This window comes from Gymnoscopelus braueri (assembly GCF_963280865.1).
Source record: "Gymnoscopelus braueri genome assembly, chromosome: 9".
In the NCBI taxonomy this organism is placed as follows: Eukaryota; Metazoa; Chordata; class Actinopteri; order Myctophiformes; family Myctophidae; genus Gymnoscopelus; species Gymnoscopelus braueri.
Window position 1 is genome coordinate 23614633 of NC_137610.1, and position 58854 is coordinate 23673486.

General features: G+C 42.1%; 4 protein-coding genes across 5 annotated transcripts; 1 reads left to right on the top strand and 3 right to left on the bottom strand.

Annotated features, from left to right (window-relative positions):
• Nucleotides 1-13979: 13979 nt before the first annotated feature.
• On the bottom strand, nt 13980-14429 carry LOC308092236 (ATP synthase subunit delta, mitochondrial-like; the record flags this gene model as incomplete). Its single annotated transcript, XM_080438082.1, has 1 exon — nt 13980-14429. The coding sequence occupies one exon, from the start codon at nt 14427-14429 to the stop codon at nt 13980-13982; it is 450 nt and encodes a 149-aa protein (XP_080294208.1).
• A 4430-nt stretch (nt 14430-18859) lies between these two features.
• On the bottom strand, nt 18860-19987 carry LOC308091403 (actin, cytoplasmic 1-like; the record flags this gene model as incomplete). Its single annotated transcript, XM_080437005.1, has 1 exon — nt 18860-19987. One exon carries the CDS (start codon nt 19985-19987, stop codon nt 18860-18862), a length of 1128 nt encoding a protein of 375 aa, XP_080293131.1.
• A 1546-nt stretch (nt 19988-21533) lies between these two features.
• Nucleotides 21534-23171, bottom strand: LOC308092237 (copine-3-like; the record flags this gene model as incomplete). The annotated part of the gene is made up of 1 exon (XM_080438083.1): nt 21534-23171. One exon carries the CDS (start codon nt 23169-23171, stop codon nt 21534-21536), a length of 1638 nt encoding a protein of 545 aa, XP_080294209.1.
• Nucleotides 23172-24340: 1169 nt separating this feature from the next.
• bcl2l13 (BCL2 like 13) lies at nt 24341-57546 on the top strand. Of its 2 annotated transcripts, XM_080437638.1 has the most exons (8): nt 24341-24465; nt 30934-31125; nt 34355-34465; nt 34991-35147; nt 36281-36353; nt 36742-36870; nt 55000-55770; nt 55807-57546. In XM_080437638.1, the coding sequence occupies exons 2-8, from the start codon at nt 30999-31001 to the stop codon at nt 56044-56046; spliced, it is 1608 nt and encodes a 535-aa protein (XP_080293764.1). In that variant the 5' UTR covers nt 24341-24465; nt 30934-30998; the 3' UTR covers nt 56047-57546. The 2 variants fall into 2 exon arrangements, with proteins under 2 accessions (XP_080293764.1, XP_080293763.1); XM_080437637.1 differs by having other exon boundaries at nt 55000-57546.
• Nucleotides 57547-58854: the final 1308 nt, after the last annotated feature.

Genomic DNA, 58854 nt, shown 5'->3' on the forward strand with positions numbered 1-58854 from the left:
GGGAGGACCATTCAAGTAAGACGCAAGGGAGCCTGCAGTACCACCACGGGTCATGGTGGTCATTGCAGTACCATCACGGGCCAAGACACCATCACACCAGAATGAAATGTTTGGAGCAGGGGAGTCTGGTGCAACGCTCAGGTCCTGGACCTGGTGAGACGAAGGAGGAGCCCGGCCAGGAGTCAACCCACAGAGCCTAGTCCCTCCACGTGCCAGAGCCTCCCCGAGTCCCGGCAGAGTATTTCCGGAGAAGCGGACTGAGTGGCCCTGTCTTGCCCTATAGGACTGACCGTGGGTAGCTACTGGGACGTAAGTCGAGGCTTGATCAACCTTGGCTGGGTCACCTGGGGGAGGGTGTATGTTGCGAGACCCGAAACATCCTATGACCCCAGGCTACAACACTGATGATACGTCCCAGGTGCATCCATGTGATGTTTTTCGTTATACTTTAAAGAAAATGACTTGGGTCATTATTTTAAGGTGATGAAATTGAAAAATCTTGAACAATCTTGTAAAATGTTGAATGCCTACATTGACCTGCCTAAAAAAAGGGACGCCAGGGTTGGTTAAAGGTAATTCTGGATTTGAGAGATGATCAGGTAATATTATCTAATATCCCAAACAATATCTTTAGGTAGACTTTGTGGGAAATGTAATGTTTAAAATTGTCTGTAATATTTTCTGAGCAGCCTCTGATGGCTTCAGTGGCATTCCACTCGGCTACAGGCCTGAAATGTAGCGCTGCATGCCGACTGCTGTCTTTCCCGCGTCTGTAAAATTTATTTCCCCATAAATGTACAGTATGTGATGGCAGCGTGTTAGATAATGGAAAGGAGATGAATAATGGGGCACCGGTGCAAGACATAGCAGAAATCATATCTTTAGAAAATGGTACCATATGTTAACTGTAGGACATCTGGCTTACTGTAGGTCTATCATAGCCTACAGCAGAATGGACATTGCTGTGTAGGTGTTACGTGCATAATTCCACTGTGAGGTTGATGAACTGAGAAAGGTGCTACAAAAAGGTGAAGTGTCCTTTATACATGCTGGATTTTACCACAACAGATGCAATATATACAGTATGCTTTCATTTTTATAAGAAAAGTGAAATAGAACTTCCTTCTTTGTTTGTTAATTATGTATAACTTGTAGTTCATAGATTTATATAGCAATGACACATACATTACTTGCATTGCCATCACATGTGTGCAGTTGAGAGAGCTACTGTGCTCGACAGCTCATTAGGTAGCCTTTCAATATGTATCGTGAAATGTCATTTCTTTCTGACATTTGAGCCGCATTTTGTTCCAAAACCTAGTCAACTTACCCGAAGAGACATAAACAGTCATATGATTAAAATAACATCAGGAATGTGAGTGTGACCTTTGAGCCAAAATAAAGGCTATTTCATCTGCCTGACCACCGGCTTCATAAATCAATCAATTATTTATTGCCAGGCCCATAAAGAACACAGTAAACCTGGAGTTTCATTTTTACGCAAGACTTCACTTTGAATATTGGACTATAAAACAGTGGTATAGGTTGTTCTGAAACATTTAGGGGGCACACAGGAGGGACTTACTATCATAAGAGTTTGTAGGTTAAGCAGTCTACAGAAGTAATTGGCTGGACCAACTTAACCACATGAACTCCAGCACTGAAAATTGCGAATCAACAAGCTCAGAACGTGTCGCATTGCGACACGTTCTGAGCTAGTAGATCGGCTATTTTCAGCAAAGATATTTAGTGTAGAGTAAAAAACAGGGGAACAGGGGGACCTAGTATAGAGCCCTGGGGGACTCTGATCAACTGTCGAGTGTGGTTAAGATAATGCAATAGGTAGAAAGTATGTGACAGCAGTGTACACAAACCGTAAGAATTCCTCCCATTCTGTTTATTGTAAGATCAATGTTTTCTTGACATTGGGCTTGCAATAAACAAGCTATTATTTTTTATGCTGATATTCTTTCCCTGCACCTGATCACCAGAGTGAATGTGCATGCTCTACTTTTCTAAAGCATTGTAACTGCAGGAACCTTCGGTTCTGTACACACCAGGAGTGTGACGCATAAATGATCCACCGGCGAATATTTCACATCAAACATTCTCATCATGCAGGTTGATGTTTAAAATAAGTCGCTTTATCGCTGCATAATATTCACGCTGTGAGGACTCATGACACAAGCAGCAGTTTAAATAAATGCAAAACCACACAAAAAAGGCTCCCAGTGTATAAGGACCTTCACTGTACAGGCCTGGTGGGCCACCAGGCCAACAAAATATCCCCTTTGAATGCCCAAAATATTACGCCAAATACACATTCATTCGGAAATCAAAACGTGAACGCAAATATAAATTGCAGACAGCGTGCTGCGCCATCCGACTTTCCCAAATATGCTATCCTGCAAGCTGTCTGCAGTCTGTTTAGGGGTCTTTCAGATATAAATTGTTGGGGAAACACTGAATCAAAACAATACACAGAGTAGCATTAAGCCTGGTTTAGAATTTGTCGTGTGTGGTTAGATTGGCTAGTCACTCAAGTCTGATTTGAATTTCCGTTCCTTTAAAACAGTGCTTCTCAAAGTGGGAATCTGCAGCCAAATCCATATTAATTTGGGGGTCCTTGACAAGAAAGTCTGAGAACCACTGCTTTAAAAGGATTGCATTGAAAGTTGTAAAGTGTGTGTGTGCTCAGACAGATAACACTGTATCAACAACATGCTATTTCACTTATCCACTGAAGGCCTGTTCCATGTTGTAAGTCATCTTAACTGACGGATGTTATAAGTCATCCTGACAGACAGAGGGTGACAAGGGACAGATCAGGTCCTGTATCCTTTTTCTTTTCTTTTACTACAGGATGGAAAACCTGTGATGTCATCAACTCACCATCTCCTCCAAAACCATCACCTTACCACTGCTGTGCGCGCGTGCGTGCGTTTATGCATGTGTGTGTGTACGTGCGTTTATGCATATGTGTGCGTGTGCGTGTGCGTGTGTGTGTGTGCGCGCGTGTGTGTGTGTGTGTGTGTGTGTGTGGTGGGGGGGCTGGAATCATTTTTAGGCATGGAAACTACTAGCAGATGAGCTTTGGTTTGGTGTAGCTATGATGTCATGATCTGGTGGTGTTGCAGGATGATGGGAGCGATACAAATGGTTTGAACTTTGACCTCAGTAACCACTTATAAATCAGACAGACTCTCATAGTCACACCACTCATTAGAACATTATCAGTCATTTATCATTGTAATCAGCTAAACACACTGAAGTAAATCAACAGGCCAGATTATATCCAGTAAGACCAGTATTCATAAAGACTGATGCCAATAAATATAAATATACTTCTTTTGCAAAGGAAGCAAATTGTTGCTGTCGGGTAGAACCCTAAATGAATGCACTACTTTGTTGTACAAGAGTGTCATGCAAAAGTATGTACAGAGGAGGGCACTTGCCTGGAATGCCCTGCATGGGATGAGGAGAGTGTGGAAATCTGACATGGGCGATAACCTCGAGAGGCGGCTGTTTGTAGCGACAGTGATCAGTGCTGCTGTATGAGGCTGAGACATGAACGCTCAAAGCACAGCAGTAAAAAGCCCTGGATGGCGTCTACACAAGAATGCTACAAATGACAGTTGGTGTCACATGGGTGGAGCACATCAAAAAACGTGGACCTCTACGGGGGCCGCCCTCGGACACAGACAAGGTCAGAGAGTGAAGGATGAGGCTGGCTAGGCACTGTGCCAGGCACCCGGAAGGCCGGAACTGGTGGCGAACAAACTGACACTATGGGAGCCAACACAAGGCACAGCAAGGAGGGGAAAGAGGCGTACCACCTATATGGTCACACTCCGGAGTGTGACTATATAGTACGCCGGAGTGTGACTAAAAGTAGCAAAAATAGCTGATAGTAGAACTTTTAGATCTGCTATTTTCGCTATATTTTGAACGTCAAAGTGAAGTCTGTTGGTTTTATAAATATTTAACTAAGTATTAACAAGAGCGTGTGACTGAATAATAACTACATTGGATCCATTGGAAGACAGGTTTTTCCCATTCCTGAAAATGTACGGTTTGGGACATAAGGTTTCCACCTGACGGCAATTAAATGTTTGCTTCATACAGAATGTAGAAAGAAGAAAGAAGAAGATATCCCAAAATACGCAGTTAACTACAAGCCTATCACATTCCATTCTGATACCGGCATAAAAGTGCAAATGTCATTTGCAGACAGCTCAGTCTGTTTTAACAATAATAATATGGGCACCATGACACTGAAAGAAGCACCAGCCAAGGTCTGATGTATAACAATATGTCTATTCATGGCAGAGTGTTAGAGTGTGAACTACAAAGACCTGTGTCTGGACAGGGGGGGACCATACAATTTCACCTCCGCCTTGCTTTAGGTGGACAGCCAAAAATCATAAGCGCAAGTTTTGTTCAGCTTAACAAAAGTTTTAAACCATTTATTTTATGACTGAACCGTGACATGATTGAAGTAACACCTGCGTTTCATTTCTACGGCAGCATTTATCTTGTAGCCAAGCGAGCCAGAAAATTTGAGAACAGGGGTTGACTCCTGTGGGGTTTTTTTTTATAAAGGGGCATGTGAGAGATGGAGCAAAATAAAAGATAAAAAGATAATGTTTTCACTTGCCCCGGTTATGGCAGGGGCTGAAAATTAAGTAGCTTATAGGAACCGAAGCAGATGTTTGAAACTGAGCATTTGGTTACTGGGAAAATGGCCCTGCAAGACTTCACTGGTCATTTAGGATATTGAAGAATTTTGCCTCTTAAGAATTTTGTTTCTTAGACAAATCAACCCTTCAGATTGACCAAAATTCTCACTCTTTTTGTAATACAAACATACTAAATACCATACATCATTTAAAGCTGCACTGGAAGGTTTTCCCACTTTGCATTACCATGGCGGACCCAAGTGGCAGCGAAAGGTAATCATTTTGATACCAAGTTAATGTCAGTGGTGTAAGAAGTACTCAGATTTTTTACTTAATAAAAAGCTAAAGCAATACCACAAGGTAGAAACACTATTACAAGAAAAAGTTCTGCATTAAAAATCTTACTTAGTAAAAGTAAAAAATGATTGCCAACAAAATATACATCTAGTACCAAACATAAAAGTAGGCAACTCATTAAGCAGAATGGCCCATCTCACAATAAAAGTATTATAAGGATTAAAAGGATTATAATTAATGAATTGAGGCTGGTAAAGGTGGGGATGATTTTAATTACTTTATGTGCTGCTTGGTAGCTTAACCTACTGTATATTAACATAATTATTTACCACTTAATGTATGTTCTATGGCTAATGGGAGGGTGGGTCGGCCGGCGGACCTCTGTGGTCATTCTGACTCAGCCATAAACAAATCACGGCCACATCACTATGACAACGTAACCATAAATAAACCACAAGTCAGCTCCTTATATGGGCACAAAAGGGGGCATGCCCAATTGCCCATATATGGGCATATACTGGGACAAGGACAGACAGATACAGAGATATCCATATATATGGGCATAAAAAGGGACAAGGTTCGGTGTGCCATCAGAGAATCTTGGCTTGCATGGGATACACTTGCGTACTTCTCTCAAATTGGAAAGATAGTTTCCCCCCTTCCTTTGGTAGGTGGATCTGTGAGATCATGTATTTTCTTAAATTAGAAAAGATTAGATACACACTGAGGGGATCTACTTATAAGTTTACAAGAGTGTGGCAGCCTTTTCTTTCATATGTTGATCAGCTGACAATGCCTCTTAATGTTTGGATTCCAGATATTGTAAACTTGCTCATTGTTGGATTTCATGTGCTGCGATGAACCTGACTTGTATGTGTCCTTTTGTAGCTTTGGTTGTCTTATGTCTGTTTTGTTTAATTTTGACTCTGCTTTTACTATAGTTTATTATGTCATTTTGTCTTTTTGTCATTTCGGGGGGGTTTGTTTTTGTTTTCCTTTTGACGCGTCTTAATCTGTTATACATGTCTGTCTTTAAGAAAAATGTACTAAAAAAACAATGAGCAAAAAAATAAAAGGGACAAGGACTGACCTATACAGACATCTCCTTATATGGGCATATCAGCATGCCCATATATGGGCATAAAAGGGACAAGGACTGACAGATACAGACATCTCCATATATGGGCACAAAAGAGACACAGACAGATGGGTAAAACAGGGAACTCCGACAAAGCCCCCGACACTATGACTTGGACATATTGGTCGGATCGGCAATGCCGACGTATAGACGAATCCACAGACGCGCTGCCTGTAGCTGCCTGTAGGCGGCCATTGCTGCGGTGTTGCGTCCGCAGAGCATTGACACCGCAGCAATGGCTGCGCCCAGGGCAGCGCTCTGTGGATTCGTGTATAGGTGTGAGGGCTGCGTCAGTCACTTAACATGAATGTTTATTTTAATGATCAATAAATCGATTGTGTTCCGGCTTGGATCAATGGAACCAACATGCTGTACTAGTATACATAGTGTGGGGGCCCACTTGCATTACCCGGCTCACCCTGGCCAACAGGTTGAGAAACAGTGGACTAGTGTAAATGCTACAGGCGGTGATACAGAATAGCAGTAAAGAGTGTGAAGGGAGCTGTGGACAGCAGCAGTTCAATAGTACACCAGGGAAGGCAGAGTGGCTGAAATTAGGGAACAACCCTCGGAGCAATGGGAAACACATGTTGTCGGGGATGGGGGGGGGGGCTTACATGCAATCAATGGCATCAATCCAGTTTCAAGAGGGATTGCAAATCCCTGATGCAAAATGTGTTGCAAGGGCCGAGCACAGACACACAACATTAAGTAAGATAGGGGGACTGGTTTTTAAAGTGGGGTCCAGAGACCCCCAGGGGTCCTTGAGGGGGTTCCAGGTGGTTCCCAGCAAAATGAGGAACACTAAACACTAAAGCCGCGTTTAATTTTTCACCTATGAAATCTCATATGGAGGTCCCTGGCACAAAGTCTTTTCAAATGAGGATCAACGGCCAAAAACACACACATTTGGGGGTCCTTGACGTGAAAATGTTTGAGATCCACTGCCCTAGGGGCCTGACTGATCATTACTAGTAATTAAGAGTTTGGTCATCTTCATGGAATCCTGGCTGAGTGGATGGTGTCACCCGGCAAAGGCAGCGAACATCAGTGTTGCTTCATATTGCAGAGCAAATTCAAAACATACACACTGTATATGAGGAAATGTTGCATGTAATAACTCGTCTCGCACAATCACACTTTTTGTGTGATAGGAGGCGATAGGGCACTCCACTCACTCACTTTGAATACACAGCTTTCATCTCCAGCCTCGCTACGTTTATGAGTCCAGCTTACTGCATGATTGCAGGCCAACCATGACCACATCCTTGGAAAATAAATCAGAATGGTCAGATCTTTCATGGCTGAAAGATTTTATAAAACACTGGGGAAATAACACGTGAACAGGTTGTAAAATAGGGCTTAAAATGCATGTTTTGTAATAATAATCTAAACTTACAAAGTAACTTGCAACCAAATTAAGTTTTGAAATAACTGTAGTGGGGGTAAAAAGCACAATATGCTTTGCCTCTGAGATGTAGTGAAGTATAGAAGTATAAAGTCTTGAAAAATGGAAATTCTCAAGTAAAGTAAAAGTATCTAAAAAATGTACTTTCCACGACTGGAATTGCACACATAATGGGCAGGAACTGTGGATTTGATGGGGGAGTGGAGAGGTGAGTAACTGGGGCTGAGGTGAGAAGGGAGGGAACGTGGGAGATGCCAAAGAATAGAGAGAAAGGGGGAGAACAGGCCCAACCTGTGGGCCGGGGCCCATTGGAAGGCCGTCAGGATATTGCAAGAGGGCCTCCAAATAATTGGCAAAAGACTAAGATTACATTGATAATGTAACATTGATATTAAAAACAATTATATGAAAATAAATCATGGTATTTTTTTCTTGAAAATTTAGTTTTCATTGTGATTGTGATACATAGGAACTTAAAGTAGGCCTATACTACGTTAGTTCCATTTATCCAAGCCGCAACAAACATACTGAAAATGCACGCGGCCCACCCCATCTGACCACTTAAGTTACTATACTATTAGAAAGTATCATTGCATAACAGTAGCCTATGAATTATGACAATTTGTACCTATTACAGAGGACCACTCTCAATTAACATTAATCTAAAAATAAATATCATATCGATTTGTACTAATAACCAATACTATTGAGAAAAGGGAACATGGGCAAAGATTAGTCTTATCATTGTCTCGCTGAAAGTTTAACATGCATTGTGAAAAGTTAGGTGCTTCATTCGTGAAGTAAATGATCTTTGACATCTTTCTTATCAGTGGTCATTAGTGTGTTTAATGTGTTTTGTGCAAATTCATGTCATCAGGTGCTGTGCTGGATAATTTTCAATTACATAAAACTACTTTAGAGTACCATCTAGTGGTCATGATGAGAAAGGCAGAAACAATATCATCCTATGCTACTATTAAAACTGCATCAAACTTAACTTTGCTTGTAAAGATGTTTCAAAACCACGGTCTGAATCCCTTGTGCTTCTGCAAATAACTTCTGCGGCATCTCATTATTTGTGTTGTGCCTTATTTTATTAGAGCAAGGTTGCAACGAGACAATTGCCATTGAATTTAAAGGGCAGTGCAGTAAAGAGGAGCCAGGATTGTAGTTGGGCCTGTTCGGTACAAGCCAAGGCTGAGGACGCTCACTGTATCATGGCTGTCAGAACAAGGCTAAATTTGGAGCCCTTACGACAGAAATTAAATAATCCTTCAAAGTAGGTCTGCCCTAGATGAAAAGGTTCTTATTGTTCAGACTGCAGTGTGACGCGTCGTCAGCAGCATGACTTTATTTTGCCAACGTCAATTTTACTTAGAGGACCACTTCACTAATTTTCAACCTATATTCATATAATTGGTCCTCACTAATGCTCATTATAATATTGTACCATTTCTGGCTACTCACTCTGTCTCAAGAGGAGGACTGTGGACAGGTCAGAAACCTGCCAGTGCCTATACCATACTTTTTTTATTATTACATTTTTGTCTCCGCCTGAGTCCGTTTGCAGCTAATCTCTGGCACCGTTGGCCCGGCCGCTGCGAAACTGTGCACGCACACTCCCTGGATGCGAATTCATCTTTCAGATTGGCCTGTTATAGCGCCACCAGGAGGCCGATATTATGTGCAAAACACATTTATTGATACTACTCCTACAGATTTTGTCCATCACACAAATCGGTACACAGTATCTCTATAGTCATGTGATCAACACGGATTTATCCGATTTCCCATATTCCATCCTGATTGCCTAAGATTGGCTTCCAAAGTTTGCAGGATTGGTCCGTTTTGAACAAAATGCCTCAAATCATGAACGCAGCTTGCGATTTCCGTGAAATTTCACACGCACATTTCTATTAGACCGAGGAATAAATGGCACCCTTTTCACATTGGCCTATTATAGCGCCACCAGGAGGCCACAATAACGTACCTGACCTGGCGGAGACCTGTGCTCCGAGGAGCACTTTTTCTAGTTATAGATTTTTCACATGTCATTACATGTATGCTGTGTATATTCTTGTGAGGGTTGTGTGCTTGTACAGCGAGAGGAGGAATATTGTATTTGGCATTATTGTATTACATTATTTGCCTCCTTTCCCCCCTTCTTTTTAGAACCACACACTGTACATACGGTAAATATCACAAATTCATAACCTCCTATACAGAGAGGAGGCCCTGGCCTTGTGTATTCTGGCACTGTCTCAGTCTCCCACAGCTGCTCTCTAAAGAGCCCTGGTGCCTCCAATTGAAAAAGTTCATAGACTGGCTCTCCAGCATCGTAGAAAGACAGTTTGCCAGCCACATCCATCACAGCAGTCCGACATCTCAATAGTCCAACAAATTAGGTTTAGGCATAGTTTTTGTGAGGCTATGGTTAGGGCTAGGGTTAGTTATAATGCGGAGATATGACAGTAATATAGCAACAGTCTGAATCACACAGCATACAACACAAGCACCAGCAGCAAAGAAATTACGGTAATGCAAAGTTCCTACTTTGAGTTGACTTCTTCTTGACTTCATCGGTTGTGTACGGTAAGTGATGGACATGGTAAAACTTTGGAACCCATGGATAGAGAGACCGAGGCCCCCTCTCTCTAGGTCATCCTCAGACGAGTCCTGCAGCGGCATCTCTGATCATCTCCATCCTCCATACATCTGGCTATCTCCCCAGTACTTTCCAACCGCTCCATCTTTCTTTAGTAGCCTAAGTCCACGTAGGACGTGGGATGCCCTCGTGTCGTGATCGATACCCGTGTGTTGGTTCCCATAGCACGGGTCTGCTGACTGGGAGCTGGGAGATGTTTATTAGGCTACTGCACATACAGTAGCATTTTGGTGTAGCACCAATCCAGGGACTTCTGTAGGGCAGGCTTCAGGGTCCAGCATTCAAAGAAAGGAAGAATGTAGCAATTAGTAGTTTCAACAGATTCTGAACCAAATGAGATAATAACCCTAAACAAATTATACAAATGTTGTTGTGAACCATGTCATGCACCAAAAATAGCTAGTATGAGACATTTGTCCTTGTGTGAAGTCTTATACAACCCAACAAAATATTGTAAAATAATATATAAAAATATAATGCACACAGCACCTTCAAGCACTGTGTGCAAAATTCCTGACTAGTTTTTGCTTTATGAAATTACACACAATTAACTCATTCCCTGCCTAGAACGACTAAAACGACTTTTGTCCTTTAAGCCCCCTCTGCCAAGAACGACTAAAAAACGAAATTTTTTTATTATTTATTTATTTAATTTTTAACCTAAAGACCAAGGAGATATGATTTGTTGAAGATCTAGACTCCCATCCACTTCCTTGTTAACTTAAAACTTAAACATTTTGTATCTTGGCTCCTGAGTACTTTTTTTTTTCTATGAAAAATCTCTGGCAGTTTGTCAAACTGGCAGTGAATGAGCTCTCCTGCATGGTAATAAAGCTGTGCACTGTGTAAGCAGCTAACTGTCATTAACTCACCTGGATTAATCCACCAAGTTTCAGTGGTGGAAATTAACGTACATAAGTACATAAGTACATTTACTCAAGTACAATTTTTTGGGTCATTTTACTTTACTGGAGAATTTCCAATTACCAATTTTCAATACTTTTACTTCTACTCCACTACATCTCAGAGGATAATACTGTACTTAAACTCCACTACAATTATATGAAAACTTTAGTTACTGGTTACTTTGTAGATTTTGATTATTATTACAAAACACACTAACCACTTCAGCCCTATATAGATTTCGGCCATTTGAAAATGGAAGATCTACAAGCTAACAATGCCTCGCGATGCAACACATTGTGAGCTTGTAGATCAGCTATTTTCAAAATATTTTTCATACAATTTGATCTTGTGAAATGGGACATTCTGCACAATGAGTACTTTTACTTTTGGCACTTTAAGTATATTTTGATGCCGATACTTTTGTACTTTTACTCAAGTACATTTTGAAAAATGGACTGCTACTTGTAACAGTATATCTACATTGCATTGCAGAATTGATACTTTTACTTAAGTAAAGACATTTAGTACTTTTTCCACCACTGCTAAAGTTCTCAGTTGGAAAGAAAAGGGCAGCCAGTTCGTTGTCTTAAAGGGTCTACACCATGAAAATCACTTTTTTCTTGTTTTTTTGTATTTTTTGGGGTCCCCAGTGTCTCTTGTACCCAAAAAAATGTTTTTTTTTTTAATTCAGTCATTCCTTCTCATTTCATGGATTTCCAGAATGGGCGTGTCTGAACAGGCGATCTCAGAATGGAAATGTTTATGATGTCACAAACATTAATGATGGCAAAGCCAATGTTAAATGAAAAGTGCCCGAATCGCTCCGAAACTTTTTCTACCCCCCCTAAGTGGGGGTCTACGAACAAATACTTCGGGCTCGGATTTTGGCTCCGCCCCCCGGAAGTGGGTGAAACAGGCACCTCAAACACTTGGTGGAATTGTTCAAAAATGTTCAAAGTGTTTTTTTTTCGATTTTGTATTTTTCTTAGATGCTTCCTTTTATGCAGATTTTTTCCTTTTTTCTTTTTTTTTTAAAAATAATTTTCTTTAATATTTTTTTTTATTAACAGACAGAATTGCTCAGTAGCCCCCCCCTGCACAAGAGGACGTTTTGGTATTGCAGCTGAAAGTGCTGTATAAGCCAGAAACAATTGACTTGGGATGAGTATATCTGAGTGATGATTTAGGCTCAAACCTTTTGAAAAAGGTTTGAGGGACATACACCATATGATATTAAATATCAAATATTTTTTTTAAATTCATGGTGTAGCTCCTTTAACTAACTTTACTTATCTTTCAGGCAACAGATGCGATTTTTGGCCGTTTTGACAGATACTTCCAACTCCACTCAACTTCCATGTCGTGGAACCTTACAGGTCAGGTCAGGGTACTCAAGTTGTTTATTTTAGTATTTCACTTCCAAATCTAATAACAGAGGAGCTTGTATCTGGAGAGATTTATGACACTCATTGTGAAAGGGGTAGGGCTTAGGAGAAAATGGAGGCTTTGAAGTGCCCGCCTGAAACCTGCTTCTAGGTAGCCTCGGTCCCAGCCTCACTTATCTGCGAAAAGAAGCCTTCTTGCGATAGATCGATAAGATATGATGGGGGAATCAAACAGGTGAATGAAATCAAGATTAATTTATATTTCTACAGTATGTCTATCTACAGTATGTCATCATGCAGTACGTTTTTGTTTGACAGGAAGTAATAAAGATTGGCTTTTTAGTGACTTTTGATATAAGAATACACAAAAGTTGATTTATTTTTCTAATCGTAAGGTATGTCCATATTATGACCACAGATATGCTCTAAGTGTGAACATTTTAATTTAAATTTCACCACTCTTTAAGCTGCATTTACCTTTTACTGTGAAAATCCCCAGCCAATCAGCTCAATTAGTCACACCTGTTGTAAATTCGACATGTATCCTGCTGTACAGACCCATAGAGAGAGAGTTATGACACGCTTTGATCTCGCCGCAAAGCGGGCCTCTATGGGCTATAGTTCCAAACATTGGAACTATCTCATTGAGAGCATTTCCGCATTGCATTCTTGCAATAGGAGTCACGCTAGTGTCGTCACTCTCATATTAGGGGTGCGTTCGAAAATACAGCACTGAGCGCACTGGCCAATACAAACTAATAGGCGAGTGTGCTCCGCCTCCGGTGCGTAATTTTCGAACGCGCCCTAGATCACGCTGTTGCCGTAGCGTTCCTGGCCCTCCCCTCACAGCCGACAGCAAATGACACCCCATGTATCAAGGAACCAGGCGCGTAGCCAGGATTTACATTTTGGGAAGACAAAATGTTGGGTGGGGGGGGGGTGTTTGCGCGCAACGCCGGCCGATATGTCTATCGAGAAAGAGCCATTGCAACCAGGGGCGCCGATTTATGATTTTGCCTGTGGGTGCTGTTTTGTATTCCATTTGAGTGGATTTTGGTCACACATTTACTCATAAGAAAACTACAGTAAATGATAGTCAAGTGTGGTTAACCACACACGCTTCTTTGCTATTGGTTGATGCCCGGTCAAAGTTCAACAAAGTTGAACTCCGCCAGAGACAAGGCGTGTATATGATTCCCAAGCTAATTTGTGATGGGGACTCGTTTTGTTCCATTCAATGTCCTACATATATGCAAGGTTGTATAAACACATTACTTTTTTGGCACTCTGTGTGTCAAGTTTCTAGTGCATGCAGTAGACCAAAGAAGTAATAATTCCAAATATATTTATTGATAGTTACATCTAACTGTACAAAGCTAGCACAAACCCTTGCGATTACTGACTGAGCTGGGAAACAGATAAACATGGACCGTTTTCAGTTCCTTCAAAGTACCAACACAAAAGGTTACCACAGGTCTACTCCAGAGCCTTGACGATGGCTTCATTGGCCTCTGCTGATCTGAACCTCTGCCCTGCCCACCTCATCAGGCACAGTGGAAATGTCAAGCTGGACCTTCTCCAGGTTGGCCTTTGCAGCTGAAATATCCAGCTGGTCAAGGGGCACAGCCTCCTCTGCTAGCAGCTGTACTGAAGAATCTGCGTTGACTGTCACCGATCCACTGCTTACAAAGTATCTGACAGAGGAATCATCGTCATTGAAAACTGTTACAACCCCGGGCCTGAGCACCAGGGTGGGCACATGGGCAGGGAGGATACCAAATGCACCAGTTAGTGTGGGTACGTCAACCTGTTTTACACTATCTTCTTTGAAGAACACCTGGGTTGGAGAAGCAAATGTGAAGGACATCTGATGCGAGCCTGTGGCTGCTTCAGCATAGCAGTGTGCGTGCCTCAGCATAGGGAAAGAACAACGAAGAAATCCTGCTGCCATCATATTTGTTTAAATAGTTGTAAACTAAGTCAGAGATACCCCAAAGCAAGTCAGTCATTGTGTGCTTGAACTGCCCAAAAGTGTTTTAAATGTCAACGGAGAGGTGAATAACTATATTTGGAAGTCAACATGATGCCACAGTGATATGATCTCACAGTGCCAGTATGACATCATCAACATGACATCTGAGATACTAATGGAAGCCAACTCCCTTATTAGACCCTGTATTGTTAAATCACAAGCAGGCGCACCAACAGCGAGGTCTGTTTGCGATTGGTTGAGATGCGTAACCTACGTCACGCCTTGGTGACCAGACAGTGTACTTACACAGTGTATACTGGTCAGACTGACCTCATTTCTGTTCAAACCGTCAAAGAGAAACTACAGTATTTCTCTTATGAACACTGCTGATCAGTTGCTTCTTTGAATCTATGGGCATAAATGCTAAACTATGGCAAATGGGGCGTGGCCGCCAGATAGACCACAAGGTCACTTCTTACAAGAAGAACATTTTTTGTCATTTTGAGACCCTGCCGACAGGCTGTCTGAACTGCAGCTGTCCCTTTCAGCACCACAAACCGCATTTTGGCATCTACCTTCCACGCAGCAATGCTACTGGTAAGGACTGCCATCAGGAGCAGCAAACTCCTCAACTCTTCAAGACGAGACATTTTCAGAAGTCCCACACTGACCAGATAAAAAGGAAAAAGACCACCGCATGTCTCTTTAACGGGGTCCACCTTCCACCCAACAATGGTTGCAAAACAGGTCATAATTGCCGTCGCACACAACAGGCTCCTCGTCCCCTCTCTGAGGTGAGGGTGAAGAAGACCTCGAAGGATATCTGTAACGAGAAAGCTGAGGATGAACTCTCCTTACTGATCTCTCGCTATCTGAAGGAAGTCAGGCGTGAGACTGACCAAGCGAGGCTGAAGCTTGAAGTCAGCACCTCATTACAGCCCGGTGAGGTGACAACGCAGGCCATCCTCAAAGAGACATTGGCACGCAAGCGTAAGAGCTTACCATCCACACCAGAGGAATCCATGGGGGAACCACCCTGCAAACGGAGGAGGGGACAACAGGTTTGCATCTCCCCCTCCATGCTGGAGTCAGGCACCAACTCCGGCCCCCCGAGGAAGATGGGTCCATCATCATCATTGGACTATATTGGACTGATCCAAGGATTAATGTCCTTGTCACTGAGGCAGGAGAGAAGCCGTGTGGTGGTGCCTGTTCAGAAAGGAGAGGACCTGGGGGAGATGGCACGAACCTCAGAGTGCCATGTTCTCCCAGTGAAACTACTCACTGTCAGGTGACAAGAGGCGGCTGGAATGACACAAACGTACGACATCACACTAAAATTATTACAGAAAGCAGCGAGAGAACTCGACGTTTTTTTTTCACCATCTATTAAAACATTGGTCAACCGAGACACTGAACTAGTATCACATAGCAACAGTTAAGATGTAATTTCATTGACTGTAACACCTTGCTTTACAATCTCACCTGATCATCGCAAGTAGTGTTTTAACCCGACACCCCTGAAGTGATTGGTGCCACGCCTTTTGATCCAGAACACCTTCTATCCTACATGTGCATCTGAATGAAATCAGGATTGAATCTGACCAAGCAAAGGCAAAGCTGAAGCTTGAAATCATCACCTCATTACAACCTGTGTGAGGTGATAACACAGGCCATCCTCAAGAAGGCATCACCACGTAAGTGTAAGAGCTTACCATCCAAAACCATGGAGGAACCACCCTTTACATGGAGGAAGGAACAACGGGTTTTTATCTCCAACTCCAGCCCCCCGAGGAAAGAGGGCCCATGAGGATTAATGTCCTTGTTGCTGAGGCAGAAGAGAAGCTGCGTGATGGTGACTGTTCAGGAAAGGAAAGGATCTAGGGGAGATGGTGAAAAACCCTGCACACCACGTACTCCTGGTACTCAATTGTCAGGTGAAAAGAGGTGGCTAGCATGACACAAAGGTGTGACATCACACAGAATCATCACAGAATCGTATTTAAGCAGCGAGAGAACTCGACGTTTTTTGTTCACAATGTATCAAACATCATTTGAACTTGAACTTTATGTGTCATTTATACTTGGTTGACTGCCTTACCTTGATGCACAAACTCACCTGATATCCGCAAATAGCATTCTAACCTGACACGATTAAGTGATTGGAGCCACCCCTATAAGATCCAGAACACCTATCCTACACATGCATCTGGAAATAATAGATATTTAGACTTCCCAGGCAAATCTGAAGCTTGAAGTCAGCACCTCATTACAGCCTGGTGAGGTGACATTGCAGGCTAGGAGAGCACCACGCATCCTTTGAAAAGAAGAATGCATATTGATGTGTACAGCCTCTCATTGACAGGCAGCAACAGTTCTCAGCACAATTGGGAATTCACAAGGACTAAATTGGGGGGAGTAATGGTGTAGAGATGCAAAAAGAACAAAATCATAAACCATTAGCAAGTACAGTAGCTTTGATTTTGAAACCAATTATAACCATTACAAATTGTGCCTTTAAGGGCTACCTCCTCTCCTCTTGCTGTGACCTTGCCGTGGTGGAGAGGCTTGAGTGACTCAATAACCCTGAGAGTAATGCCGGTGGGGGTAAAACCCCTGACAGGTTCCATCATACTGGACTGGTCATAGGTGAGAGTCCAGACAAACAACAGCAAAGTCTAATTTTTTTAGGTTTTCACTGAAGAAATTCACACCATCGATGCGGCCACTACTACACATTGTTTGGAGCTGTCCTTCTAGTAAGTATGCACACACACACACACACACACACACACACACACACAATATACATTTGTGCACTGTAAAAACATTGTTTACATTGATTAGAAGTTTATTTTTCGCTCCATACTAACAGGAATAAGATGATCATGTTATGATACTGTATGAAAGATGTATAGGTTAAAACAAAACTGTCCGTATGTATCTTATTATGACCCCCATGTTTTAATTGTTTATGTTCAATGTGTTAAGTATAAAACTGAAAGGTGGGACTGGCAATGCACAGTTTTGACCAGAGGGTGGCAGTATGCGCTCACATAGACTACAGGAATGTCTACCATCAGGTTGATGGCAAAACCAACCATATTTCACAGGTGAGCTACTCAAAAAGTTACCTCCACAAAGGTACAGCACTTTCATCATGTTCGCCTCTAATTTTTCTGCCTTTCTGCTTTTCTTCAATATGAAGACATAGTACTGATGTTATAGACTGACCTTCAAGTACTGCACTAAGTACTCTGAAACCTAAAACGTACGAGGTTGACAATGTCTGAATACACAAACAGCACAGACTGCTGTAACTAAGTAAATGATGGCAATGCCATTAAAGATGTTGCATACTTCTGCCATTATTATATTTATATATTTTGTCTCATCCTGCTGTATACATGTCAACTGTAAAGAATACAGTATAACCATAGAGTTATAATATAACATTATATTCTGTAAATAGTAATTAGGATTAATATGCATTCATCTTATTCTGCACCCCTGCACACCTGTTATTAAGGAGCTCCCCAGTTAGTTTTGATTCAATGAAAATATTTGTTGTCTTTTTGCAATATGAAAACACCTTCACAATTCCTTTGTCACACATCATCTGCTCCCTTAACACTCCCTCAGACTGCTACATATATTGCTCTTTGATTCCTTATACTGGGGCAGTAGGTGGTACCTGGGGACATGGACTTGCGATAAAAACAAAAAACATTCTCAAACACTGAGACCTGACTTTTGTACCTGTGAATTGGATTCCAAACGTAAGTAACACTTACATTACCACAACAGTGATTTCTTTGGATTCATGTGAGTTACACATTTTAGGTGTAACTCACATGACTATATAAAAACACAACAAGAGGGAAGGGTTAGTCTTATTTGGGTAGTCTATTTGAAGTGCCCAGGTAAAACCTGTTTGCTTATAACCGTATGCTGTCCTTTACCGTTGAGCACCAGAACCCTTCTGTTCACAATTTAGCTGAAGTGTGTTGGACTTCATACTACTATGTCGTAAAAAAGTAAAAATAAACATATTGTCCAAAAATGAAAAACCTAATAATATACTAGGCCTATGTGCTAAAAATAGAACAAGACATACAAAAAATTAAAACATGTGAAACTATCCTGGCCTAAATCCTATCCAACCGACTGCTATTTCTTCTATTCTTCTCTTTTGCTCCTCTGCACTCTCTTGTAAGAGAGTGCACGATATGTATATATTTTTCTCAACTCATATCAGGGATGTTTGACATATCGAAACTGTCTTCCTTGTTCTTTCTTTCTATCTCAGTTCTACCCTTTCTGGAAAACTGTGTCTGAAAGTGTATGAGAATGTGTGGTGTCGACATGGTTTTGTGCAGAACTAAATTAGGTCAAAAGGAGATGTCTGTTTAGAAGCATTTGCGGTGGATGATGCTGGGGCCGGTCTCATCGTATTCCTGCTTTGCGACCCACATCTGCTGGAAGGTGGACAGGGAGGCCAGGATGGAACCGCCGATCCAGACCGAGTATTTACGCTCTGCTGGGGCAATGATCCTGATCTTCATGGTGGATGGGGCCAGCATTGTGATCTCCTTCTGCATCCTGTCAGCAATGCCTGGGTACATGGTGCTACCTCCAGACAGCACTGTGTTGGCATACAGGTCCTTACGGATGTCCACATCACACTTCTTGATGTACTTGTAAGTAATCTCGTGGATGCCTACGGACTCCATACCAAGGAAGTGAGGCTGGAAGAGGGCCTCTGGGCAGCGGAACCTCTCATTGCCTATGGTGATGATACGTCCATCAGGCAACTCATAGCTCCTCTCCACGGTGGAAGTGGAGGCAGCGATGCCCATCTCCTGCTCGAAGTCCAGGGCGACGTAACACATCTTCTCCTTGATGTCACGCACAATTTCCCTCTCGGCTGTAGTGTTGAAGGAGTAACCGCGCTCTGTCAGGATTTTCATCATGTAGTCTGTGAGGTCACGACCCGCCATATCCAGACGCTTGATGGCGTGGGGCAGTGCGTAGCCCTCGTAGATGGGCACTGTGTGGGTCACACCATCACCAGAGTCCAGGACGATACCAGTGGTACGACCGGAGGCATACAGGGCCAGTACGGCCTGGATGGCAATGTAAATGGCAGGGGTGTTGAAATTGTCGAACATGATCTGGGTCATCTTTTCTCTGTTGACTTTGGGGTTCAGGGGGGCTTCTGTCATCATGACGGCGTGCTCCGCAGGGGAAATTCTTAGCTCGTTGTAGAATGTGTGGTTCCAGATCCTCTCCATGTCATCCCAGTTAGTGACAATTCCATGCTCAATGGGGTACTTCAGTGTTAGGATACCTCTCTTGCTCTGGGCTTCGTCACCAACGTAGATGTCCTTCTGTGACAGACCCACCATCACTCCCTGATGCCTGGGGCGACCGATGAGGGAGGGGAAGACAGAACGAGGGTTGTCTTCTCCAGCGAATCCGACTTTGCACATACCGGATCCGTTGTCAATAACCACTGCTTGGAAGTCATCGTCCATGGCTGAACTTTGGGTGGGTGGGCCTTTCACTTTAAGGGAACCAGTTTCAGGCAAATAATATGCTGCACAGAACGTGTGTATGACCTTTTATTTTGCTCTGAATTCACTAGCTTGAATAACTGAGTACAGTCTGACCATTATACAGTTTAAATACGCAGTCTGTCAACCGAAGCGTGACGTAGGTTGCAGTTCTCAGCCAATCGTGTGAGGTTCGAATGTAGTAACCATACGGAGATGACTGAGGCCATAGTACTGACATCATAGATGACTGTCATCATAGAAGTCATTGGAGTCCGAGATCCACATGGAAGGCCGTGCTGTCATTAGACCATCTTGTTGAGCGGTGTAACCGCTCCTATAAGTGGGGTTGGAGTCGCTGTACTGTGATTGGCTCATTTCACACTGGGTGTGATTGGCTCATTTCACACTGGGTGTGATTTTTTGTTTCCTGGTACATCTGGCAAAGCAGAAATTTCAGCCCAAACTGACCTCCATTGACTTGCAGTATAAAAAGTATAAAAAGTTCAAAAAGTATAAAACATGTGGAAACATATTCAGGAATCCTTGGCCCACTGGCAGCATGCACTAGAAATGTGGTGCTTATCGACAGCAGTTTGTGAGATTAGCCCCGGACACACAGACACACTCTAGATGGCCTGGCCCCTACAGTGCCATGCCGTAAAAATATCTACTTCTCTCAGCCAATCACAGGTGAGTTCGGAACATAATAACCATAACTGGGTTTGCCAGAGGCCTCAGTTTTATATTAACCATTTAACCACAAATATTTTCTACATTATTTTGAAAATAGCTAATCTACATCAGCTATTTCCGAAAATAAAATAAAAATGAGTTTGATTTGTTTATATATATATTTTTTGCCATTGGGCTAATTGTATCATCGATCATATGTTTTTTTTGCCATTGGGCTAATTGAATAATCGATCAGATGTCTTGGAATCTATCTATCAATTAATTTGTGAAATCTGTGTCTATATGTTCCGGGCATAACTCTGAACATATAGACACTGACCGTTTGACTTCAAACTCTGTGTGTGACCCAGATGACCCGGGGGTGTACAATGCCGAGTGCCAATTCCATTGGATCAACTGTTTCAGAGAACCGAAAAACCACGAATATCTGTATGTCTGCCTGCGGGACTGCGGAGGACCCAAAATTAAACCGCTCATTATGCAGAATGGCTCATTTCAGAGCAATACATATGAATTGATTATATTATAAATATTGATGCAGTAATACTGTTAATCTCAATCTGAGATTATTATCCATAACAGCCTTATTTTATCTGTTGCACTACCTTAAGTGCAACGGATGTTCACCAACAACACAGCTTTCTTTTTTTTTTGGATTTTCTTTTGGACTTGTATGCCTTTATGGATAGGATAGTTGTAGGCTGACAGGAAATGGGGAGAGAGACAAAGGCCATCGGGATCGGGACTCGAACCCGCAACGCGCTGTCAGGCTTCATTAAGCCTAGGTGCCTGGACCGTTTCGCCAGCGGTCCAGGCCCAATAACACATCTTTCTAAGAAGGAGTAGAGGAGCTGGATACATTGGGGGGCTTCAGGTTGAATAAATTGAAGAAGGAGGAAACTTGGTCTGGCAACTCTGCAAGTACACTCTGAGTTAGAGCCACCCTGTTCCCTTGGAACTGTCTGAAGGGAACAAACTGGACAATGTCTCGCATTGCAGCATCGCCGCTCGGTGAATACAGGATTCGGTTGTCGCTGTCAAGGAACTCCATGGCGCTGAAGTCCTCATTGCCAACCCCAATGATAATGATTGACATCGGCAAACGGGAAGCTTCGACAATGGCAGTGCGTGTCTTATCCATGTCTGTGATCACGCCATCAGTGATGATGAGCAGAACAAAGTATTGAGAACCAGAGTACTGTTGTAATGCTTGCCTAGCAAAGCAGGCGACGTGGTTGATGACTGGGGCAAAGTTGGTTGGACCATAGAGCTTCACCTTGGGCAGGCACTGCTGGTAAGCAGTCACCACTCCCTCTATACCATCACAAAATGGATTTGATGAGTTGAAATTGATAGGAAATATAGGGGAAACATGCCATTGAGGAGGGATCCGGGCTCCAAATCCAAAGGCAGGAAACATCTTGTTACTGTCATAGTCCTGGATTACACTGCCCACAGCCCTGATTGCTGACAGGTACTCATTGTAGCCCTCAGGGTTGATGTAATGGAGAGACTGGGGGCTCATGGGGTCCCCATTGGAGCTTGTGAAATCTAAGGCAATATTGAAGTGGAGCTGACAGCCACCCATGATGTAATCCAGGAAAGTATAAGTCTTCACCACCTGGCACTGCTTGACGCATATGACCCCAGAGTTTCTATAGTCGCTCTTCTTTTGTAACTTTTTTGGGTCGATACATTGAAATTCAGCCGGGGTTAGGTGTGTTCCCATTTGCATGCGTGAGACTGTGGTCTCAAACTCTCCAATCAGTGCATGGGAGCCAGATTCACGATGGTCATAACATAGAACCTTTATTGGTTTCTCCATGTCTCCATCACAGAGAGACTGCAAGGGGATCGTGAAGGGTCTCCATGTTGGATTCAGGTTGTTCTTCACCACCTCTGTCCTGTGGGCCAGCTGCCATCTAGTTTCTGACTTCCTGTAGAATTCCAGGAATGGGTCTGACCACCACATATACTTTTTGTCTAAGTTTCTGGCAGATACTATAAAATTGGCCACTGTGCTGTCGGTTATCTCATCAGCACATATTGTGATGGTCCCACGGCCTGCAGGCTTATTGTTCTTCAGCAACAGTGGTCGGTTCAGCCTCTTACAGGACACAATCTGTCCCAAGGTACATTCCAGCTGTCCCAGGAAGTCTTGATTTCTCAGGTCATTAGTGTTGTCGTCTATGTCATACACACAGAACATAAGCTTCTGCACCATCTCAAAGTAATAGTCCATGACAAACTTCTTTGCAAACTTTGGATTGAGACAGTTCAGGATCATCTCTGTACGACCAACCTCCTGCCACTGGGACCCTGAGTAACTCATGTACAGAATACACAAGGGGTCAGACTTGGACAGGATATCCTTGTCCAAAAGATTCTCACAGGAGATGGTTAGCTCCACCTTGGTCATACAATGATTGGGCCCCAGACCATGCATTGGTGCTTCACCTGTAGAAGCCATGGTATAGAGGCCTTTGTATAGGTTGGTATAGGCTTGTTGTTTTAGTCCTGGAAATCAGGCTTATGTGACTGTGAACCAACACAATGTCAAGTAACTGCTAAATAGACCAGTATACAGTTTAAGTACCCAGTCTGGCCACGAGGCATGATGTCAGTTATGCCTCTCATCCAATCACGTGTGAGGTTGGATGTAAATAACCATATATGGTAACCATTTATCGTTATTCCTTGAGAATCGCCCAACCGATCGACTTAAATTCAGTGTGTGTATTGCTGATGACCCAAAGGAGTGATGTGCCGAGTGGGAAGTTGGTCGGATCGGCTGTACTCAATGTAATACATCCGCAAATTCCTATATATGGAGTACCCTGATCTGTCATCAATATGATCATGTCATAGCACTGATGCCTGGGACTCCATATTTGGGCATGGCTGACATGGAATGCCATACTGTATGGACATAAAAGGGATACAGGCAGACAGAAACACAGATAGAGAGATCTATCTATATGCCGTGTATGGGGGGCATGCTGATATGCCCATATATAGAGATCTCTGTCGGTCCTTGTCCCTTTTGTGCCCATACATGGAGATCGTATACTTGATGTCATCAGTATATGCCCATATGTATAGATAGAGCCCTGAGGGACTCCGGTTACCATATGGGGTTAACCCATAGAGGTATAATATAACGGGTTAACCTTATGGGTTTAAGTGGTTAACTAACGCCAGAAGGTGGCAGCAATGCCACGCTAAGCTCGCCACGCTAAGCTTGCCATGCGAGCTCAGCGTCCCTCCCTCTTGACATCCAAAGAAGAAGAGAGTTGCGAACAATGTTGCCATGTCCGCATATTATAAGCGAGTCAAGCGACTTTGGACTTATTTTTCTCTAGAGTTGCTGGTAAATATATATTGGTAGTCTTGCGGGTCGCATTGTTTGGGCTTGTTTCTTATTTTGGCGTACCTCCTAAATGTTCTTTAAAACAGTGTTTTTCAAACATTCTCTTGTCAAGGACCACGGATTAGCGTTAAAATGTTCAAAATGTTTCACTTTTTTCAAGATAGATTTTTTTTAAAATAGCAGATCTACAAGCTCACAAAGCGTCTTTTGGGCTTGTTTTCATAGACCTAGTTGCTTATTTCTCTCTCAATACCTGGCAACGCTGAACCCGAAGCAAAGCAGTGAAAGCACCAGCAGCAGCAGCAGCACACCGTGTTCTATTGTATCTGATACTGTCACTAACTGCACCTTTTAACCAGCCAGCAGCAACAACACACTGCCCTGGACAAGTAGGGTAAGAGCTAAAACACTACCTCTATGCTTCATAACATGTATAAAGTATGTATTAGTAATGTATTAGTAGTGTAATAACTTTTCTTGTTTAAGTGCCCTCCTCATGCTCATTGCAGCGTGCTTGTACAATGAAGTGAAGAGGAGGTGTGGTGGCTGCTTGGTGGCCAGACAGTGTAGTGTGTTGCTAGCTGCTTGCTAACCACTAGCCATGTTGGCCCAGAACATTGGTTCCCAAAACGTTTTAGCTCGAGACCTAAAAGAGAAATGTCTCTCCCCGTGACCCAGAACTAGTGAAAATGGCAGATCTACAAGCTCACATCGCGTTGCTTGTAGATCGGCAATTGTCACTACTTCTTAAACATGTGTTTTCAAATGTATGGAATTTCTTCGATTTTTGGCATTTATTTATGAAAAAAAAATGAAATTTGTTTTGAATTCATGAAAATTAGAATGTTCTGGCGGGGGGAGGGGGTGTTAATTAAAAACAAAATGTAGGAAATAAAATACAGGGGATATTATTTACTCGCGACCTATAAAAATGGACCTGTGACCCACAAATGGGTCCCGACCCACTGTGTGGAAGCCACTGGCCCAGAAGAACAATGTGATGTCCTTCTCCTTTAGTTTCAGAGGACTAAGGTCTTCTTGCTGTGTTTAACTGGCGGTCGAGATGTCTCCTCCACACCACCTCACAACAATACTCTTAATAGTCCTGTAGCAAGTCCTCAAAAAAGCCCTTAGTTTTTGAGATACCCCCACCCGAGTTAGAACAAAACACAACCATGTTTTTTCTTATCTTTAGGGTCTCCCATTAATGAAATGGATTGTTGTGAAATTTTATTTTGGGGCAAAATTCGTTGTTTGGGCTATTCTTTAGAACTACCCCAATCTCTAAAAAAGGCAAATCCGAATAGGGCAAAGGTGACCAAAAATGCTATAACTTGAGAATGCTCACTCTTATCTTCATCAAATTTGCTGAGGTATGAACCAGGTGTCTACCCTACATCACCAAAGAGTCAGAATGTAATTTACATAAATAAATACTGAAATATAGTCCTTTAAACATACCTTTAGTTTAGGCGGAAATTGTACTTTTGTAGTGAGGACTCCTCTACTTTCCCTCATTTAGAAAAAAAACATACATTTATGTCAAATAAGCTGTTACTGCATATCCTAAGATGCTATTAAACAATAACCAGTGGTTGTGTGGAGAGATCTAGTACAGTTTTATTGCAAATGAGACTTCTTTAGACATACCCCTTCTCTGGAAATAAAACATTATAAGTGGGTGCAAATATGGTTTGACCCAAAAATAATTAGAACTGGAAAATGTGCTCCTCGGAGCACAAGTCTCCGCCAGCAGACCCGTGCTATTTTAATAGCACGGGTCGTCTTGGTAGAACGGGTCGTCTTGGTAGAATGCGCGTGGTTTTTGGTGTTCTGCAGGGGCGACTGAATATGTAGTGTCTGCATCTAAAAGATGTTCTTCTTGAAGCAATGTGTCATACGGGAGTCGTCGTAATTGACTGGTTTGTTCAAATGCTTGTCTGTCTTCTTCATCTTCATTGTCTTGAACAGTTTCAGCAGTTGATTGATGTGTTTGATCTATGTCAGTTTTCTCTAGTGCTACATAATGTATTTGATCAAGGCGGCCAATTGTTACAGTATTAAGACTTCGGCCTTGTTGTGGGATCAATTCAACTCTATAGTCCTCTTCTGTGTTACTGTTGTAGATGAGTATGCTTTCTTAGCTTTGGCCTTCTGCGCCTTTGCTTGACCAATGTTAGGTGTTCTCAGAGGGACACACACACGCACGGACGGGTGATTTGGACTGGAAGGTACTGTTCCAATCAAGACTGATTGATCCTGTCTTACCTCACTTCAAAAACGTAAACGGCTTTTTGAAGTGACACACCTATTTATAGGATTTTATTTCGTCATGCGTCCCTCTAGCCAATCAAAGGCATTGGTGTCAACATATTGACACGTGTCACGTGGAGCTTGACCAATGTTAGCTTGGCTAACAATGTTTGCTCACACACGGCAGGACTAAGCGAAAACATACTCTCCACCTACGGCGGAGACAACAATAGGTTTCTCAATGGTTTATTGTAGTATCAGGTGTACTTAATAACATATCAAAAGTTTATCAAAATCTGATCATTAGAAATGTCAAATTTCCAAGATGGCCGCCACCAGTTCCTTAAAAGCCCATTACTCCTTCATTATTTGCCCTACACAAGTAATTTTGGTGCCTAACCCCATGTTTTGGTGATCTAGGAATCTAATTAGCATATATAAATTATAGTCAAGTGATTTTAAGTACAATCATATATTAAAGCAATTGGTTATAATCATATTTAACAATGTAATTTGACATTTCTCCCTTTTCTACATGCCATAATGCCCAGGATTGGTGAATTCATCAACAGTAGATATATCATATGTAATTCACATTCTGTTGAAGCTTTCAAGATTTATTTTGATACGAATAAGGAATAAATTATTATTACTGGGTGGTACTGTGACATTTGTAAAAACATGGCTGCCAATGTGATAGACTGGCTATAAAGAATACATCACATGGATGCACCTGGGATGTATCATCAGTGTTGTAGCCTGGGGTCATAGGGTGTTTCGGGTCTCGCAACAACATACACCCTCGCCCAGGTGACCCAGCCGGGGTTGATCAAGCCCCGACTTACATCCCACTTACTGACCCACGGTCAGTCCTATAGGGAAAGACAGGGCCACTCAGTCCGCTTCTCCGGAAGTACTCTGCCTGAACACGGGTAGGCTCTGGCATGTGGAGGGACTAGGCTCTGTGGGTTGTCTCCTGGCCGGGCTCCTCCTTCGTCTCACCAGATCCGGTGCACCGCCCCGATCCAAACATTTCCTTCTGGCGTGATGGTTCCTTGGGTCGATACCACTAGATTGGGCCGTCTAATGGTATTAGCTCCACTTGCGGTTTGCTGGAATGGCCCTCCTAAAGGCCTCACCGTGGGTTTGTTGGGTTTCTTCCTCACGGAAGACACAGCCTGGGGCGCTAACCCATACTGCTCCCGGTATATAATACAAATCTATATAATGGTTAGCTTGATGTGCAACATTGTTTTCTCACTCAACAGTAAACAAACCAACATACAGTATAAGTGTATACAGGGTAACTGCACATTTCTAAAGTTACAATTGAATTACTCTTAAGACTCAATATTCTCTCAAATATTAGGTAAGAAAGAGGCAAACATTGTGAAAATAGCCGATGTACAAGCTCACAACGCTACACTAAAAAAAAGGCAGGGGTGGTGGAGGAGTGTGACGTGGATAAGGTGCAGATGTGCTTGTCACAAACATCTCCTTATTCCTGAGACTAAGAGGAGAGGAGAGGGGAGAGGATGCTCTGAGCCATAATGATAAGTCACTGGGGGCCCCTGGGAATATTAATGGTCAGCCACCACCGACTCTCCTGTGAGCCAGTCCGACATAGACACCCTTGTCTGCCTGACACACAGTCATGCACCACCACGTGGAGGTCTTACAACCACCACTATGGGGGGGGGGGCGACCCTCCTCACGAAAGCCTATGCCCACTCACGAGTGCCTATCTCGGGCATAGGAGCCAGCCAGACCCGCCAGGAGGTCCATTTGGGGCCAGCATACATACATATGTATATGACACAGTCTTGCAACATGTGGAGGTCTTACAACCACCACCACTGGGGACTGTCCTCACTACCTATGCTAACTCAAGAGAGCCTATCTCGGGAGTGCCTATCTCGGGAGCCAGCGTGGAGGTCCACTTGGGACCAGTGGGACTATCCAGTGAGCCAGGCGACATAGGGACACTTCTCTCAGCCTCACGCATTAGCTAAATTCCAATACCTTAATTTCTGCCTCCTCCTCACTCCGTCCTCCAGCGTGCCGTGACTTAGAAATCGTTTGTATCCCAAATGCAAATTTGCTTTTGGAGGAGCTGAGAACGAGGAGAGCGCAGGCTCCCTAAGCCACTTGGAGTGAGATCTGGCAAAGATACAAGTTTATCTTTCATGCATCGTTTGCAAAACTGTCTTCGTTGAAATGGTGAATCATTTCTGTTGGAGGTTTTGCACGTCGGACATGGGGGACAGGAGAAGCTCAGGGTCTCCTTGGCTCCTAACTTTGCTCTTCTGCGCTCCAAGTGCCCAGGGAGCAATCCAGTGACCCCCATACTCCCCTCTACCCACCTGAGGGGAACCCTAGGCCCACTAAACTCTAGACCAGACCCACCCCCCATACTCCCCTCTGTCTAGGCACCCAGTAGATACTCGGTTCTGACAGCTCTACACTAACCTCCATAACCACCCCCACCCCTCTTTGCACACTCACACTGATTGCCTTCATAATGTGTTAAAACATCTATTTAATGTTTTTCAAGATGACACTGCGCTTGTCCACGAGAAAAATAAATGTTCTCGTGTATGTAGGGGAGGAGTTATGCAGTTGGGTAGGTAAGGGGAGGGGTGCAGAGAGATTGGTTCATAATGCAAGAATTTCTTTTGGGGTGGGGTGTATAGTCAATCATCTATCAACTGACAATATTCTCTGCCACCACCTTCTGAATTACTGCAAATTGTGACTATCAGTTTTGTTGTGTTTTGAGGATATATAATATCTTGAAGCCTTGTTCCAGTAAAAAAGAAATATAAGTAGTTGGAGATTTATTATATAATTAGTTAAGCGGGTGACCATTTCAGAGTGTTTTAATAGAGTCACAAAATATTGGATTTCACAATGATCTAATTGTATCTCTGCAATTTGGTCCAGTGGATGGATTCCCAGGCCCCCAAAACATGGGATTAGACACACAACGTACTTGTCTAGGATACATAATGAAGGAATTAAGCTATTTTAATGTTTTTTTGGCCATCTTGGACACCATCTTGAAAATAACACCTTAAAAGTGGTCAAACTTTGGTAAACTTTTACACCTAATACTACAAAAAGTATTGGAATAACACTTTACTCTTTGTACTTTATATACACCAAATAAAAGTCCAAATCAAATTAAAAGTCAAATTCCTTCTCAGTTGGCATTGTTTAACCCTCCCTGAATATCTATTCTTGTGATTTTGGGGCAACATTTCAGGCAATGTTGAGGCAATTATGTATGTGAGCAAAGTACAGCACCATATTCAATCACACAAACACATGATTGCTGTGTGTGTTTCATAGTTTCATGTTTCATAGTGTGGAGAATTGCAGGCCTCAATACAGAGAAGCATTACACAAATGGAATACTGTGATTAGGGGTATGTCTAAAGAAGTCTCATTTGCAATAAAACTGTACTAGATCTCTCCATACAACCACTGGTTATTGTTTAATAGCATCTTAGGCTATGCAGTAACAGCTTATTTGACATAAATGTATGTTTTTTTTCTAAATGAGGGAAAGTAGAGGAGTCCTCACTACAAAAGTACAATTTCCGCCTAAACTAAAGGTATGTTTAAAGGACTATATTTCAGTATTTCTTTATGTAAATTACATTCTGACTCTTTGGTGATGTAGGGTAGACACCTGGTTCATACCTCAGCAAATTTGATGAAGATAAGAGTGAGCATTCTCAAGTTATAGCATTTTTGGTCACCTTTGCCCTATTCGGATTTGCCTTTTTTAGAGATTGGGGTAGTTCTAAAGAATAGCCCAAAAACCTAATTTTGCCCCAAAATAAAATTTCACAACAATCCATTTCATTAATGGGAGACCCTAAATATAAGAAAAAACATGGTTGTGTTTTGTTCTAACTCGGGTGGGGGTATCTCAAAATCTGAGGGCCTCTGCTACAGGACTATAAGTTAAAGGGTCTGTAAGTGATATCTCTTTGGTTAAAAAGAAGGAAAACGTTTAATTGAACGTGTATAGCTAATAGCGTTATCAACATTGTGACACTGAAATGTCAGTAACAGGGGCCTCCATGTCTCTCCAGCTCTTTAATATAAAGAAAATACATTTCCAGGTGGGGTCACCAATTTCATCTTCATTTAACATACCTCAATGAAATGTACTTTACGTTTGGGTTACTAGGTTAGGAGGCGTCCTACAGTATGTTTACACACTGAGGCACAGTGTTTATTCTATGGGGAAAAAAATACACTTTTTAGGTTAAGGTCTATGCTGATACACAATGAAAATGTGTGTCTTTTGAACTTAATTGTTTTATGACTAAAGTACATAATGAGCACCGATAATTATCCATGGATCTATTTAATTATTAGATGGATCCATCTAATCTAATCCAACATTATGGCATGTAGGTGTGATCGATGACGACTTAAGGCCACGTGAGCAACAGTTGGGATGATTACTTTTTACAATTATTATTGTGATACTGGTAGAGCTTTTATTTTTTTCCTAAATGTAAGCCTGATTTACCTCCAGCTAATGATGGCCACTGTTATTTTTCTCATTGCTGATTTTCTTTCTTCCTTTTAGGTGAGACTTATCCAACTTAAATTGTAACTACTTATGTGCCTGAGAGACTGAAACACATCTGCTCAATGGCTGCCTTGGGCTCCGCTACCACCACTGTGCCTGAGGGCTTCCTTTATGAAACCAAGTTCATTGTCCTCAACTATCTGGGTCTCCTGCCTGCTTACAGATTACAGGCATCAGCTGCAGGTCAAGGTGAGAGGAAAGACTGATTTGATAAATTATACTTTTCTTTTGTCCTTTTAATCTACTTTTATGGTTTTTATGTCTAGTTTGGATTACAGCCCGAACGATACAACACTTTTGGGGCCGATCCCGATTTTGGAGAGTCCTAGACCACGATTACCAATGTTTTGACCCATATGTTGTCAAAGTGCAAGGTTTTCTAATTAATTTAAAAAATAGTTGATTGAATTTTCTATTTGAGAACAATGTAACTGAGCAAAATAATAAACACGAATGACTTTGATAGATACAAAATGAAATGGATAAATCAAACTTATTTTATTTAACCACTTCAGCGCTATTGAGACATTTTCAAAAATAGATCTATCTCACAACGCTGTAGATCTGCTATTTATGAAAACCTTTGAACACAAATGGTCAAATAATGGCTGATATATCGAGGCTCTAGTTTATATCTAAACCTGAAAAGAAGAAGTGAAATGGCATTCAGTCAGGAAACTATCCTCTGGAGGGGAAATACTAATACGAGTCAATTGTATCTATCTAGTTGACAATTGACAGAAATTAATGCTCTAGCAAAAGGAAACCACACAGCCTCAGACTTGTGCACTGTGAGACACACACACACACACACACACACACACACACACACACACACACACACACACACACACACACACACACACACACACACACACACACACACACACACACACACACACACACACACACACATTAATGAAGGTTGCCAGTGTTGACCTGTTGCCTCATTGAAGATCGTTGTACTTTAGCCATCACTGATATTTCTATGAAAACTGCCACAGCCTCCTGTGTGCTTTGTGGGAGTATTTTAACGTTGTCGTTTTGTGTACCTGTTGCAACATGACAGCTATGTAACAAACAGAACAGACAGTGCTCATAATCATATATAAGTCTTGGCATGACAGTTGTGTAATAGCCAGTGCTTGCAGTCATAACAATGGTCATATGTGGTCATTACAGGGCCTTAACTGATGACTCCCATGCCTGCCCTGAATTTATGCTGACATTGAGACATCGTTTCTGATGTACTACTGTATATATCGATGTTGTTTTAAATATCGATGTTGTTTTAATCATAACTCAAAGCACTTTTATTGGAGATTTAGTTGATTTTTATTGGAGATTTAGTTGATTCAGTAGGTAAGTTGAGGTTCACTGAGAACTATAATGTGTGTGTGTGTGTGTATATATGTATCTATATATGTATGTACCGGTGTGTGTGTGTGTGTGTGTGTATATATGTATATGTGTATATATATATATATATATTTAAAAATATATTTTTTGGGTGGGGGCTGGGAATCTCCAAACCAATTTGGTGTGGTTTGTACTACTGTATGTTCAGATCCTACAACAGATCAGCACAGCCCCTAGGGCCAGTTAGTGGGACTTTTAGACTTCTTATTCTTGGTAATCTAATAATGGCCTGCTGTCGTAATCAGAGAGAGCCAGACAACTTGGAGCACAGGGTCAGGCCAGGCTAAAGTGTGCTTTGTGTTCAAAGGATTCACTGATGTATAAACCACTAATTGTATATTGATGCACCTCCAGGTCCATGTGCACAAAAACCTTGCCATGAAAGGGCTTCAAAACTGTAACAAGTTAGACGTGTCATTGCATTTGGAGGCATGTTCCAAAATGGCTGACTTGTTAATTGGAAGCGGTACTGTATAGCTCATTAAAATGTTCTGTTCTTTAGAATGTTGAGAATGAACCATTCACATGTGAAACTGAAATCCATATAAACATAAAATAAATAGTAAATGTTGCTTTCAATGTTCAGCATTTGTATCAATGTTCAGCAATTGCCGTTGGTCAACTTAGTGTTGGTCTGTTAGTCCCCATATGTTCCATACCTTCCTTAGTGTGACAGGATATGAAAAGCCCTCAGGCATTTTCAGTAACAGAAAAAGGGGGAGCGATAGAGCTGGAGAAAAAGGACTCCTCTTTATTTCCCGTGCCGCCCTCCCTTCCTTTCTCTGTGGGACATGCCAGGGATGGGGGAGAAAAGTGCCTGATCCCTGCTTTCCGCTTGACCCACTCCGGGTTCTGACAGCCTGTCATGTGTAATCACCACAGGATTACTCACACGCCCATGAACCAGTGCAAGAGAGGCACAGGTCCAGACTGACTGCTGAAACAGCACCCGCCTGGGAAAAGCAACACTGATCCTCGATGAGCGAGAGTGAATGTGTGAGGGATAGCAGTGCGCTGTCCAGACTTTTTTGACTGGAGTGGTCGAAGTGTGGCACTGACTTCTGCAGGGCTGGCATGAAGTACGAGTGTACGCACGCTCAGTACACAGTACACACATTAATTTGAATGTTTTTGTCTACACTATATCTACTTTAATTGCTAACATTACAGTCTTTCATTCCTGTTTACATTTAATTAAAGATACATTAAAGGAAATGAAATGCCCAATGACTGGGCAGATAGCCAATCATAGTTTAGAATAATGGGTAGCACTTGGGGTGACCAGTCAGATTCCAGGGGTGGCACGTGCCACCTTATGCCACCCAATGGACACGCCATTAAGGGTCAGTGGCTCAGGCAGACTGTGACATGCTTTGTTTTTACTGATCAAACTGACCTGTTTCCTCATGTTAATGTTAAGACGGATACACTGGTGGACACTGCTTCCTTGCTGAAGCTCACTTAGGCATTACATCCGTAATAATTCTGCTTTCCTAGTAGAGCCTCGCGAATGAAAGATTTTTGGATCCGATGCCTGATTTATTTTGTATGGTTATGTGCGTTGCATGTCTTCAAAAAGTCAAATAATGGCTAATACTGTATATTGGCCAAACCGATATATCAGTTGGGCTTTATTGCTAATTCTGCTTCCCTAGTGATTACCTCAGTTGAGCAGTCAATGCCAAAGTGTCTGCTAAGACCAAGAAGCTTCATGCCACAAGAGAACTTGGTTGTAACTTGCTCAGTTGGCAGTGAAATAGGACATTTGGGCCTTTTATGCCCAGTTTACCACCCCATTGTACTGTAGGTGTGCTTAATTGTGCACACTCGGACAGGCATAATGCATCTCCTTGTATAGTGAACTGAAAAAAGGGGAAAAAGCTGTGTTTCAGTTTGACTTTGTTTTGAAACGCAGAGAGGAATCTTTTTCAACACGGTTTTAAACCACAGAGAATGTGACAGGCCGTTGGCTGACGTGTGGTATGTTTATCTCTCTTAGGAGGAGACTCCCAGCCATCTGGGGGTGGAGACGGCGAGAGGGAGAGGAACAGAGTACTAAGGGGACAGATAGAAGATGAATTGAGAAAACTGGAAGACCACATCTCTGCCTGTAAGTGAACGTACACAAACACACATCTAACGGCTCCTGAATATAATACCTTTCAGGGCTTTATTGTCCTTTCACACCAAAACGTAGAAGCTGCCCTGTTATCTCTTGATATGCTTTAGCAGGCTGCAGCTCATTGACCATATATTTTCATTTAGATATATGTTTGCATTAAAATTAACTGTAAAAACATGTTTTCTTAGGCTCCAAAGTAGCCTGACAGCGCGTTGCGGGTTCGAGTCCCGATCCCGGTGGCCTTTGCTGGCCTTTTTTAACACAGTATCCGTCGCTGTAAACGTGTTCGATGCAGTCTCTAGGGCTGCAACTACAAATGACCTTCTTGCCGATTATACTTTGTTGTATGACGGTGTTGTACAAAAATGGCGTAAATAGTTATGATTAGATCGGTTGCAGTCTCTCTCCAATACTACAATCTATTATTCTATTCTCCTTACTCTTGCTGGCATGTGAATAAATCCTCAAATATAATTGTCTGGGACTGAGAGGATTTCATCCTGTTATCCTCAGCATTCTCCAGCACGGGCTTTGACAGGCATACATCGCCGGTGTTTCACCCAGCCAACCCAGAGAGCTCCATTGAAGACTGTCTTGGTGCCGTGGGAGATCGGGTGTCCAGAGACCTGGGCACATACCTGACAACAGTTGTAAACTCACTCCTCACCGGGTCAGTATTCTGCTCTACAAGCTCACAATATGCCACAGCTCCACACCTTGTGAGCTTGTAGATTTGCTATTTTCGGTGCGCAACACGGCGCGTAACCTTGTGTAAATCGGGCATATCCCTAACCCATGTGGCTGGTAAATCCCTTCAGTAAGAAATGACATTACATTTATTTTAAGATTAAAGGGTATTTGAATTGGTCAAATTAGCATTAGAATACTTGTTCAGGTACATCTTCCATAAGCCCTAATAGTCTTGGATATTTCACGAAAGCAAAAGTTAAGTCTCAACCTGCGATTTCTTCAACTAGGTGGCTGCATGTAGAACAGCATCAACTAGGTGGCTGGATGTAGTCCAGCAGGAACATGGGTTTAGAACGATAATACCAAAACACCATAAATAATTTAGCATATTCTGCTCATTGTTTAGGAAAAAGAGTGCTATTGTGGCTCCTTTCGTGGTATTTAACATATCACAGATTGGGACAAAACCTTTCAGTTAGTAGGTCGGAGCTTGAACGTAATCTTTTAGAGTTTATACAAAAGCCTATCAGTAGTGCTCCTTTTTGTTTGAGGCTGAGAGCAATCGCAACAAACCACAATGCACTCAAATATCCAATGGCAACATGTGAGGAAAATGTTTCCCAACAAGGTCAATGTGAGTTTGCCTGAAAGGAATGTTATAATCAAGGTTTTATTTTCATTGTAGTTCTAATTTTAGCAGTTTAACGTTTTAACTTAAACCCTATACCTAGTTTGACCGGAGCCCCCAGGGGTCTATAGTTGACCCCCTACATGCTCAGAACGTGTCCGGTTGCTATGCATTGTGTGCTTGTATATCGGCTATTTTTGGCAAATATTAGCTCCAGAATAGGGACCAACATAGTAAAAGTGTTCAAGCGGAAAAAGTGTATAATTTTAGATACTTTGAGATCAGTGGCCAACTATACAAAACCTTTTTCTGCTAAGATTTCACTTAGGATTATATTATTAGTTACAAGCTAGAAATTCCTATTCCTTCATAGGAGAGTACAAGTAAACAGAACAGACCTCAGAATGAACTCCAACAAAAGATGAGGACTGAAACCTCAAAAGTGTAATTAGTAATCGTTTGACACTGTCGTTTGTGTTTTCCAGTCCTCTGGACTACCAGACCTTCAGAGACGCATGTCTGGAAGTCTCCACACACACACAGGGAGGTTGGAACAAGGTGAGACGCAACATGGTTGTCTCCTATGAACACAATCTGAATTAGGGCTGTAAATATCAATTATTTTCCTTGCGATTATCCTATTGATTACTTTTTTTATTAATACAAAAAAAGTGATCTAGCCAATTTTTTGTTCAAGTTTTCACTATTTTGCATGACAAAAATAGGGCTTAAGTGGTTAATCGATCCATTGCTATATATACAAAATAATAGATGTATAATATATACAAATAAATGTCTTGATTATTCGATTAGTCTGAAAAGTTATTGATGGAATAATTGTTATGGAAATGATCGATAGTTGCAACCCTAGTCCAAAGCTCAAAACGGGTTGAAAACCGCCGCTGTACTCTGTTCAGCTCTCCCACTCTCTCCTCCCTGCCTCCAGGTGCTGGTACCACTGGTGATGCTGCAGGCACTGCAGACGGAGGGTCAGTCCTTGAGCACCCTGGTGCCTCTGGGCGTGCGCTTTCTGGAGGAGACGGAGGCTGACTACATCATGCAGGAAGGAGGATGGGTGAGTTCACTGCTTGTGGTTGCTGGGCTCACTGGTTCTTTAGAATAGATGCGTTGCCTTAAGGCAACTCCGCACCAAACAGACTCGTCCAGACTATTGCAGACTACTCCAGACTGCAACAGACTGGTATTCGGTTGGCAAAAGTTACCATTTAAGTCTGTCAGCCGACTGGCCATTCATGTGCTAATTTGACTTTTAGCGTGCCAGCGTTGCCAGGTCTGCTTATTATAAGCGACTTTGGGCTTGTTTCCCTGCAAAGCCACTTAGGGATGTTCCCAGCGTTTTTTCTTCACTGACGTGCAGTGGTGTAAAGTAACTAGTACATTTACTCAAGTACTGTACTTAAGTACAATTTTGAGGTACTTTTACTTTACTGGAGTATTTCCAATTGTCTATACTTGTACTCCACAACAATTATTTGAAATGTTTAGTTACTAGTTACTTTGCAGATATAAATCATTATGAAACATACATTAACCACTTTAGCCCTATTTTGTACCTATAAGCTATTTGAAAATAGCAGATCTACAAGCTCACAACGTGTTGCGATGCACGCGTTCTGAGCTTGTAGATCTGCTATTTTCAAACATTTTTGTACTTTTACTTTTGGTACTTTAAGTACATTTTTATACCAATACTTTAGTACTTTTACTCAAGTAAATGTTGAATTCCGGACTTTTACTTGTAACAGACTCAGAGTACATCTATTGCATTCAAGCCTGGAATTTCGTCATTTTAGGGGCAAGGCCACTTGGCCTTTGGTGTTGTAATTTTTTGGAGGGCACAAAGGCCCTGCCCGGCCTTCCTGCCAAAAAATAATAACGATTTTTAAGTCCAAAAATGATTTTTAAGTCCACGGAAATAATGCATTTAACTTGAAGGTTAAGGATGATTGTATTTTAATATATTATAAGAATAGTATAACTATCTGTGAAATATTACCCATTTATTTCACAAAATAATGTGTTGGCAAATGACCAATATTTAGTTATATAGGTCTCAATATGTCACATTCAGCCCTGGACTTCACTGACGTAGGGGTCACATTAATCACATTAGATTCACAGAATGTATTTTACCCACAAGTTATTTTCATTCAAATGAAATGTGAATGAACTTGCACTAATAATGACTTTAGTTGATTTTTCACTCTTTAAAATATAGTATTTCTTAATTATTAATAATTACTGCTTGTAGATTGGCTATTTTCACGATTTTAAATTGTTTTTAAATAATAATAAAAAAGGAACATACAAGATTTCCACCCGACAGCCATAATATATAGCCAATATATGGTTCTGTATCAGTATATGAGTCCGTTTTTGAAGATTTCATTCTAATTGGCTACTATGCCTGAATATGAATTTCATGAGCCTGGGTAGGTCACCCTGGCTTGGCGGAGATATGCCCTGTAGCACACTCCGCACAGCAGCAGCAGCAGCAGGTGAAAGCAATTCACTTAATTGCTCGTTCTCTCTCCCTCTTTCCGTCTCCTCAATCTCTCGCTCGCTCTTTCTCTCTCAATCTTTCACTCTCCCTTTTTTCTCTCCCTCTCTCTGCCGCTTTTTACCTCTCTCTCTCTCTCTCTCTCAATCTTTCACTCTCCCTTTTTTCTCTCCCTCTCTCTGCCGCTTTTTACCTCTCTCTCTCTCTCTCTCTCTCTCTCTCTCTCTCTCTCTCTCTGCTTTACGAGCCTATTCATGCAATGCTTGAACTCCCACTCAGAAGGACATGTTTACATACTTGCGCATTACATATTTATACATAAACACGGATGCATGTGACTCCGTCACTGGACAAATTTACACACCTGCTCCCAATCACCACAGCGCAAAAGTAGGGCAAATCAATCAATCTCTCTCTCTCTGGGAGCAACAACAAGAAACAGTGAATGTAGGTTTTCATAGACATGGTCGCTTGTTTCTCTCACATAATCTGGCAACACCGACAGCCCTTTGTTGTCACTGCCACTGCGCTACCAGTCGGCTAAAAAGCTGAACATGTTCGGTCGGCTCTGGGTCGGCCGAAAAGGTCCCGACGGACCCCCCGACGGACCCCTAACCGACTGGCCGACGCTTCCCGAAGCCAATTCGGCCCAAAATCGGGCCGACTCAGATTGGTCTGGAGAGGGCTTTACCCATTAAAACCCGGAAAGCATCTGTGTCATTTGAAATTTTAGATTTATATAAATATAGCAATGTACGTTTTTCAGAAAACAGGTTTAGAACAGTGGTTCTCAAAAATAGACATACAAGCTCACAGCGTGTCACTTTGTGTCGCGCTGCGAGCTTGTGCATCTGCTATTTTTGAAAAATTTTGAATCTTGAAAGTGTTTGAATGTTTTTTAACACAAGTCTTCTCTTCTTGGGGTCCCTGACACAAAACATTTTCAGATGGGGGTCAGCGGCCAGAAACCTATCATTTTGGGGGTCCTTGGCACAAAAAGGTTTAAGAACTACTGATTTAGAAGACAATTGTAGACCTCAGGTCTTAATGTCTTAAAGGTACTGTAAGGGGCCGTGTCCACAGAAAGCGTTTTGTGAGGGGAGGAGCGCTTTGGATGTCATGTCCAAAGCGCTCCACACGCAGCATTTAATCACACCCCCCAACGTTCCAACCGACCATTGCAGTGCTCAAATGTCCTGCCATCTGTTATAGGCATGTAAACACTGACTACTCATGGTTGTGGTAACGATTCAACGTCGGGATCATACAGGATACAGGATCAAAAAAGTTACATTGGAAGTGATAAAATGTAATATATATATAATATAAAATGTATTAGATTTTCTAAAGAGCTGGAGAGACCCCTGTTACTTAACAAACAATCTTTAGCAATTATTACTATCCAAATATAAAGCGTTAACTTTTTAACCGAAAACATATCACTTACACACTACCTTTCATATTCCTGATAGGAGGCATTTGAACTGCTATATACTTAGTTACTGTAAAACCTGCAAGAATGATGCTAAGAATATTTGTTAAATCAAATATGACCTTGTTTAGTCTGTCTCAGGAATTTGTGTGTGTGACTGCGCGTGCGTGTGTCACTAATGTGTTAAAGGTATCATGACATTCATTTTCACTTTTTTTATTTTCAATGTTTTATTTGGGGTTTTATGACCTCAATTACACCCAAAAAAATGAACTTAGAACATTCAGTGGATTTTCTGTGGTCTGGGGTTTTCTGAATAATTAGGCTGAAAAGTAATCTGAGCTTGGCCCTTCGACAGTGAGGTCACTGTCGATTAATCCCGCCCACTCTCCTCCTCGCCCCTCCCCTCCCCTATCCTTTCCTTTGGGGGGGGCGGAGCAGAGGCGATGATTGACAGGCAAAATCCCTCACCAGCGACACCCGCAGGCAAAGATTTCTTTTTTCATTGCAGTTGAAAAGGCTTTAGAAATGTGAGAGAAAAACACCTGCCATTGATCACTGGAATGGAATTTTCACTTAAAACTTTTTGTACACTTTTGAAGGACCAGGACAAAGACTTTGAATGTGGTGTAAAAGTGAATGTCATTAAACCTTTAAATATGGTAAAACAAGCGAGCACGTGTGCTTACCTGACAGACCATTATCTTTATGTCTTGTCCATTAACAAGTGTTAGAAAGCTTAGAAAATCCACACCCATCAACAACAAACTATTGGTTTGGTGTGAAATATTGCTCGGTTTGTGTCTTTACATTGACTTAATATAAACGATGCGGTTGTCTGACAAAGTGCAAATTAGGTTTAAATAGTTCTGATCATGTTCTGGTCAGATCAGAGCTGACTTAGCCTGGCTCCAGCCCCTGAATCGCAAGCCACACTTCAGGGGTCTGGTGACGCTGTCGAAGGCGGGCTTTTCTCGGTTGAAAATGTAACCAGCCCGACGGGGATGATCCAGTATGAACCAATCACCAAAGAGTCCCACTTTGGCCATGCCCCCATCTCAGATAACGGCTCCGCTGAGTACTTTCAGACTGAATAATGGAGTGAAACTAAATGAAAATTGCTGACTTGATGAAGTACAGCAGTATACTATATGGCCAGTTGGGGTCAGCAGAGTGCTTTTAATAACAGCTTAGCTTCTAGTTTTCATTTAGTACAGAAATAACTTATGTTGGATTAAATCACTTTATATCATTTCTGTGCCAGTTTATAGCACTGAAATGTGTTTGTTTTTATTATTTCCCTGAGATGCAACTATTGTCCGCTTGACATGAAATGTAATTTTGTTTTAGATGATGTGTGCGTGTGTGCGCGCACTCAGACAGGGATAGAGTAGGAACATCGATCTGTGTGTGTTGTCTTGTGCACTCTCTGAGTTGAATTACTGTAACTGGGGATTTTACTGTGTAGGTTAGAGTCCCTCTGTGCATGTTGGTGCTGATAATATGTGACCTAAGAGCATGCTGGGGTCATTTGCTCTTGCAAATGAAGGACTCCTGCTGTTACAACAGCTTTCTATCAGGATAGATTCAGGCTGTACTTTAGTACCTTTAATAACTGAGTGTTTTGCATATACAGTATATCCCTTGGGTCTAAGCTTTCATAGTCAAAATTGAAGGTGATGCTGGCTACAGGAAAATAATGTGCAAACTCCAAGCATGTCACCAAAGGCCCAGCTGCTGAATAGTCAAACGTATCTGGTTACCGTTTCTAGACAAGAAAGTGTGTTGTTGCTCAATACCTACTTATTATTTAACGTGCAACTTTACACTGCAGTGTCGGGGATGGCTTAAGTTCTCTTACCTTTCCCCTCTTTAGTCATGGCAGTAAATTCTCTAGTCAAGGGTAGGGCTGTCACGATAATGACCTTTTTCTTGACGATTAATTGTCATACAAATAATTGATTAACAAATGTATTGTGTTTTTGGCATTGAACATTGGAACATAAATAAAAATGGCATTTCTATTTTACTTTTAGGCTTTGTTAACAAAAATTGGGCAGGGCAGATATGTAATAATAACTTAAATATGAAAAGAAATTACTGACGATGACCAGTTCTTATAATACAAATACATATCTACAAGACTCATCGCGTTGCGTTGTGAGCTTGTAGATCTGCAATTTCAGCTATTTTTGAAAAATGTTATGAACATGTTTCAACAGATGCATTTACACAGATGAATGGAAACTATTCGGACAATTATGCAAAATAGTTGCGATTATGTCAAATAATTCCGATTAGGCGATTGTGTAATTAATAGTTGTGACAGCCATGCTCTAGGCCTAGGGATCTGTTATGTTCTATGTAACAGCTTTCTGCGCTGTTCTTGTTTCTGACTGACAGAAAAAATATGCGGCATGTTGAACTCACTTATAGTATTTCCTAGTCTGGAAAAAAAATATTAACTTATTTACGGTATTTACTATTCTGAATTATCTTGTCTTTTTAAAAATTGGGACGCCACATTGAAATTGGTTAACTACTTAACTTAAAGGGATACTTCACTTTCGGGCCGGGGACACATTTAAAAAAAATATTAAAAATAAATGAAAAAAGTTATGGAAAATTCATGGCCCCCTCACACATTAGTAGGACACTGCGTGTCGTGAGGGGGCCATGAATTTTCCATAACTTTTTTAATTTATTTTTAATTTTTTTTTTAAATGTGTCCCCGGCCCGAAAGTGAAGTATCCCTTTAAGCTCAAAACGCACCGCATGATGACGTGTGCAGATCTGCTATAATAGCGAAAAAATGTTAGGGTGTTGATGAAAAGCATGCCCAAAACAGGGATACCAGGTTGAAAATGCTTAATTTGCTTTTCCACGTGTGGAATATTTTCAGATTTGTCTTTGTACCAAAAGCAAATCAATCAAAACCCTGTCATGTTGTTACAGTTTCTTTATGAGTTAAGACTACTGCCAGCCCGGGATGCACAATTCCTGTTGTCATACGTGAGGGACACAGGCAGACTTTACTTTTTAATTAATTGTGAGTGGTGAGTATTTTAGCCCTCTAGGGGCTCTCACGTTGTAGAGCCGAATGCTGCTGCGTCACGACCAGACATCTCCCCGTGAACCAGGTCATAGCGTGGTCACGTGCGCTGCTGATGTGAACACAGCAAGCAGCGCCTCGTGGCTCTGAACGAGGCCACAGTCTCACCGGGGGTGACTCTTCTGTCACGGCAGATGAACGGGCGAGGGGCAGAGATGCTAACAGAAGGGGAGTGGAGGAGAAGAGGGAAAAGGGGGAGGGACGGAGAAGGAGTTTGCGAATAGGAAGGATGGATGATGCCAGAGCCAATGATATAGAAAGAGTTGCATCAACGAAGGGGTCCGAAAGGTAGAGAAACCACAGTGCCCGCAACACTCTCATAATGAACTAAGTGAAGTCCTTTCATAATTTAACTTGGCTCGCTGGGACCGGACAACAGACGCATTTCAGCTTGATTGCGCTGAAATGCTTCTGTTGTTCAGTCGCGGCAAGGCAAATCAAATTATGAAAGGACAATACTGAGAGCTGGATTCTTTCTATTTTAGAAACGCAGAGCTGGCTTCTTTCTATTTTAGAAACTGTGCAGGTCACATGGTTCATGTATCGCGCATGCTTCATCGACACACATAAAGGGGATTCAATATTTGGAACTATACAGTAATGTTTGGAACTATCGGCCACCTGATGGCAAGCATTACTTCACCATTCCTTTAGTTCTTGTTATCTCTGAGCACACTGAAACAAATTCCAAATGAACTCAAGTTGGTTTTGGCAATACATGTTTGAATATTATGTGAATATTCTTCGTTCACAACAGTAGTCCATCCACATGAAACCTGTTCAGGGGGCGAATATTCTTAAGTGTTTAACAGCTTTCACCCTCAAACCTCATAACATTTCATTGCACATCCCGGTGCCGTTCCCGTTTGTAGATCACCTAATTTCGCTAGTGGTTAAATATTTGGATGGAATGACTGCCAGTGCACATATTCCCATATGTGCACTGCACCGGTGTTTAAGTGGCTGTGGGAGTGTCTTGACTCTCTCTCTCTCTCAATGGCTCTGGTGCTGGCTAGGAACTGGAAGGAGGGAGGGAGGGCCAAGGGGAAGGACAGAGAGAGAAAAGGGGGCGGGACGTGATGAGCAGTGAGAGGTCCCGTGCAGCTCGGTGAAATCTCGTATTAGTTTTGACAGCTGGCCTGCATGCACGGCACGCACACTTCTCCTCTCTGACTGATTCACTTTCACTAACCCCTCTCTCTCCATCTTTATCTGCTGGACTTTTTAAACACAGGGGGTTGCATAATAAGTCACATTCAGGTAGGATGTCTTCTTAACAGCTTTTCAACCTCGCGTCCTTATTTTGGGCAAGGGCGGAAACATAGCAGGTCTACAAGCTTGTGGGCTTGTAGATCGGCTATTTTAGAGTTCTTTTTTTGAATATGGCATAAGTAATTGGCTTGTTGTTTTGTGTGTGTGTGTGTGTGTGTGTGTGTGTGTGTGTGTGTGTGTGTGTGATAGTATACAGTACATGTACTCAGACAGGGATAGAGTTGGAACATTGATCTGTGTTTTGCGGGGTATATCACAGGAGAGGCTGTGATGAACTGTGGGCCGCAGGAAAGCACTCTTGAGATCTAATTTCATTGTCCTTCATCACTCAATGCAAGCACGTGAATAATCTAACTTGACTGTTTTTACCACAGCAACGTCCGGCCATTCAGCACACAGATTACAGCGCAAAATACTGCACTGCAACAAGGGACTGTTGTTTTACATTGTTACACAGTGGACAGCCTTAAAGCTTGCTCTTCCTTTTCGCCCACCTTTTTGTCAAAATGACAATAAGCGATAAGTTAGTTTTGTAAAAGGAGCCATTGCATTGTAGGGGACATTGTGTCCTATCCTCTCCTATACTTCAGACTGTGGTGTCATTCTGGCTGTCATGCGTGTGTTCATGCAAGCATGCACACACACACACTCTGATGAGGTCGTTCTGATAATGCCCTTTTGTTAGTTGCAACGAAGTACAATGCCGTTTTCACTTCATTTGGCGACAACAAAGCCAGTGTCTCATGAATCCAGCGTGTGTGTGTGCGGGGGGGGGGGTCTGTACAGGGGAGGGGAGAAGATGATGAGCGAGCAACGGAAATGGCCTACTTGAGATGACAAAAGTGGGCATCAGACATCCTTTTATACTCTAAGAGTTCCATAGCACTGAGGATTTTAGTTGTACGTACACGCGCGCACACACACAGACGCCTGCTCAGTTAATTTGTCCTATCCTAGCTCATGGGTTCTCAAAGTGTGGTACAGGGACCAACAGGAGTCCTTAAGGGGGTTCCAGGGGGTCCCTAGCAAAATGAGGAATGCCATACCGATTTGAGGGTCCTTTGATATTGAAAATATTTGAGAGCCACTGTTCTGTCTGTCTGTCTGTTCCTGAGGGCTTTCTGAGGACACCAGACCAGTCAGATGTCCTTCAGAGTGAAAACTGCTACGTGAGGACCTGCCTGGTCACGGTCACCTTGAGTTCATACTACTCCTTTGTCCAGGAAGTGACCTCACTTAGCAAAATGTCCTAGAAGCTAATGAATAGACATGGATGACTTCACATCCTTGTGTCAGGAAGGTCATGAATGGAACTATATACCGTAGGCTCAGAGTTTAACAGTGATTACCCCTCATTGGTGGACAAAGTACTAAGTCAAAGTATGGATACTCCTGGTCAAATATTACTCGACTACAAGCGAAAGTTCCTAAATCAAATGTGTATTTGATTTAAAGTACTTTTAATAGAAATAGTATTCAAAAGTACAAATTACAAAGTACATTTTCTTTTTAACACATTCCATGCCAGAGTTTAATATCATAATGTACTCACCAGTGGCAGCGATTTATTGTTGTTTTTTAGTTTTTTTCACGTCGCCACAGACCTCACTAAATACCTTAAGATCGCGCGTTCAACTGTTTGTAGACAGACAGGGTAGCTGTGTGAGTGGCCCAGAGAAGACCGTTTCAATCGGCGATCGTCCATTTTGTCGTCGCAGTTTCTATTAAACAGCGTTCAGCGTGGAGAAAAACAACAACCGAGATAATGGCGGATTAGGGGAAGCTTTAGAGCGGCGGCGGGTGGGAACGAAAATCTTCGATTGACATTTCCGTTTCCGGTGTGCTACAATGAAATGTGTCACTGCGAGGGTAATCTCTCAAGAACAGATTCTGCACTACGTTGGAATCTGTCGGGGAGGTTCGTCATAACGTGTGCGCATTGGCTACAAGTGGGCGTGCCTTCAGATCAGGAAGCAGGCCGCGCTTTACCCAATCAAATGTAGTGGGCGGGATTCACATGTCCGTCGATCTTTCCCCCTCGAAACAAACCCAAACTAATTTAACAATAGCGTCCGCGGAGCAGACAAAACCACGGAAAGATTTTAACTTACTCTTTCATCATAGAAACAAGTGGGCTTATAACCAAAACGATCCATGTTCTCTGGGAGAAGTGGTGTTAGTGTTCCGTGTAGAAATATTGTTAGTGGGAATGAAAACATAGTGGCACCCACCGGAAGTGAAAGCTGAAGGCAGACCTAAACCCCGGTTTCCTTGCGCACTGGTGTTACGTTTTCTTCCGCCCAGAGCCAACAGACATAGAACAAACAGCAGAGGTCGCTGTTTTTCATTTTCAGTTGGATCTGGGTTCCCAGATTGCTGCGAGGGAGGCCTACAATGAAATGTGTCACTGCGAAAGAAAAAAAAAAGAAAAAAATACCACTTCGCGTAGAACTACGCGATTGGCACGCAATGTGTTAATATCAATGCATTGCTGTATTGATTATTATTATTTGTATATTTCTCAAGTGGTTAATTCATAATGTATTTTTGTAAGTTTGGGTCTCAGGGGTCCCTTCCTAGAAATATAGTGGAGTCATAAGCCTCTAAAAAGATAAAAAGCTCTGTTAAGTATAGATGCTAAACTTTTTTTATTTACTATAAGTACAGTACGCATGTATAATTAGTCCACTACTGCCCCTTATGTTCAGTAAAAACATTTTGGGATATTTGTACAGCACATTTCATACTGAGAGGCAATCCAGAGTGCTTCACAGAGTAACAGAAATAAAGTAAAGGTACACTCTGAGTTGCAAATGGATAAAATAACACGGGGAATTTCACTGCGTAAAAGATTTACTTTAAAAAGTGCAAAAATACAGACAAGAAATAACAAAAGGGACATGGTGCTGCTTGAGAGGGCTCCAGAACTGTGTCATGTCAGGACATGTATTGACTGCGCTAAAGCGTGCTGAGTGCAAGGCCAAGTAATGGCGCTGTTATGTAAGCATCATCTGGCCAGCAGTGGCGTGGCACGTGACGTGATCACTGCACCACGGGGATACAAGCGACCGAAATTGGTTTTCTCAGGAGGTCGGCTGGCATCTCCCTCAGGGATAGGGTGAGAAGCTCATTCGGGAGAGACTCGGAGGAGAGCCGCTGCTCCTTTTAGAACGGAGATGGTTTGGGCATCTAGTACGGATGCCTCCTGGTCTCCTCCCCAGGGAGGTTTCCAGGCATGCCCAGCTGGGAAGAGGTCACGGCACAGACCGAGGACCAGATGGGGGAGGGGGGATTATATCTCCATGCTGGCATGGGAATGCTTCGGGATCCCCCAGTCAGCTGGCTAATGTGGCCAGGGAAAGGGACGTCTGGGTTTGCTTTCGCGACCCGACCCGACCCTGGATAAGCAGAAGCTGGATGGATTGATGGATGTAGTTTGTAACTTTGATCAGAGTCAGAGTCGGGGCTCTATGCAGACCAGACAAGTTCGTCCTAACTCATCTCAACAAACCATTTCTGTGTGTATGGGGGGGATTGGCCTTCCGTAAATTAGTGCCACAAAATCAGAAGAACATGGTGTAGAATGACACTGTAGCTGTAGCATTTATATTTCCATTCACTGAAACAAAGGCGACTCATTAGAAAGGGTGTCCACTGACTTGTGGTTATACAGTATAGTGTTCTTTTCTTGCTGCCTGCATAAGGAAAGCTGTAACTGGCAGTAAGTGCTGGCTGCTCTGTGACGCAGGCAGGACATTTATCCCTGTTTCATCTCTCTGTTATTACATCTACGTAAGTCAGTCTGGCAGTACAGATGTAAAGCCATTAACCACTTAAACATTACACTATGACTTCATTGACCGGAAGCCCCCAGGGATCAATAAATACAAAGTCTGCTCCTTTTTTTTACCTCCACACCAAATGTATTAGCTGAAAATAGCCGAGCTACAAGCTCTCAACGGGTCGCAACACAACAAGTCAATAGCCGACTTGTAGTTCGGTTATTGAAAGGCTATTTTCACAAAATGTTCGCTCCATAATAGGGATGCTACTGTAGGATTCAACTGGTTAATGATGATGGAAGGTCAGTGATGGAACCTGTCGCATGCACACACAAGACCATTTACCTCAGGGATGCTGATGGAGAAACCCCCCACCACCTCTTGTCCTAGCGCAGAGGTTATTTTGTAACCCAACGTTCTCAGACGGTTGTGTTTACATTAAATAAATACATGTCCGGTAGTTTTCTGATGCCTGTGTCGTTTTGCAAACACTCGACTAAGAATTGTGGTTAGAGAAGTTGTCAAATTTGTCCATTTATGTGGAATGGTTATTATGAAAAATATACTAGTGAAATATATCTAAAATAACTTATTGAAAAGGTTACACTGTATGACTTAAACTGTATGTCAAAATGCATGCTCAGTGTTAAATTAATGCTCTGAATTTGACTGCATATGAATTATCTGCTTTTCCATAATGCAAAGCAGAATGAGCGAATTCAGAGTGCAGACCTTAATGTTCTGCAGCCTATTAAAAGGCCATGTTAAGTCAGTCATCAGCTACTTTCCATTGTTCTTCGCTAATTAAGTTATTGTTACGAAGGGGCCCTAGGCCTGGAACACTCTCATTGTAGGCTAGCCAGTAGCCGCTGTTTCTCACATTCTGCTGAGCAAGAAATACACACACACACACTGCAGTCGATTATTTTGTTAGCGATTAGTCTATCGATATTTTTTTAAATAATTTGAATAATGAAGTGCAAATGAAGGGCATTTCTTTAAATCTTTTTAAATCTTTTCGTTTTTTTTATATATCAATGAATCGACACTAAATAAAAAGCGTGATGCATCGTGAGCTTGTAGGTCGGCTATTTATTTTTATTTTTTTATATGTGAAGGCTTTCAGAAAAAAATACATTTCAAAATGTCCTCCCAATTTAATTATTTTATTAAAATCAAGTATTTTTTTTTATCACCATTCCTACAATGGTCTTGTGACCTTTTCATTGATGCCCAGTGGTGGACACATGAATACGCAGGTAATTCAGTCTTAGCACAGAGGCTTATAGCTTGCTGTCATATCTGCTGAGGCTTTGCTTAGCAGCCTGCTGGCCTGCAGGGTGACCTCTGTCAATGTCTGACTACTAGGAACAGTGGTTGCATAATGCTGATAAATGTAAAGCGTGCTTATCTAAAGATGAGCCCCTGTGCATTACATGGACATATCGGCAAATCTATACACACAGATGTGCACAGAGTAGCTTAGTGGTACGGGTAGCCTCTGAAGGGGCAAAGTGCAGCCTCTTATGTGCTTTGTTTTACTATGTTAGAGAAGATTATTTATTTAGCCTTATTGTAACTCAAGATAACCTTTAAATTGCCATTCAGGGCTTTCCACTCATAGTTGAGTAATCAATTAATTGGTCGGTTTGGTCTTAGTCAACCAAGACTTTGATTAATTTTAATTCCTTATTTTCATGTACATCGCTTGTAAACTCTTAACTCGGTTTTAACCGCTTTAATTCTACCAGCCTATAGGCTAATAGCCCAAGTAGCCGTTGAGAACATTAGAATGTTCGGTTCTCAACCTCACCAACCTGAAAAGGCTGGTCTCTGCAGGATTGTATGCAGCAAACACTATTTGACATATTTGTCAATTAAATCAACTAATCGGTTGATCGACAAATTTCTGTGACTGTTAGTCGACTAAGAATTTATTTAGTTGATGACAGACCTACTGCCATTCATTGACATTGTCATTTAAAATGTTCTGAAGTGTAGCTCTCTTGTTTTCATGAGACATATTGCATTCAAGGATAAAGTGTCTAGATTTGCAAGGAGATGCAGTATGTTGACCATGTGTGGCAAGTCACACTTGTATAGCTTCAAAGTAACAAGTACTAATGATAGTCATGCAGAGCTTTTTAGGAGTTAAAGGAGTCGTTCACCCAAAAAATTACTTATTTTCTATCAATTACACACCCCAATGAAGCATTGAATTCATGGATATTGGTTTGTCGCATTCCTGACGTATATTAATGCAAGGAGCACAGGTTTATACCCTCTCAGTACCTACAGTATAGTTTTGTGCTTTAGAAATGAGCTTGTATGTTTATATACTTTGGGAGTATTGTTGGGCTGTGCCCCCCCCCCCCCCCAACAGATGAGACATATGCTGTGTAGATCATAAAACAGCACAGCGTTAATGATTGTGTGAGAGTACAAACCAGATATCCAGGGAGGGGACCACTGTTACTATTATGACCTGTGTACTATACATCGTTGCAGTCAATGTCCTTCCTATGGCAGGAATGCCGCTGGTTGTTGTTGGGTGTGGCGAGTGTGGAGAGCTGTGGAACACGCTTGACAACGGAGCAACATCTTAACACTGGCGCCAATCCAGGGGTGTTTCCCAACGCCAAATAGCAACATAGAAAGTTAAAAGTGACAACTTGAAAGGGGATTGTCTCCACAGGTTTCTCCTGGTTGGATAAAATTGGTATCCTCACTTGAAAATTTATTTTCTGTTTACTAAAGAACTAGAGAGACGGGGAGACCCCTGCTACTGAACAAACACTCTCTAGCAATGATTACATCATAACTGAGTAGCTAATTAACACTTATTTTAACACAAAAGATGACTTGATACCCCCTTTAAGTGTGTTGTTTCTGTCTTGTAATTTGAGAAGCATTAAATTAATGAGTGTGATACATGTGGTCCCATGTAGTTCAGCAGGTAGATCATGGCATGGTGTACGCTGCACTGTTTGATGTTTACCTGGTATCCTAGTTACTTTGTTGTACTTTCATAGTTTTTCTTTGCTTTCTTTTTTTTACTTTACCATTTACCCTGTTTTTTGACTAGAATTCATATCCTTTACTCAGACATCTTGCACTTTGTAAGTCAATCCTCATACAGTAAGAGCTTCTGCTAAATGCCTAAATAGTGTAACTGGGGTCACTTGGAGTACAAATGAAGAACTTGAGGGGTATTTTAAGTTAAAAGCCTCTAGTAAAGGGAATGCTATGATACGATTGACACTTATCTATACACTAGTACACATTTTATTTACACTACACCATAACTGACCTACAGTCAGTCTTCTACATTCACCACCAGACATACACACTACACTGTAACTGACCTACAGTCAGTCTACATTCACCACCAGACATATACACTACTGTAACTCACAGAACTCACCCCAAATTGATACGTATTTGGCCCCGGACCCCCGATGTGAATTTTTTTTGTGCCAGGGATCGGCTATTTTAAATTTTTCTAAAGTGGTTAAACTGATTTTGATGCTATATTAACAAATTTAGCTGAGGACCCCGTGGAACCCCCTCAAGTACCACTAGGGGTCCGAGGACACCACTTTGAGAACCACTCTGGTTCACCACCAAGCAGAGGCCAAATTTCACTTCCTCTCTTCAACTTGTGCTCCTTCTCCACTGACCTTGAATTAACCTTGACATGTTATAAGATAATTTGAGTGGTCACATTACCATGGGCCGTCTATCAAATGATAATGGTCAGATTACCATAAGCAGGATATGAAATTATTTGAGTGTTCAGTCAGGTTACCATAGGCAGGATATGAAATGATTTATTGCTTTTGCTCTTCATTCCGGATCAGTGGTGAAAAAGGACTGAATTTAATTCAGTTAATTAGTGTATTCAAAAATATCCACAGACCAAACCACATCAGCTATTTTCTGGGTGACAAAAAATCCGTGAAAATAGCCTATTTTCGGCAAAGAGATTTGGTGTAGAGGGGAAGAAAAAGGAGCGGACCAAGTATACTGTACAGCCCTGGGGGACTCCGGACTTGATTAACCCTCCCGATTTTGTGAAACCACTGGAGGTTATATTCTGAGAGTACTTTTTACTTCTAAATACGAATGTAATGCAAAACACTTAGCCCACATGCAAATCAGCTTACGGTGAAATTGAATGCAGGGTTCAAATGGGTGACACATTTAATCTCTTGCCACACATTTAAGTTCCCCCCCCTTATAAGGACATTCTCTTAGTGTAAACACGTGACTCTAGTTTAAAGATGGAGACATACCTCATCAACGAATGTGGATTACATGCAAATTTACTTTTCAGTTGAGCCATTCTTGAAATGGCATTTATCTTCAATCATTATCAAAGCAAGGTTTTTACCACTTGGAAGCTGGTGTACCTGTTTTGGACATGTCATTACAGGTGATTTTTTTCCCCTTCCCAATAGCAGATCTGAAGCTCACACGATGCGATGTGTTGTGTGCTTGTAGATCTGCAATCTTTGCTACTTTTTCATGATACCGTTGTACAACGAAGTACAAAATGGGGCTTAGCAGACAGACCACTTTATACAGAGGTGAAGTTTGAATTGGCTTTTTCCTGTGATGATCGCATCACCATGTGTTGGATTGAAGTAGGGTTTGCTGGTGTTGTGTAGTAGAGAGCAGTTCTCTTCTGTCAGATCCATCCTCCCTGCCTGGGTCGGCTGTCCTGTACTCTGTCCTGAAGCAAACAAAAACACCTACACTGTATGACACGCAACATCAGGGCAGCCTGCCCTGACCGTGACGGACTATGTAATTCCAACCCAGCCAACCAAGCTTTACTTCCCCTCCTGGCACCATAGGGTTTGGTCCAAATAACCTGTCCAACTCAACTCTTATCACTTAGATCACAGTGCATTGTTGCAGTCATCCTGTGTTAAGTTTTAAGGGCTGTCCACACCAAGAATAACTTTACAAATAAATAACTTTATGTGAGCATCCACACTGATGAACGATAGCGTTGGGTGATGTGTAAATTAGGATGGATTTTGATTCGCTGTCAATGTTTCTTGCGTTCATCAAATCGTTCTGAAAGTGATCCCAATGATGTTGTTCGCCACAGTTATAGTTATGGTGTGGACAATGCCGTAATCTTGAGTTTGATTGATTTTTATTTATAGTTATCGTTGTAGTTATCATTCTTGGTGTGGACTGCCCTTTACTGTTATTAAGTGGTTGTTGTTTTGCAGTGCTCAGAAGTAGTGTGACTTGAGTATGTCCTTTTGTGAGTTATGAAGAGGAGGAATGTGTATAAGGCTAATGGTAACGCCTCACTGATCTTCCTCAAAACATGACTTTATACTGAAAAAACTACATCACCCATCCTAAAACCTGCTTGACTATTCAGCATTTACAGTATACAGTATGTGAATACAAACCGTGTCCCCTGCCTCACGGTAGTGAGCAGGTCATGGTGATTTGTACTGTGTTCACACTGTGTTCACACTCATGTGCACACACACTCACTCACTGGCCTACTTCTGAGCCCCTTGGAGCAGAAATTCCACATCATATTGTGCTCTCTCCACAGTATGAATTGTGTTCAAATGTAACCTAATGGTTGGTCACTTGTGCAAGTACTGTAGTAATGGGATGTTAAAGCTAGGGTTTAACGTCCGCATCCCCTCCAGTTTGCTGGAGGGGATGGGGGCGGGGTCCATGCCTCTGATTTATATACCCCCTCTCAAATCATAATTTGTTTTATGGCTGGTGAGGATATGTTTTATTCCTGCTTCTTGTCAGACTGAATTAAATACATGCATTTACTTTTGGGACATGCATGTAATGACGTGTTTGATATTTATGTTTGATAATATCACAATTTAACAATTGAATTAAGAAACCTTTTTTTCCTATCAATGCTCACACAGCAAATCCCCATGGCTTGGGGGTGAGAGGGACTCCAAATACATATTTGGTTAAAAACATGCACATGTGGGTGGCAAATGGAGGATTTATGTTTTAGAATTTGTGTACAGATGGCAGACTTTAAGTGCCACTCAGTAAAGCCACATGATTATCAGATATGGCAGTTACATAATTGGGTCATTTGGCGAGTCTCTCACAGAAGCTTTTTCTTTCTTTTTTTATTGGCTGTTTGCTTGCTTACCACTAGGTGGCATGCAAGACAAGTCATATGTGTAATAATTTGGGCATGCATATTTATCTCACCAGTTTAAACCCTATATACTGTACTTTGTCTGAAGACAACTTTATAGCTAAAAAGGTACATCTACAAGCTCGCAACGCATTGCGAATGAGCTTGTAGATCTGCTGTTTGTATTATTATTATTTTACATTTAGAAAATATTTGGAAAGTTTCCCCTATAATGACATTCCCAAATTAGGGTGCACCTGTCTAAATCAGAGTCAATACAATTGTTTTAACACGGTTTTCACTTTTATGAATGAGGCTGCAAACCCTTTTTCCCCACAAGAGATCATGTTTTTTGCTGACCTATTGGAGCTCATCATCAGAAAAAAGTGTGAAAAAAGTGTGTAGAAATGGATGGAAGGGTATTATAGCAAAGCATCAAATCCTCATATAGAAAGGGGTGAGAGAAGCATCTAGTCTTCTGTGTCACCATAATCAGAATTGAATGTTCCACTGGAATACACTTCTTTTTAAAGATACGTTTTGGGCATTTTATGCTTTATTTTATATAGTGTAGAGAGACGGGAACCCAAGGGAGAGTGGAGACATGTCTGATTCAAACTGGGCATTCACAAGGAGTATTATGATCTTTGTATTAACTGACTGAGCCACCTTTGAATATCTTGAGTAAGATTGTGAGGAACCACAAATGGCTATTAACCACCCCTGGTGTCCCGATTTTGGTTCTGGCTCGGTAGCAGTAGAACATCATGTGCAAAATGCGATGTTTGCCGTGCATGTGAAATAGGTGAAATATTATACCAAACACAGTGCAGATGTTATTTGAATTGCTATACATAGCCAGAATTCCACTATTTCCCACAGACTTCCCAAATCGTGTTGATAACATTGCTGTCCTGTCTCTGTCCACCAGGGTGTAGTGTTTAACCTTGACGAAGAGGAGGACCAGGCGCCGCTGATAGTCGAGGACAGCAACGACATCTACATCCTATCAGGAGAGCAGCACTCCGGCCAGCCCAGCCCCCCCTCCTCGCTGCTCTGTTCTGACGCCGTCGACGGCAGCTTGCACGGCTCCTGGCAGACGGAAAGCCTACCCGTTTCTCTGGCCGGCCACGAGTCTTGGGCGCAGGTCAGCATCATGGACCCCGAGGACATCAAGAGCCTGGACAGCATCGAGGGCGTGGCCCTGGCCGAGGAGCGCAGTGAGAACAACTCCTCCAACTCTGACATCGTGCATGTGGAGCGCGAGGAGCTGCTGGAGGCCGGGGCCACCGAGGAGGAGTCCGGGCTTCAGGAGAGCATGATGAGCGTTTTGGGGACAGAGAGCGATCTGGCGGAGCTCAGGGCGGAGTTTAGAGACCAGACCCCACCGCCTCCGGCACTGTCCGATTCTACAGCGCCGGCTTCCCTGGTGTCACTAGAGGAGTCTGTTGTTATAGAGGCCCCCGTGAGTTTGTCTGCGGAGCCATCTCTCACCGCCTCCGAACCAGGGCCTCTTCCCCCGGTACCCGTCACTGAAGCTGCTGCTCCCGAGCCAGAACCTCCGGCACCTGTTCCTGCGGTAGAACCGGACCCTGAGCCACAGTCTGTCGCCGCTGCTGCCCCATTACCTGTCCAGGTGGCACCCCCATCTCCAGCCAAGGACCCCCCAGCACTGGTAGAACCCGAAACCACATCCGAACCGGTTCCTGAGCCGGTTGTAGCCCCTCCCCCGCTACAGGAGCCCCAGTTTGAACCGGAGACTGTGCCAGAGCCAGAGGCTGTGCCCCTGCTCGCAGCGCCGCTGGCCACAGAGGCCCCCGTGGAGCCCCCAGCCGAGGGCCCCCCCGCTGAGGAGCCCCCAATTCAGACGGAGCCAGAACCAGAGTCGGAGCTCCCGGTGCTGCTGTACGGAGGCGCCGCCATGGTGGCCCTCGCCGCTCTGGCGATTTACGGCGCCCTGACCTACCGGAGGAAGTAGAATGGCACAGTACTCTAGCCTCAGGGGAGGATGCAACACTGCAGGGCGTTGGCATGGAAATGAGTCTATTTCATCGGACATGAAAGGTTGCGCATAGTAAATTGTTCATGTTTTTGTTGATGTCGTTATGGGCGCATTTCTACCTGCAATGTTTTTGAATGTTTCGACTGTGAATTCACCCCCTGAGGTCCCCTCAGGTCCCCTGAGGTCCCCTAGAGACCTCAGCACTTCCCAGGCTTTACTGCTGGAAATCAGGGCTGCTCCGCTGCCTAGCTACCTTCACAACGACCCACCAGGTACAAGCACAGACCAGCGTGAAAACTGTGCTCTTTCCGTGTTTTTCCTCCGTTTCTCAACTTGTTTTGATGTTTTGTTGGTTATTCACTCCAGCCCTTGATCTGTCTAACCGGATGGAAGGATTAGTTCTTTCTCTCTCTCTCTCTCTCTCTCTGTCTCTGCTTATTTTGGGGAGGGGGGTGGGGCCCATTTAAATGAATGAATGCACTCAAGAAAATAAAATGTGAATTGAGTTGCGTGTACTATACTATCTGTGGGCTGGGTTTTGTCTTTAGGTAAAACTCAACACTCATAGTGGTCGTTGCTATATGAGACTTAAAGGGTAATTGCACTTTAAAACACTTGATTTTCACATCGGCTCAGACTTTTGTGTGCACCCCACACAGTTTTCAAGGCTCTTCAGTATTTAGTTTAATATAATGCTGCATCAAGGAGTCCTGTAAGTTACTACATGAAATCCATGAGGACTATGCATTAAATAACTAATGGAAAAATGAAGGTCTCCTCATTCATTTGGATGATATCAGCTACTAGAACAAGGGACCTGTGTTTTTAAATGGGCTTATGTGGGAGGGGGAGTGTTTGATCAAATGAATATCAAATATCTATATTGAAACCGATAAACTTAAAAACTGTCTGATGTTCACACAAAAGACTGAGTAGATGTACAAATGACCCCAGAAGTGTTTTAGTGTGAAATTCCACTTTAAGTTGTAATAGAGCAGAAACTTGGCAAAGAAAAAGGGATTTATTTGAATATTCTCTCCACCGAAGCTGTGATGTTACTTTATTTCCAGATATGAAAACTACAGGATGTTTTCTGGTGGATATTTGAATCAGTCAGTGAAATGTGGAAATGAAAATGGCTTTAGATTTATGAAAGGCAAGCTGAAATACGTGTGGCATATTTCTGCTATTGGCAGAAATGGTATACGATTGGTGTCATTGCTAAAAATGTAAAGCAGAACACTAAAGATTTTATCTTGAAATTGAGGGAATTATTTCAAACTAATTCCCATTAATTATACAATACACAACCAGTTGGAAAGGCTTTTATATTGTTCTGAAACTTGCACTTGTAAGACTTATAAGCCGCCATAATTCCACAGGCTGTCGGGACTATTGTTTTGATTGAATCAGTATTTTCTCATGTTAACTTGTTAAGTTTGAGATCTAAAATAAAGTTGGTTACATCAAATCACAGCCCAACTAGCTGAAAGGTATCCTTGTATTATGGCAATATTGCGTATTTAATAATTACCAACCAGTCTCAAGGGGTTGTGGCATGGAATTGCTTTGTAGGTGAACAGTCATATGTCATTGTGTGTGCAATGGTGCTTCTAGAAAACTCGATTAATTTGTATCTAAATATTACTAAGAACCCTAATTGAACTTAATAGAAAATGTTATGGGCAATAGTAAACAGACCGTAATGTAAGAGGTGGGAATGTACTGTACCTGCAGCACAAATGTCATAATGAAAAATGCATTATTTTTATTCACATTGAGTGATCGGGTGCATCATCATATTTGCTTTCTTTAAAGGTGTCATACCAGCATTTTTTTTACATGTGGGGCCTTTGTCACTTTTACTTTGATTGGATTTTGCTCCTCAAAATGTTGGCATATTAAGTCCAGTTTAGCCCCCTCATTCCAGTCAAATGGATATATATATATATATATATATATATATATATATATATATATATATATATATATATATATAAATAAAAAAAAGCCACATTGAGGAACAAAATCGTATCACGGTAATAGTGGCAAAGGACCCATCACCCACATACAAGGCTGGTATGGCCTGTCATGTTAATTAGTGCTGCTATTCTCACCAACCAGCCTGTCTCAGTATTGTTCAATAACGTCCTAACCGTTGTAACTAGGTGAACCCCAGTATTTACCGTGCCATTCTGCTGTTAACCCCATAATGTGCCTACTGCCTACATTGTACCTATACTTGCCAATAACCTATGCTTCTACCGACTACTGTTTATCCACAATCGACCCATCAGGTCCCTACTTGGGTATGAGGTGTTTTAAGGTGTGATTGCAAACTATATCTACCTGTATGACTAACAGTAAAATAAGCTGTTGATAAGGTTTAATTACACAGCATACATTCGACATGTCTTTGGGAAATTGATTCCAAAAACTACAGGTTGGAATGCAATACAAACATTTTAGAAAATGACATTTCCTCAGTTGCTAATCTTTTCTGCTGTACTTTGAGCCTGAAATATGAATGGTAGGTTACCTTAGCCTTTCATATAAGTCGGTCAATTTAGCTGGAAAAATCAGTTTATTCTTCTTAATAGTCATACTCAAGATCACTACATTTTCAAGTTATGTCAATACCAAATAGCCTTGCATAGGTGAAGCCAAACTATAAGGACCTCCCTCGCTGCTGCTGTTTGACCAAAACACCATGTTAACGGCTTTGGGTAAGAATATTTTGAAAATAAGGGATAGCTACGCTTCCATGGCATTTCAATCTAAAAA

What these genes read in the sequence shown, in the direction of transcription:
- bcl2l13 (XM_080437637.1), top strand. Translation starts at nt 30,999, where the DNA reads ATGGCTGCCTTGGGCTCCGCTACCACCACTGTGCCTGAGGGCTTCCTT. An exon ending in GGCATCAGCTGCAGGTCAAG is followed by an intron (nt 31,126 to 34,354) that starts GTGAGAGGAAAG and finishes TATCTCTCTTAG; the next exon opens with GAGGAGACTCCCAGCCATCT. An exon ending in GTAAACTCACTCCTCACCGG is followed by an intron (nt 35,148 to 36,280) that starts GTCAGTATTCTG and finishes TGTGTTTTCCAG; the next exon opens with TCCTCTGGACTACCAGACCT.